The 72,089-nt window shown below is 37.3% G+C and overlaps 3 protein-coding genes, 1 non-coding gene and 1 pseudogene across 4 annotated transcripts; 4 read left to right on the forward strand and 1 right to left on the reverse strand.

Moving 5' to 3' along the window:
• Positions 1 to 5,949: 5,949 nt before the first annotated feature.
• On the forward strand, positions 5,950 to 6,878 carry LOC138420495 (olfactory receptor 4A47-like; annotated as a pseudogene).
• Positions 6,879 to 11,879: 5,001 nt separating this feature from the next.
• LOC138421421 (U6 spliceosomal RNA) lies at positions 11,880 to 11,986 on the reverse strand. The gene has a single exon (XR_011249500.1). It is a non-coding gene; the product is annotated as a U6 spliceosomal RNA (small nuclear RNA).
• Positions 11,987 to 22,355: 10,369 nt separating this feature from the next.
• Positions 22,356 to 23,282, forward strand: LOC138420719 (olfactory receptor 4C13-like). Its single transcript, XM_069554144.1, has one exon. The coding sequence runs from the start codon at positions 22,356 to 22,358 to the stop codon at positions 23,280 to 23,282; it is 927 nt and encodes a 308-aa protein (XP_069410245.1).
• A 13,874-nt stretch (positions 23,283 to 37,156) lies between these two features.
• LOC138420394 (olfactory receptor 4A47-like) lies at positions 37,157 to 38,074 on the forward strand. The gene has a single exon (XM_069553582.1). The coding sequence runs from the start codon at positions 37,157 to 37,159 to the stop codon at positions 38,072 to 38,074; it is 918 nt and encodes a 305-aa protein (XP_069409683.1).
• A 17,161-nt stretch (positions 38,075 to 55,235) lies between these two features.
• Positions 55,236 to 56,153, forward strand: LOC138420405 (olfactory receptor 4A47-like). The gene has a single exon (XM_069553592.1). The coding sequence runs from the start codon at positions 55,236 to 55,238 to the stop codon at positions 56,151 to 56,153; it is 918 nt and encodes a 305-aa protein (XP_069409693.1).
• Positions 56,154 to 72,089: the final 15,936 nt, after the last annotated feature.

The raw sequence follows: 72,089 nt of genomic DNA on the forward strand, positions 1-72,089 counted from the left end.
AAATTATGGCTGAATATACATAATAAAATTCATATCTTTAATCATTTTAAAGTGGCATTAAGTTAGTTCTCATTGTTATGCAAATATTGCCACTGTCTATATCCAGAACTTTTCCAACTACTCAAACTGAATTCTAAAACCATTAAACAAAATTCTCCATTTTCCATCACTGACCTGTGGGCAACCACAGTTCTACTTTTGATCTATGATTTGATTATTAGGTGGCTCAGAGGTTAAAGTGTCTGCCTGCAATACGGGAGACCTGGATTTGATCCCTGGGTCTGGAATATCCCCTGGAGAAGGGAATGGCAACTGACTCCAGTACTCTTGCCTAGAGAATCCCATGGATGGAGGAGTCTGGTGGGCTATAGTCCATGGGGTTGCAAAGAGTTGGACACGACTGAATGACTTCACTTTCACTTTCATGCGGAATCATACAAGATTTGTTTTTTGGTGACTGCCTTTTTTTTTTCACTTAATGTCATATTATATCTTTTTTCCATAAAATACTCTCAGCAGTTGAAAATTATTTAGGACGTATACAAAAGTTTATTTCTAGACTCTTTTTACTCCATTAGTCTGTTGTCCATCTTGATCCCAATGCTGGTGTGTGATTACTGTAGCTTTGTAGTATGTTTTAGAATCAGGAATTATGAGACCTCCAACTTTCTCCCTTTTCAAAACTGTTTTGGCAATTTTGAAGTTCTTAATATTCCATATGAATTTTATCATGATTTTTTTTACTTCTGCAAAAAACATTTTTGGAGTTTTGATAAGGAATGTCCTGAATCTTTAGATCACTTGAAGTAATGTTACCATCTAAATACTATTAAATATTATAGTTCATAAATGTTTTCCCACATATGTGTGTTCTATAAATACTTTGAGTAACATTTTGTGATTTTCAGTTTACAAGACTTTTGTCTCATTGGTTAAGTTTGCTCTTAATATTTTGTTCTTTTTGGTGCTTTGTAAGTGAAATTATTTTCTTAATTTCTCCTCGGTTTGATCACGATCATATAAAAACTAAACATCTTTTCATAAACAACTCTCAGCAAGTTGGAAATAGAAGGAATGTCCGTTTAGTCCAGTTCAGTTGCTCAGTCATGACGCGATGGACTGCAGTACGCCAGATTTTCCTGACCATCACCAACTCCCAGAGCTCACTCAAACTCACGTCCATTGAGTTGGTGATGCCATCCACCCATCTCATCCTCTGTCGTCCCCTTCTCCTCCTGACTTCAATCTTTCCCAGCATCAGGGTCTTCTCCAGTGAGTCAGTTCTTCACATCAGGTGGCCCAAATACTGTAGTTTCAGCTTCAACATCAATCTTTCCAATGAATATTCAGGACTGATCTCCTTTAGGATGAACTGGTTGCATCTCTTTGCAGTCCAAGGGACTCTAAAGAGTCTTCTCCAACACCACAGTTCAAAAGCATCAATTCTTCAGCACTCATCTTTCTTTATAGTCCAACACTCACATCCATACATGACTACTGGAAAAATCATAGCCTTGACTAGATGGAATTTGTTGGCAAAGTAATGTCTCTGCTTTTTAATATGCTTTCTAGGTTGGTCATAACTTTTCTTCCAAGGAGTAAGCATCTTTTAATTTCATGGCTGTGATTACCGTCTGCAGTGATTTTGGAGCCACCCAAAATAAAGTCTTCCACTGTTTCCCCATCTATTTGCCATGAAGTGATGGAATCAGATGCTTAGTTTCCTGAATGTTGAGCTTTAAGCCAACTTTTTCACTCTCCTCTTTCACTTTCATCAAGAGGCTCCTTAGTTCTTCCTCTCTTTCTGCCATAAGAGTGGTATCATCTGTGTATCTGAGGTTATTGATATTTCCCCTGGCAATCTTGATTACAGCTTGTGCTTCATCCAGCCCAACGTTTTTCATGATGTACTTTGCATATAAGTTAACTAAGCACAGTGACAATATACAGCCTTGATGTACTCCTTTCCCTTTTTTGGAACTAGTATGTTGTTCCTTGTCCAATTCTAACTGCTGCTTCCTGACCTGCATACAGATTTCTCAAGAGGCAGGTCAGGTGCTCTTGTATTCCCATCTCTTTCATAATTTTCCCCAGTTTATTGTGATCCATGCAGTTAAAGGCTTTGGCATAGTTAATAAGGCAGAAATAGATCTTTTTCTGGAGCTCTCTTGCTTTTTTGATGATCCAGCAGATGTTGGCAATTTGATCTCTGGTTTGTCTACCCTTTCAAAAACCGGCTTGAACATCTGGAAGTTCACGGTTCATGTATTGCTGAAGCCTGGCTTGGAGAATTTGAGCATTACTTTACTAGCACGTGAGATGAGTGCAATTGTGCGGTAGTTTGAGCATTCTTTGGCATTGCCTTTCTTTGGGATTGGAATGAAAACTGACCTTTTCCAGTCCTGTGGCCACTGCTGAGTTTTCTAAATTTGCTGAGATATTGAGTGCAGCACTTTCACAGCATCATCTTTCAGGATTTGAAATAGCTCAACTGGAATTCCATCACCTCCACTAGCTTGTTCATAGTGATGCTTTCTAAGGCCCACTTGACTTCACATTCCAAGATATCTGGCTCTAGGTGAGTGATCACACCATCGTGATTATCTGGGTCATGAAGATCTTTTTTGTACAGTTCTTCTGTGTATTCTTGCCACCTCTTCTTAATATCTTCTGCTTCCGTTAGGTCTATACCATTTCTGTCCTTTATTGAGCCCATTTTGCATGAAATGTTCCCTTGGTGTCTCTAATTTTCTTGAAGAGATCTCTAGTCTTTCCCATTCTGTTGTTTTCCTCTATTTCTTTGCACCGATCACTGAGGAAGGCTTTCTTATCTCTGCTTGCTATTCTTTGGAACTCTGCACTCCAATGGGAATATCTTTCCTTTTCTCCTTTGCCTTTTGTTTCACTTCTTTTCACAGCTATTCGTAAGGCCTCCTCAGACAGCTATTTCGCTTTTTTGCATTTCTTTTTCTTGTGGATGATCTTGATCACTGTCTCCTGTACGATGCCACGAACAGGAATGTACCTCGGCATACCAAGTCCACATGTGAGAGAGCCATTGTTAACATCTTCCTCAACATTAAAGCTTTAAAACTTCCATATTAGAATCTTGAAGAAGACAAATGGTCACGCTCTCACAAGTCCTTTGTAACATAGTACTGACATAAAAATTCCTGTGGAAATTTTAGATTTTCCTAAGTATAGCTTCTGTTTTCTGAAGTGAGATAATTTTGTTATTAATTTTTATTTAGTTTTGCTTTCTGTAACAGTGCTTCTGATGGTAGCTATTTCCTTTCCTTTTTTAAATTTTTATTTTTTTAATATAAATTTATTTATTTTAATGGAAGGTTAATTAAGCATCACTTTTTAAGAAAGACCGTCTCTGATTGCATTACCCACAGTAGAATTCTTCCTCTTATTTTCTATCCAGTACTCTATTTCTTATATTACAAACCATGAGTACAACTACAATTAATGTCTCTTTCTTTATTATCTTACTTTATGAAAAAATAATAAAGGAATGTAGGAAAAAGAAATTTTACATGATTTTAGCCCAGTTTTATTAATTGCTGTGTCCTCTCTTATTGTACAGTTGTTGACACTACAGAGGTGGCCTACTTTTTTAAAAAATTACTGATTGTTGAAATTATTAGCTTTATATCTACAATTTTAATACATTTAATTGTGTTTTTTGATATAATTTTTATATTTTTACCAAATTTTATGGTGATTAAATTGAGTATTAAACAAAAGTAAAGAAAATCTCGCTATTGCAGGTGGGGAAATACACAACAAGTAAGTTCACAGAAGCAGAATGACTGGGTTGATATTTTATTCTTGATTGGCAGTGGTCTGATAGAGATCTAAAATACTATTTTTTTCCCATGTTGCACTTTTCTGACATGAATTATGTGATTTGACCTATTAATATCTTTACATATAGATGTTCTTTAAAAACTTTGTGGAAAATCCCACTGAATTAATTAAGCAAGAATCAGTCTTGGACACATTCCAAATCTAAGATTCAATAATAATTGCAACTGGAAGGGATGGAATGTTTCATGATCATCATTCTTAAGTCGAAGTCAGGAGGTCCTTTCTTAGATTTAAAAAATACAGTCTGGCCATGTCAATGTGTCAGAGTGAGAAGGGCTAAACAATCAAATGCTATTTATCTTTTTAATGTCATTAGGAAAGAGGTTACTTATGGAAAAATTTCGCTGGGAAATGATTAGTTGCTACCTTCTATGTTTATATAGAATTTGTTGGCCATTCTGATAAATTTCCTACTGTGATAAACCTTTGTTTTTCTGTGTACATCATGGAATTCTTTTCAAACAATCTACACTGCATACAAAAATGACCCTCTGAATAATGAGAAGAATCCATTTAGAAAATGAACAGTTAAATGACATAATTTTATCCTCAAGTAATAAGGCATCCTTTGCCCTCTACTGTCATACTGGATGAAAGAATTTCAGGGCTTACATTGAGTTAAAACTCATTCTTCAGATTGCGAACAAGCCTCCACAAGGGAAGACTAATGGAAAATACTGGGAGATAGCTTAACAATTGAGTGACTTTATTTATTATGAAAAAAATTAACTTACTTTGAAATAAATGAAACTTAGATTCAATTCTAGGTATAGCACTTAAAAAAGTATGACTTTGGGAAAATGAAATAGATGTTCTGAGCCTTAGCTTTTTCACTTAGGAAACAGGGATTGTAGTCTATGTTACTATAAATATTAAATGTGATACATTAAACTATGACTGCATGATTGGGACATACTGCAATATTTGAGCAGCAGAGTGATATCATCAGAATAAGACTGAAAAGGACAATTTGGACTGCTTCAGGACAACCAATTTTTGGAGGCCAGAATAAACATGGAGAGACTTGGTAGGAGGCTATCACAGTGGACCAGGAGTAATAATAATAATAAAAAAGTATAGCAGAAAAAAAGAGAAGGGATTGCAATTTGTGATATATTTTGAAAGTAGAGTCAATAGGATTTGTTTAATTTTTATGAGAGTGAAAAATAAGTGAAGAGAACTGAAATTTTTTATCTGAGCAACAACATGGAAAATTATACCATTTAGCAAGATAAATAGGTAATAATTCTTTAAGTTTTGTGTAGAAATGCCTACATTTATTGTGGAAAATAAAAAAGCTTGTTTTATAAATATTAGTTCAGTTCAGTTCAGTTGCTCAGTCGTGTCAGACTCTTTGCAGCCCCATGTACCTCAGCATGCTAGGCTTCCCTGTCCATCACCAACTCCCAGAGTTTACAAATATTAAGTTGCATTCAATTAGATGTCCACAATTAAGAGATATATAATTTGAAAATTAGGGGAAACACAGGGTCTGGAGGCACAAAATTAGACTGTTGGAGTATTTATTGGTCATGAAAAGGGAAATATTCACTTAAAGACCTGAGAAGTATCAGTGAGATCTGGGATAATTCAGGACAGAAACCTTTTCATGATTTGATCTACTTACACTGATTATGTAAATTACCTTAAGTGAGTCTCACTCTAATACTTTGTGACTTCACTGAAGTTCATTCCTGTCCTTTCTTTTTAATTAAATTAAAAAATTCAGCTAAAGCATTAATTCTTCTGGAAATTCTTCTCTGATTCTAATTTTGATTGATATATCCTTGTACTGTGACTCTTAACTTCTGTGACTATCCTTATAACTTAATACATGGGTCTGGAATGATCTGATCCCTAGCCATGTATTATATCATGAGGGCAAGCAACTCTACCTTATTCAACTTGGCAATTAAAATATCAATAATACATTGGCTATGAAAAGATTCTCCACATACATTCTTTTAATTGAATTTATAACAAAGGATGAAAATTATAATTCATTTAAAAATTTCCCCTTGTTTTGTAGGCATACTGTTTGTAACATGTGAACACAGCACCTATACAGACTAGATGGAACCAAGGAACAATGTAACTTATTTCATCCTCTTGGGCCTCACACAGAATCCAAAGGAGCAGAAAGTCCTTTTTGTTATCTTCTTGTTCTTCTACATTTTGACTGTAGTGGACAACCTGCTTATTGTTGTGACTGTAGCTGTCAGTAAGACACTGAACTCACCAATGTACTTTTTTCTTGCTAGTTTATCATTTATAGATCTAGTTTATTCCTCTTCTACTTCCCCCAGATTGATTTCAGATTTGTTCTCTGGGGAAAATACCATATCCTTTGAATCCTGTATGACCCAGCTGTTTACAGAGCACTTTTTTGGTGGATCTGAGATATGCCTTCTGCTGGTGATGGCCTATGACCGCTATGTGGCCATCTGCAAGCCCTTGCATTATCTGGTGATCATGAGGAAAAAGGTATGTGTTGTACTGCTGCTGGTGTCCTGGGTTGGAGGTTTTCTGCACTCCATTATTCAAGTTAGCACTGTTTGTGGGCTCCCATTTTGTGGTCCCAATATCATTGATCACTTTATGTGTGACATGTTCCCCTTATTGAAACTCATCTGTACTGACACCTTTGTCACTGGCATTTTAGAGGTGGCCAATGGGGGCTGATGTGCACTCTTTTGCTTCTGCTCTTGCTCGTCTCCTATGGAGTCATCCTGCACTCTCTGAAGAACCTGAGTCAGGAAGGGAGGCGGAAAGCCCTCCAGACCTGTGGTTCCCACATCGCTGTGGTTGTCTGCTTCTTTGTTCCCTGCATTTTCATGTATGCAAGACCTGCTAAGACCTTCCCCTTTGACAAATCATTGAGTGTGTTTTATATAGTCATAAGCCCCATGCTGAACCCACTGATTTACAGTCTAAGAAGTTCTGAGATCATGAATGCTATAAAGAAGCTCTGGATCAAAAAAGTGAGGTCAAGTAGCAAATAAGTGCATTATGCATTACAAAGACAGTAGTTTAACACTAGGAATTTACTTCAAATATCAAAGTCTATTGCATTGATGAAACTTTTCTCTGAAGAATTTATCAATTTTATTAAAGAATAAAATATTTCTTTATATTATTAATAGCAGTTTCCTTCCTTGAATGTAAGCATTAATGTCTAGTTTATCACTGCAACTGGAAAGTTGAAATGCATTTAAAATAGAGTCAATAAGTCATATGTAATGAGTTGGTCAGAATTACAAAAATAATTAACTAATATGCATTACTTTTATTACTTTCTCATTTTTTGGAACCAGATTCTTACCTTTTATCCTCACTTTTTATTGTACTAATTAAAATATTTTATACTATATATTCTATCCTCTTCATTCACTTTTATTTGCTTACATATGAAAATTTAGTGTAACATTTTCCATTTTACAGGAAATTGAAAGTATGATGTATAATAGTAAATGTTAAAAAATAGAATCCCTACTGAAATAGAATCATGTAAAATGTACCTCCTGTCCAACCAATATCAAAATTTCCCAGTTTTTCCAGATGCAGTCACTATACTGTTTATAAGATTACTCAAATAATAATTTTTGCAAAACTAAGCATATTTTCATGTGTGTTTGCCTGTATGTCTCTGTGTATAAATTTTGCATTTTGCAACTCAGTTTTCTGAAGATCTTTCCATACAGTCTTCACAGATCTAACTCATTCTAATTTTCTCATACTGATCAGCTTCTTTAAAATAAATCTAAATTAAGAAAAAAAGATAAAAAAACTCTCTAAAATTTAGGTATCCAGTTTTCTTCAAGTTTGTTCCCTTTTTCTACAACAAATAATTCTGCAAAGAAGTCTTTTTAAAATTTTCTAAGCATGAGTTTCTAGAAGTGGAATTGTTAAGTGGTATAGTATTTAAAATATTGATATTCATAGTTATTGCAAAAATGCCAATATGAGCTTGAACAAACTTACTATTCTCCTCACTTTGGAAAATACATTAAACAATATGCTGAACCACTAGTGCTTGATAAACATTTATGGTATATGAAAATGTGATTAAACAAATTGTTTCATTTGTATAGTTTAATTTCTATTCAATAAACATAATTGAATTTGAGTATCATCCATATTTAAATGGTTTGCAGTCCTTTTTCATGAACTGCCTATTAATGAATTTTTGTGTGTATTTGATTGCCAACACTTTTCCATACTGATTTTAATGATTGAATGACACACTAGTTACCCCTATTACCCTGTGTTTGGATTATTATTTTTCCTGCTTGTGATTTCTTTAAAAAAATTTTAAATACAGTGAAGAATATTTTTTGGCATGTACAAATATTTATACATTTACATAATTAATTCTATCAATATTTTTTACCTCTATATCTTGAATTTGTCTAACTCAGTGTTGTCAAAATATTCTTCACATTTTTCAACATTCAATTTTTTGTCTTTACATTTTATGCTTACATTTTCCTTTGATATAAGGAAATAAGTAGGGATTATATTTTAATTATTTTTCTAGATTGTCATTATTATAGATGTATAATTATTTTTCCCCATGGCTTTGATATCCTAACTTTGTATTCCAAAATATGGCAAGTGTTTGCATCAAATTCATTCCTCCACTAGCTTCCACTGGTGTCTTTATTCATGTGCCATTTAACACACAATGTAGTTGCGTACATTTGATTAGAATATACTTTACTAACTGAAAAGCCTGGGATTCCTTCATTGCTAATTTTTTTAAAGCTATTAGTCTCTGAACTTCATTTTTAAATTTTTTTTAACTTTTTAAAATCCGAAGTATGCCTATTTTTGCATATTTGCATTTAAAAATTAGGTTTCAATAAGCTAGCCTGGTAAAAACTACATTGAGTTAGTATTTTGAGAAATATTTGCTTGAGAAAGCATTTGTATCTTCAGAGAATTGAGGATTCCTATCCACAAACTAAATGGTATCAGATCCATCGGAGAAAGGTTGGAATGAAGATTTATGCCACCTATTTGTGGTCATGTTGCATACATCTTATTCAAGAATATGTGAATTCAAAAATCTCTGGCTTTGAAAAATATTTGCATTTGGTAATTGGATGAAGGAACATGATTTTCCTGAGTTGAATTCTGGTTCTTCAGTTCAGACCTCTGTTCACCAGATCTAGATTTTTTTTTTTAAATCATTATCATTGTCACCTTAGTCTGCATGGGATGCCATAACAAAATACTATAGACTGCAGAGCTTAGACAACAGACATTTATTTTCCCATATTTCTGCAGGCTGATATCCAAGGTCAGGGTGATTGCTAGGTTGGTTTCTGGTGAATTCTCTCTTCCTACCTTGCACTGGGCACCTTCTCACTCTGTCTCTCATGGCCTTTCTTCTGTGCACTTGGGCAAGACAAAGCTCTTTGTCCCTTCTACTTCTTATAAGGATGCCAGTTCTATCAGATTAGGACCCACCCTATGATCTCAAGGAGTATGAGCTATTTAGGTCCCTATTTCAAGGTTTCCAAGCCAGGGTACAAGTTGTAGGAGTGAATAAACTTTTTAGATGACCTCAGTCTGACAATTTCTACAATCATGAGAGAGGTGGATACAGAAGTATTCAGCTGAATGGATAAATTCTTGACTCACTGAAATACTCTAATATAATAGAGTGAATATTGGTGCTTTAAAAAAATATATTTATTTTGATTGGAGGCTAATTACTTTACAATATAGTAGTGGTTTTTGCCATACATTGACATGAGTCAGCAATGGGTTTACATGTGTTCCCCTTCCTGAAACCTACTCCCACATCCCTCCCCATCCCTCAGGGTCATCCCAGTGCAGCAGCCCTGAGCACCCTGTCTCAAGCATTGAACCTGGACTGGCGATCTGTTTCACATATGATAATATACATGTTCCAATGCTATTTTCTCAAACCTTCCCACTCTCACCTTCTCCCACAGACTCCAAAAGACTGTTCTATACATCTGTGTCTCTTTTAGTGTCTCACATATAGGGTCATCATTACCATCTTTTAAAATTCCATATATATGTGTTAGTACACTGTATTGGTGTTTTTCTTTCTGGCTTACTTCACTCTGTATATAAGGCTCCAGTTTCATCCACCTCATTAGAACTGATTCAAATATATTCTTTGTAATAGATGAGTAATATTCCATTGTGTATATGTACCACAGCTTTCTTATCCATTCTAGGTTGCTTCCATGTCCTGGCTATTATAAACAGTGCTGCGATGAACATTGGGGGTACACATGTCTCTTTCAATTCTGATTTCCTCAGTGTGTATGCCCAGCATTGAGATTGCTGGGTCAGAAGGCAGTTCTATTTCCAGTTTTTTAAGGAATCTCCACACTGTTCTCCATAGTGGCTGTACTAGTTTGCATTCCCACCAACAGTGTAAGAGGGTTCCCTTTTCTCCACACCCTCTCCAGCATTTATTGTTTGTAGATTTTTGGATCGCAGCCATTCAGACTGGCGTGAAATGGTACCTCATTGTGGTTTTGATTTGCATTTCTCTGATAATGAGTGATGTTGAGCATCTTTTCATGCATTTGTTAGCCATCTGTGGTCATGTATGGATGTTAGAGTTGGAGTATAAAGAAAGCTAAGCGCTGAAGAACTGATGCTTTTGAACTGTGGTGTTGGAAAAGAGTCTTGCAAGTCCCTTGGACTGCAAGGAGATCCAACCAGTCTATCCTAAAGCAGATCAGTCCTGGGTGTTCATTGGAAGGGCTGATGTTGAAGCTGAAACTCCTATACTTTGACCACCTGATGCGAAGAGCTGACTCATTTGAAAAGACCCTGATACTGGGAAAGATTGAGGGCAGGAGGAGAAAGGTACAACAAGGGAGATGAGATGGTTGGATAGCATCACTGACTCAATGGACATGGGTTTGGGTGGACTGCTGGAATTGGTGATGGACAGGGAGGCCTGGCATATTGCAGTTCATGGGGTCGCAAAGAGTTGGACACGACTGAGCGACTGAACTAGCCATCTTCTTTGGAGAAATGTCTGTTTAGTTCTTTAGCCCATTTTTTGATTGGGTCGTTTATTTTTCTGGAATTGAGCTTCAGGAGTTGCTTGTATATTTTTGAGATTAATTCTTTGTCAGTTGCTTCATTTGCCATTATTTTCTCCCATTCTGAAGGCTGTCTTTTCACTTTGCTTATAGTTTCCTTCGTTGTGCAAAAGCTTTTAAGTTTAACTAGGTCCCAAAGTGTCAGACTTTATTTTTTGGGGGGTTCCAAAATCACTGCAGATGGTGATTGAGGTCATGAAATTAAAAGACACTTGCTCCTTGGAAGGAAAGTTATGACCAACCTAGATAGCATATTAAAAAGCAGAGATATTACTTTGCCAACAAAGGTCCATCTAGTCAAGGCTATGGTTTTTCCAGTAGTCATGTATGGATGAGAGAGTTGGACTGTGAAGAAAGCTGAGCACTGAAGAATTGCTGCTTTTGTACTGTGGTGTTGGAGAAGACTCTTTAGAGTCCCTTGGACTACAAGGAGATCCAACCAGTCCATCCTAAAGGAGACCAGTCCTGATTGTTTATTGAAGGACTGATGCTGAAGCTGAAACTCCAATACTTTGCCCACCTCATGTGAAGACTTGACTCATTGGAAAAGACTCTGATGATGGGAGGGATTGGGGACAGGAGAAGGGGACGACAGAGGATGAGATGGTTGGATGGCATCACTGACTCCAAGGACATGAGTTTGAGTGAACTGCAGGAGTTGGTGATGGACAGGGAGGCCTGGTGTGCTGAGATTCATGGGATCTCAAAGAGTCGGACACAACTGAGCGACTGAACTGAAGTGAACTGAGGTCCCATTTGTTTGTTTTTACTTTTATATTCGTTACTCTGGGAGGTGGGTCATAGAGTATCCTGCTGTGATTTATGTTGGATAGTGTTTTGCCTATGTTTTCCTCTAGGAGTTTTATAGTTTCTGGTCTTATGTTTAGATCCTTAATCCATTTAAAAAATATGTAATGCTTCACGAATTTGTGTGTCATCCTTGCGCAGGGGCCATACTAATCTTCTCTGCATCATTCCAATTTTAGTATATATGCTGCCAAAGTGAGCACTATGCTTTAAAATAGTGAATTAAATAGTGATTTTTTTTTCAGATATCACAATAGTGTCTGAAACACTGTCATAATTTAAACACTATGGTACTGGCTCATGGATATGTATATTGATTGAACAAAAGAGAAAGCTAAGAAATACAATAGTAAATATACTTTTGTATCTGGAAATAATGCTGTTGCAGGGTATTGGGAGACAGAATTGTTATTCAATATATGTACTGGGAAAATTTCTTTATCCTTTTTTTTTGTTTTAAGAAAATCATGATTAAAAAAAAATTTAGTTTATTTTTTGTCTGTGCCACAAGGCACATGCGATTTTAGTTCCTCACCCGGGGGTCGAACCTGCATCCCTGCATTGGAAGCACAGAGTCTTAACCACTAGACTGCTAAGGAAGTCCCTATTTATCCTTGTGATAGAACAGTGTATTTTCATGTCACACTATACTTTAAAAAGTATAGTCTTTGTGGGTTATATATGTAAATGTGAAATAAATAACTTTAAAATGTTTAAAGATAATTATCTTTGTAAACTTGAGGCAGGGAAAGACTTTGAGAAGTACATGCAGAGAACTTTCATCTTGAATCTAGTTTCTTATTCCTACATGATAGAACAAATGGTTAATCCTTGATCCCAACCATGTTTACTGCAGTATCCAGGTGTAAGCTCCTGCTATTTTCATAATTTGAAAGTGTGTAATACTGTGAATTTTGGACAGTTTTGTTGACCATGATGGCTACTCCATTTCTTCTAAGGGATTCCTGCCCACAGTAGTAGATACAATGGTCATTTGAATTCACCCAACCAGTCCATTTTAGTTTGCTGATTCCTAGAATGTCGATGTTCACTCTTGCCATCTTCTATTTGACCACTTGCATCACTGACTCGATGGAGGTGAATTTGAGTGAACTCCAAGAGTTGGTTGCTGGGAGCCACCACGGGAGATCCCACCCATGACAAGGTCATGTGGAAGAGAACTGTTAAGCAAGGCTTCAGGACTCGAGGGGCTCCCTAGGCTTTCTCGGGCTTCTACCACAAAACCAGGTTCTGTCTGCCTTATTGTATTATGCCTGTCACCAACGCTTCTGACATTAACAGGGGACTATCCTTGACCACCTTTCTCTGGAGAAAATCAACTTAGGGCTATAGCTAATAAGTCTCCTGGACATGAGAGGAATATTTCAAATCAAACCTCCTCTGTTAGCATTCTAGCTTGCTTGGCAGATACATCCAGACTCTTGGAGCTATGCATATGATTATTTACAGCCTCCCAATTGTGAGAGGCACAGAAAGCCTACAACATAGAGCCTTTCAAAGAGTTAAAAGTTATTAGAGTAGTGCTGGTGTAGGATTTCATTATAGGGCCAATGCTTGTTGCTAAGTTCCCATATCTCTTATCCACTGTGCACTGGGAGTGCATTAGTTAACATAGTTGGAATGTAAGAAAAACAAGTGTAGCCTTGAAATTAACCACATCAGACTTTTGAGATAATTGGTTCTTTCTTGTAACTCACTTCATCTTTACTCTGTGAAATGTAACTCTGTTAGGCATTTTCTAAGGCTGACATAGATTAGAAATATAAAGAAAAAACACTTTGAGGGAAAATAAGTTTTCTGGTTGAGCAGTCTTTATCAAAAAAGGGTCATAAAATGTTTCACAGGCCTCCAAGGCCAGAAGATAATGTACACAACATTATTTGTGGGAAAGGTTTGCAGAAAAAATCCTGGTTTCGATAAGGGCAAAACTGCTGAAATGTTTGGGCTGACTCTGTATGACCTTGCATTTTTCATTTCCCTCTATGTACAAGTAAAGGTATAAAAGACCCTTTTGAATTAAAGTGAATGAATGGAATTGTTTCCTTAATTTCTTTTTCTACTTTCTCATTATTAGTGTATAGGAATGCAACGGATTTATGTGTGTTGATTTTATATCCTGCAACTTTACTATATTCATTGATTAGCTCTAGTAATTTTCTGGTGGAGTCTTTAGGGTTTTCTATGTAGAGGATCATGTCACCTGCAAACAGTGAGAGTTTTACTTCTTCTTTTAAATTTGGATTCCTTTTATTTCTTTTTCTGCTCTGATTGCTGTGGCCAAAACTTCCAGAACTATGTTGAATCGTAGTGGTGAAAGTGGGCACCCTTGTCTTGTTTCTGACTTTAGGGGAAATGCTTTCAATTTTTCACACTTGAGGATAATGTTTGCTTTGGGTTTGTCATATATAGCTTTTATTATGTTGAGGTATGTTCCTTCTATTCCTGCTTTCTGGAGAGTTTTTATCATAAATGGATGTTGAATTTTGTCAAAGGCCTTCTCTGCATCTATTGAGATAATCATATGGCTTATATTTTTCAATTTGTTAATGTGGGGAATTACATTGATTGATTTGTGGATATTGAAGAATCCTTGCATCCTGGGATAAAGCCCACTTGGTCATGGTGTATGATCTTTTTAATGTGTTGTTGGATTCTGATTGCTAGAATTTTGTTGAGGATTTTTGCATCTATGTTCATCAGTGATATTGGCCTGTAGTTTTCTTTTTTTTCTAGCATCTTTGTCAGGTTTTGGTATTAGGGTGATGGTGGCCTCATAGAATGAGTTTGGAAGTTTACCTTCCTCTGCAATGGAAGAGTTTGAGTAGGATAGGTGTTAGCTCTTCTCAAAATTTTTGGTAGAATTGAGCTGTGAAGACATTCACCATTGCAATGAAAAGAATAAAATACTTAGGAATATATCTACCAAAAGAAACAAAAAGACCTATATATAGAAAACTATAAAACACTGATGAAAGAAATCAAAGAGGACACTAATAGATGGAGAAATATACCATGTTCATGGATTGGAAGAATCAATATAGTGAAAATGAGTATATTACCTAAAGCAATCTACAAATTCAATGCAATCCCTATCAAGCTACCAGCGATATTTTTCACAGAACTAGAACAAATAATTTCCAGATTTGTATGGAAATACAAAAAACCTTGAATAGCCAAAGCAATCTTGAAAAAGAAGAATGGAACTGGAGGAATCAACTTGCCTGACTTCAGGCTCTACTATAAAGCCACAGTCATCAAGACAGTATGGTACTGGCACAAAGACAGAATACAGATCAATGGAACAAAATAGAAAGCCCAGAGATAAATCCACACACATATGGACACCTTAACTTTGACAAAGGAGGCAAGAATATACAATGGATTAAAGACAATCTCTTTAACAAGTGGTGCTGGGAAAACTGGTCAACAACTTGTAAAAGAATGAAACTAGATCACTTTCTAACACCACACACAAAAATAAACTCAAAATGGATTAAAGATCTAAATGTAAGACCAGAAACTATAAAACTCCTAGAGGAGAACATAGGCAAAACACTCTCAGACATAAATCACAGCAGGATCCTCTATGATCCACCCCCCAGAATTCTGGAAATAAAAGCAAAAATAAACAAATGGGATCTAATTAAAATTAAAAGCTTCTGCACAACAAAGGAAACTATAAGCAAGGTGAAAAGACAGCCTTCTGAATGGGAGAAAATAATAGCAAATGAAGCAACTGACAAACAACTAATCTCAAAAATATACAAGCAACTCCTGCAGCTCAATTCCAGAAAAATAAATGACCCAATCAAAAAATGGGCCAAAGAACTAAATAGACATTTCTCCAAAGAAGATATATGTATGGCTAACAAACACATGAAAAGATGCTCAACATCACTCATCATCAGAGAAATGCAAATCAAGACCACAATGAGGTAACACTTCACACCAGTCAGAATGTCTGCGATCCAAAAGTCTACAAGCAATAAATGCTGGAGAGGGTGTGGAGAAAAGGGAACCCTCCTACACTGTTGGTGGGAATGCAAACTAGTACAGCCACTATGGAGAACAGTGTGGAGATTCCTTAAAAACCTGGAAATAGAACTGCCATATGACCCAGCAATCCCACCACTGGGCATACACACCGAGGAAACCGGAATAGAAAGAGACACATGTTCCCCAATGTTCATCTCAGCACTGTTTATAATAGCCAGGAGATTGAAACAACCTAGATGTCCATCAGCAGATGAATGGATAAGAAAGCTGTGGTACATATACACAATGGAGTATTACTCAGCCATTAAAAAGAATACATTTGAATCAGTTCTAATGAGGTGGATGAAACTGGAGCCTATTATACAGAGTGAAGTAAGCCAGAAAAACACCAATACAGTATACTAACACATATATATGGAATTTAGAAAGATGGCAATGATGATCCTGTATGCAAGACAGAAAAAGAGACACAGATTTGTAAAGCGGACTTTTTGACTCTGAGGGAGAGGGAGAGGGTGGGATGATCTGGGAGAATGGCATTGAAACATGTATACTATCATGTAAGAAATGAATCGCCTGTCTATGTCCGATGCAGGATACAGGATGCTTGGGGCTAGTCCACGGGGATGACCCAGAAAGATGTTATGGGGAGGGAGATGGGAGAGGGGTTCATGTTTGGGAACGCATGTACACCCATGGTGTATTCATGTCAATGTATGGCAAAATCAATACAGTATTGTAAAGAAAATAAAGTTAAAATAAAAATTAAAAAAATAAATTTAAAAAAAAATGAAAAAAAGTTGCCAAATTAAAAAAGAAAAGAAATCAATTGACGCTATGTCATAACAATATTTAGCACATATTATTGTCATGAAAATGTGATGGAGAGTAAGGACATTAGCTTCAGGATCATGAGACATTAGTTTTCTTTCAGACTATGCCATCATCTTCTATAACCTTAAACAGCTTTCCCTGTTTTTACAAGTACTTTACTTAGTTATGGAGGAGGAAATGGCAACCTACCCCAGTACTCGTGCCTGGAAAATTCAATGGATGGAGGAGCCTGGTATAGTCCATGGGGTCGCAAAGAGTCGGATACGACTGAGCAACTTCACTTTTCACTTAGGTAAATTGAAAGGTGTTTCCAAGTTCTGTAATTCTACCCAGAAAAAAATATTTTTGCCGTAAATTTTATTTATTTTACTTCTACTTCAATTAGAAGTAAAACTGGAGAAGTTATGAGATGACAGTTCACCTCTCCGAAACATTTCCATTCCTGGTAAAAACACATTGGAGATGTCATTGTCCTTCTGTGATGAAAGATTCCTCGGATTGGACTAAACATGATCTCTGTTCCTGAGGGATTTGTTATTTTGAGGATGTATTTCTCTACCTATTTAAATGCATGAAGTTCCCCATTAGAATACTTTAGCAGGTACATTGTTTTTGTAAAATTAGTCCTGACAACAAAAATCAAACCATCCTTCAAGTAATTTCTGATCAACTCTAATAAGATCCATATATAATTTCTCTTGCATTCCTTCTGGTTTACCCTTCAGATTTCAGAATCTTAGTTGCTGTCTCTCTGGAATTTTAAGTCACTATGTCCTTGAACTTGTATTCTGAAAACAGACTTTCCTGGTATAGTTCCGGGAGCTCCTCTTTTGAAGAACATTTTTATGGAAACCTTCTATGATTTGGACCTGATCGCACGCTCTTTCCTTTTTATGCTGTTCCCGGGCTTGGGGAGTTGAATAGACAGGCATAGGGGTTCTAAATCAATATATCTACCCAGCACTGTAGCTAATTAAGTAGAGACTGGATGACCACTTAACAGACAATTCCGAATGGGTTTCAATCTTTTATGAGGTTGGGAATGATGGCTTTGTTACTGCATGCTATTTCTCTGATCTGACTTTCATTCCAAATATAAAGTCAAGATCATGACATTTTCATGATGACACTTCAGGAAAATCCGTACCCCTAATAATTGTTTAGATAGTTTCAAATTCTCATTCAAACTGTCTTTGGCATCTGGCACCGCAGATGTTATTAGTGTACCCTAATACTGGACTGTCCAGTGAACATAAGTTTGATCAAGTGGTTTCACTTTTCTTAAACTCTTTTCTTTCATAATACATGCTGCTCACAGTGATCACATTCTCTGGAGCCAATTGATTTTTCCTAAACAACCAGTTAGTTACTCAGTCATGTCAGACTCTGTAACTCCATGAATGGTAGCCTGCCAGGCTTCTCTATTGATAGGATTCTCCAGGCAAGAGCACTGGAGTGGGTAGCCATTTCCCTCTCCAGGGGATCCCCCAGACCCAGGGATTAAACCCAGGTCTCTCGCATTCCAAGAAAATTCTTTACCATTTGAGCCACCAAGAAAGTGAAAGTATTAGTCGCTCAGTAGTATCCCACTCTTTGCCACCCCATGGACTGTAGCCCGCTAGATTCCTCTGTCCATGGGATTTCCGAGGCAAGAATACCAAAGCGAGTGGCCATTCCCTTCTCCAGGGGATCTTCCCAATCCAGGGATCAATGGGGTCTTCCTCATTGTAGGCAGATTCTTAACTGTCTGAGCCGCCTGGGGAACCCCTATAATTGAGCATTAGGTACAAAGTGTTTTCTTCTTAGTAATGCAAGCATAATCAAACATGCTGAATGAGTGTTGATCTACACAGAAATATTTCTGAGTTGAATTTATTTAAATTTATTTAAAAAAATGTTTTCAAATATCAAATCAGTATTTATTTATTTACATAGACAATTGTAATGGGCCTTACAGTAGGTGGCAGTGTAAATGCGTCCGGTCACTTCAGTTGTAAACAGTAATTGAGATAAGGACCTTGGTCCAAGATTTGGTCTCCTGGCTTCTTATTTCTCCTTGGTAAATGACATTCTTCTTTCCTGTCTTTGTATTTTCCTGTTATAAATTGTGGTATTATTGCCCATTTTTTGTGGTGGTGGTTTAGTCGCTAAGTTGTGTCTGACTCTTGCGATCCCATGGACTATAGCCTGCCAGGCTTTTCTGTCCATGGGATTCTCCAGGTAAGAATACTGGAGTGGGTTGCCATTTCCTACTCCAAGGGATCTTCCCAACCCAGGGATTGAACCCTGGTCTCCTGCATTGCAGGCACATATTTTTACCAACTGAGCTATGAGGGAAGCCATTTTTTTGTATGCCATATAAATATTGTATAATTAATTTAAATGACTGAAATAAATGCATTTCAACATCTCTCTGTATAATTTAAGAATAGAATTATCTTTAACATTATCATGTTAATCTAATTCCAGAATTGACACAGGAAAGAATTCAAAGAACTGTATACTTTACCTGATGCAAAGTGACAATACTGCAGTAGGATTTATAATTATAAATGATGTATATCTGAAAGCAATATTTTAAAATTATGATCAGCATGAACAGTAGATCAATTAAAAATAATTATTATAATAAAATTTTAAAATCGGTCACCCACTTAGATGTTTAATTTGTATAATACTAAATATTGAGACCTCATAATAAACCCATATGTTATCAAATGTCTAAATTCATAAGAACTCAACTATTTTCTTGCTCTTGCCATAGTGCTTTGTCTTCTTGTAGACACAAGAGACATTCAGAATTAAAGATGAGTTCTGTAAAAGTTTTCCTGCGCTCTTCAGTTAACTTATGTGAAATAATTGAGTACTTGGCAAGGTCTGCTAATGACAGTCGAATACCCCTGGGGTCCTATTAGCCACAGCTAGGAACCTACAGATTTTCCTACAAACAATATATATGGCCATACTTTTAAGGCTCATCCAAAGATATCATTTATAAATCAACAAAGATACTTATTGTAGCTGAGCTAGTTGACATTTTAAAATCTTACAGCTTCACTTTTTCTTGGTGAACTAAGAGCTTCCTGAGGCCCTGTCTATGGATCCATGTCACACATAGCTGAGCGCAGGTGAGATTTTTTTTTCCAGGAAATTGTACAATCACAGATTCTTGGGTTTAAATTGACCTTATAAATCATGTAATCACTGCTTATCTTCACCTGACATTGAAATCTCATTCAGCGTACAAAATTTTAAGAAAGATAGACACATATATAATATCATTTTAGAAATAAAAAAGTTGGTTTATTTCTTATGGATATATATTTAAATGTAGTTTGAGTTATACACAAGTTAGGATTAAAATAGAATAATTATAAAATTCAAATTTGCATCCAGATTTTCTCCACTTTATATTACAAATTGAGAATCTTCCAGTGATACTGCACAATTTTTAAAATCTACACAGTAATCAAAGTAATGCCCTCCATTTAATCATCCATTTCTCCAATTTTGAACATTCCATGTTGTTTCTAAGTTTCTGCAGCTCTTAATATTTGTGTTGAACATAATTATAAATTATTTTTGTCCTTTAAAAGTATTTTTTTGTCAGGGTTTATTCCTAGAGTGAATATTGTGGAGCCAAAGAAAAATGGAAAAGTGATTTATTTTTTTCATATTCATTTCAAAAACATTTTTAAGCAGGTCTAACTCTTATTTTCTGTATACTGTATCCTTTTTTGTTCTCTTGGGGGAACCCACCTGAAAATAATAAAATCCAATGGAGCTGCTGTACATTTGTACATAAATATAAACAATTTTCCTCTGGATAATTGAAAAATAAAAGATTATATCCATTTATCTTTGAAAAGAAAGACATATGTTTTGCAGAATACATTTTATGTTTATCTTTTCTCTTCTCTTTTCTTTGGAAAATATATGTACCCCCAATTTTTCATTCTGTTATTAATGGTACTGTGGTAACCTAGGACCAGGAAGATGAATGCTATGGGAACATGGGAGAAGAAGACACAGTACTATATGTAGCAGAAACATAAGGGAGTGTGAATTCCATTCTTACTGTGGATGGACGCCTTGCCTCTCTTTGGTAATGAAATTTCAGGCATCAAAGGCATTTAACTAGGACACTCTTCATGACATTGTGTAAACAAACATACATTAACACACACAATAAGTAAGCAATAAATGTTTGTTGAATGAGTAAGCCTGTGATAGGTACTTAAGTAAAAGATTTCATATGCGTTTGTGTTAGTCTGTGTATACATGTTATATGTGTAGCACGTTAACTTTCTATCTTACCTATCAACCTATTTCTTTTCATTCTTCACATCAAATTTTTACCTTCAGAACTTTGAAATAAGGATATCCTCTGCATGAAAGATCTTTGTGTACTTAACACCTACATGAGTTGTTTATCCACATTTACAGAAAGAAGCTGTAAATTTACTGAATATAACTGTCAAATTGAATGCGGAACATAATTTTGAAGACTAAAGAATAACAAGAAACAAACACCATAATTACACAGAAGGTAAAGTAACCCAGTAACTTACCCTTTCCTAGAGATAACTGGACATATGCATATTTATTCCACACAATTAATAGTGTGTGAGGAACTATTAAACTGGAGTGCAACTTCTTTCCAAATATTTACTTATGGTTCTCATGAAGTAGAGACTAATGATAAACAGAGCAGGGGGTAAAGAACACTTGAATTTATCATAGGTGTATCGTCAGGGGAAGCAGTTATACTTTACTCAGGGCAAAAGGCAATTCACTAAGTATTTACTCATCACCTAATGGGATTCAGGGGCTTCCCAGGTAGTGCAGTGGTAAGGAATCTATCTTCCAATGCAGAGATGCAGGAGATACAGGTTCAATCTCTGGGTCGGGAAGATCCCTTGGAGTAGGAAATGGTAACCCCGCTCTAGTATTCTAGCCTGGAAAATTCCATGGACAGAGGAGACAGGTGGGCAGGCTATAGTCCATAGGCTCAAAAAGAGTGGGACACGACTGAGCACGCATGCAATAGGATTCAGGCACTGCAGACATCATGTCAGGCCCTAGAGGTAAATGAGAAAGCAATGGAACAGTTTATGTGTCTGGTTGATATCAGCTGGAGTGTATCACCAATGACTAATATACATTTTCCTAAATTCCCTTCTTATAACAGATACTTATTGATGGTGCCTTTACTTCCTCTTTAGAGCAGAGAATTCAAATGCAAATCCTCATGGAAGCGGGAAAAATTCTTAATTCTTTGAAACAATTGTAAACTTAAAAAGTTACATCTGATAATTATAATTTGTAACCTCACAGACAGAGGAAAACTCAGAAGCGTGGGACATTCTGAAGTTTTGCAGAGTCACATGAGTGAGAACCAGAATGAGAATCCAAATGTCATTTAGACAGCCCAGTATTTATTCAGCAAATTACACATAAAATGTTGCTGCAGAGGTGTTTCACAGGGGACAGGTGCTAAGTGTCTGAAGAAATGGAAAGTATCATGGAGAAAATAAAGACTTGAAACAAGTACTGGGCAGAAGTGCTGAGGAAATGCTCCACGGTTACAGTGAATAGATTGGTTTTTTTTTTTTAATATTTTTTCTAAGAAGTTTAGAACACAATCCTTTCATGATTAATAGGTATCATTCTTTATTCCTTTGTAGATAATTGAGGCTCCAGGAACGTGCTACTTTCTAAATGGATTTCTTCAGGCTTCCCAACAATGTGACTGAATTTGTTCTCCTGGGACTCACACAGAACCCACACTTGCAGAAAGTACTCTTCGTTGTCTTTCTGTTCATTTTCCTGTTCACGGTTCTGGCCAATCTTTTCATCGTCACCACCGTCTCCCTGAGCCCCACGCTTTCAGCTCCCATGTACTTCTTTCTCACCCATTTGTCCTTGTTAGATGCCTCCTTGACCTCCGTCAGCACCCCTAAAATGACTTTTGACCTTCTGTACCAGAGGAGAACCATCTCCTGGGGAGGCTGCCTGACTCAGATCTTTATGGAGCACTTTCTGGGAGCGTCAGAGGTCATCGTCCTCACTGTCATGGCCTATGATCGCTATGTGGCCATCTGCAAGCCTCTGCACTACACAACCATCATGCGACAGGGGCTCTGCCAGCTCCTGGTGGTGGTGGCCTGGATCGGGGGGATCCTGCATGCCACCGTGCAGATTCTTTTCACAGGAGACTTGACCTTCTGTAGTACCAATGTCATTGATCACTTCATGTGCGATTTCTACTCACTGTTGGAAATTTCCTGCAGCGACACCAACAGGCTTGGATTGGTGGTGGCAGCCAACACTGGGGGCATGGCCTTGCTCATTTTTTTTCTGCTTCTCATTTCCTACGTAGTCATCCTGAGCTCCCTGAAATCCCATAGCTCTGAAGGACGACACAAAGCCCTCTCTACATGTGGCTCCCACTTTACAGCAGTGGTGCTCTTTTTTGGACCATGTATATTCACTTACGCACGTCCTGTGGCCACTTACCCTGCTGACAAGTTGGTGACAGTGTTTTATGGAATCCTCACTCCCTTGTTAAATCCTATCATTTACACAGTGAGAAACACAGAAGTGAAAAATGCCATGAGGAGTTTGTTAAAGAAGAGAGTGACTTAGGCTGTTCACGATGCCAAGAGAATAATGATTTATATTTATAGGGAAGATTAGTTGTGTTGTAAGTTGTGGAAGACAATGAAGAATTTTTTCCATGACTGGCAAAAATATAAAGCCCAGAAATTAACATTTGTTGATTATTTAATATTGACTACACATATTTTAGGCATTTTGGTAAGCTTCAATATATTTTCCTGAGATTTCCATGTTTGTGTTATTAGATTCAGAATAAACAATGGAAAAAAACTATACACCTTTGGTTTTATGACTGTAGAGTAAGTTTTTCTCCATAATCTTAGCCATTTATCAAATTCTTCATATATGTTAATTGGGTTAAATTGGCTTGTCCATAGGACTTTGATCTCAGAATGTCTTCCATTTTTGCTTCAAATGTTGTAAAGCAAATAAGGGATAGAAATTCTTAGGTAGACATGTGGAGAAGGGACAATCGAGGAAAGGAAGAGCAGCTGGAATTTTTTCTGCACTATGAACTAATCAAAAGGAAAAAATAACTCACTCTTTTGTGTGTGTTAGTCCCTCAGTCGAGTCCAACTCTCTGACACCCCATGGAATTTAGCCTGCCAGGCTTCTCTGTCCATGGAATTTTCCAGGCAAGAATACTGGGGTTGGTTGCCATTTCCTCCTCCAAGGTATCTTCCTGAACCAGGGACTGAATTCATGTCTCCTGTGTCTCCTACATTGCAGGCAGATTCTTTTACCTCTGAGCCACTGGGGAGGACCAAATAATTCACTATGTCTAATTATTTTCTTAACAAAAAAATATTCAGAAAATTTGAAGGTATTCTTAATTTGCTCTGTTTTGTTAAACACCTTTATGACTCACACTTTTTTGTGTGTGTATAAAGGAAATATTTTCATTTTCCATACCAAGACTTCAGGAACCATTTGAAACAAGGTACACATCTTTTTATAAATCTCAACAAAAACAGCATATGGGTAGGTTCCAAAGCTATTGTTCGGTAGGTCAGATACATATATTTACATTACATGAACGCTTTATTATCTATTAGGCACAAAGAGAAGCAAATAGAGGTTTACTACCTAATTTACTGGACTCAAATCACATGTATTTCCTCCTAAAGTATGTCAGGAATACTGCACTGGAATGCAGTTTCCTGTCAACAATTTCACCTACAAAATACCAATCCAGGTCTTTAAAGCTCAGTCTTACTCTCTTTCAAATGAAAAAGAGTTGCCTGCTTTATGTTTAGGGCTATAGATGAGAACATGATCTGCAGTCTTAATGACTGACTCTGTCCTTCGAGTAGATGGTGTTAGTATGCTTCAGCTTTGTCTTAGAGGTAACAACATATTTCTGCAGTGTAGGTTTATTCCCTTTTTGAAGGTTTGTTATGCCACTTCACTTTTACAAAGACCAACATGAATATAGTAATGGTAACCTCCAAAGAAAAAGAATCTGAACAAGTATATATACATATGTACACCCTGATAGCTCAGCTGGTACAGAATTCCCCTGATGCAGGTGACACCAGCTCCATCCCAGGGCTGGGAAGATCCCCTGGAGAAGGGATAGACTGCCGACTGCAGTATTCATGGGCTTCCCTGGTGGCTCAGATGCTAAAGCATCTGCCTGCAATAGAGGAGACCTGAGTTTGATTCCTAGATCAGGAAGATCCCCTGCAGAAGGGGAATGACTACCCCCTCCAGCACTTTTACCTGGAGGATCCCATGGACAGAGGAGCCTGGCAGGCTATGATCCAGGGAATCTCAAAGATTTGGACACCACTGAGTGAGCAAACCTTCAGTTTCATTTTTCTTCAAGGGTGGGATAAGTCTTGAGTAAATGTGGTTTCTACTCTAAGAGCAATGAGAGCATTTAAAGAGGAAAAAACTAAGGCCGATGATTATGTCTTAGGGGCTATACCAGAGGCTCAGTGGAGGAGTAAGATTAATGCAGCACAAATTATAAATTGTCAACAGGAAAACTTGGGAAGGTATGAGACCTGAAGAAGGAAATGCAAGCAGTCTGGCATTCACAGCAGATGCAATTTTACTAGATTGTGAGTAAATTTAAAGCTCTTTAGGTCTTCCTTTACACACCCTCAAAAATCTGTCCTGAGGATAAACTGCCGTGTGACTTTTTTTTTTATTCATTAAAAATATATATTTAGGGAATAAGTGTGTTTCTCCTAAAAATCAGTGAGACATAATGTTTGGATCTGTTGCATAAACATATTTGGTTTAATCTGGAATATCATTTGGTGAAAATGTTAGGTGTTAGTGAGGGAAGTGAGCTAACTACTGTTGAAGATAAACTATGAGGCATACATCTTGACAGGTTTTTTATATACATTATTATTGTAGGAACAAGTATTGGTAAATAGATTTCTATCCATTTTATACAAGACAAAAGTGACTCAATAAAGTTAAGTAAGAATATGAAGTCTTTCAGAGTCTGCTTCCTCTACTCATCCCACTTCATGATGGGAAAATATCACTTTCCTACTTTCTCACTTCTTGTTGGGAAAATATCAAAACACAGGTCTGATCACTGGACACATTGTGAAGACTGTCTTTGACACATTCTTCTATTTTTTTTGGAGGGGAGATTTCTTTCCTTCATCTCTCTGTTGATCTCAATTTCCTAGGTTTCTCACACACTCCTGATTCCGTTTGTGTCAAGGAAAATCTTTTTGGCAGATGTATTATCCTTCATGGGCATCATGAGAAGTGGGATATAATAGGCTCAAGAAATGAAATTCCAGGCTGAATTTCAAAGGAAGGGACACTTGGGTAAAAGAGATGTTTAGAGGAGACACAACCTAGAGCAGCCAATGTCTGCTGAACTGAAGCTGCAGGCAGCACGGTGGTGGGACGTGGCCCCTGGGGAGACTTTCCGGACAGCGTACCTGGTGTTTCCCGCAGCCTCTTCTTCCAGGAGCCAGCACTGAGAGGCTGCGGCCCTGGCTGGCGACCTGATGGGCGGAACAGCGCTGCCCTGCTGCGTCTTTGTGGCGCTGGGAGTAGGTCTCTTGGCCGGCGCCACATCCTGCCTCCAGAGTCTCGAGTCTTCTCCCTGAGTGTGGCCTTCCGCGCCCTGTCCCCGAGTCCGCAGTGTCTGTCCTTCTGGGCCCCCCGGATGGGAACCTGCCGTCCACAGTAGCACGTGCTCTCTTGCTCCTCTAGTTGGTTCCGGTTCCGGTTCCCCTGTGCTTTTCACTTCCCCTTCTTCACCGGGCCTTCAATCTGCTAACCTCTTTCCAAGTCAGCTTCTGTCCAGAGACCTCTCCTGGGGTCTCAGCTCCCTCCTCGCCAGCCTGTGCCTGTCTCTCCCTGACTGTGACCTATGCATCTATACCCTGGCCCTCGAGTTCCCCGCTGTCCTAACTGCGTGTGATACGCTTTCACTGAAAGGTTCTGTGTCACCCCGATTTCCCTATGATCAATCTCCCAATCTAACTTCTTGTCCTTCTTCAGTAACATGACTCTCATTTATCCAGTGTCAGATCTCAAAGAAGCTCAAGTACAGTGATTTGCCTTTATGTATGTAATATACTCTTACTAATTATACCGCTGCTGTGAATTAAATTGGGCTTCCCAGGTGGTGCAGTGGAAAAGAATCCACTTGCTAATACAGGAGATGCAAGAGAGATTGTTCCATCCCTGGGTCAGAAAGATCCCTGGGAAAAGGAAATGGCAACCCACTCCAGTATTCTTGCCTGAGAAATCTCACCGACAGGAGAGGAACCTGGCGGGCTACAGTCCATGGGGTCACAAAGAGTCAGACCCAACTGAGTGCCTGAGCATAATCATTGAAGAAATTGATATTCTGTTTGGCATGGGTAGAAACTTGAAGGACTATATAGGTGCTATTTCTATAGAGCTTTTCCCTTTGTTATGGCACAGAGTTAGCATTTACATTGATTTTGTATTTTGAAGCATTATTGGATTTGTTTAGTAGTTCTAACAGGTTTGGTGCAATTATTTGCATTTTCTATCCGTAAGATTGTCTCCTCTGTACTCTGTTAAATGTGGCTACTTGCCCTTAGTAACATGCCTGTGAGGTTTATGCATGTCAATGTGTTCATCAATAAGTTATTCATGTTATTGCTGAGTAGTATTTTGATTTATGGATGTACCACAGTTTATTTTTTCTCAGTTAAGAGATATTCTGGCTGTTTCTAGCTTTTTGAATTTATAATTAAAGTTGTTCTAAATATTCAGAACTGGACATTGAACAACAGACTGTTTCCAAATGCAAAAAGGAGTACGTCAAGGCTGTATATTGTCACCCTGCTTATTTAACTTATATGCAGAGTATGCCATGAGAAATGCTGGGCTGGATGAAGCACAAGCTGGAATCAAGGTTGCCAGGAGAAATATCAATAACCTCAGACATGCAGATGACACCACCCTTATGGCAGAAAGTGAGGAAGAACTAAAGAGCCTCTTGATGAAAGTGAAAGAGGAGAGTGAAAAAGTTGGCTTAAAGCTCAACATTCAGAAAACTAAGATCATGGCATCTGGTCCCATCACTTCATGACAAATAGATGGAGAAATGATGGAAACAGTGGCTGACTTAATTTTTCTGGGCTCCAAAATCATTGCAGATGGTTTTGCAGCCATGAAATTAAAAGACACTTACTCCTTGGAAGGAAAGTTATGACCAACCTAGACAGCATATTAAAAAGCAGAGACATTAGTTTGCCAAAAAAGGTCTGTCTAGTCAAGGCTATGGTTTTTCCAGTAGTCATGTGTGGATGTGAGAGTTGGACTATAAAGAAAGCTGAGCGCCAAAGAATTGATGTTTTTGAAGTGTGGTGTTGGAGAAGACTCTTGAGAGTCCCTTGGACTGCAAGGAGATCCAACCAGTCCATCCTAAAGGAGATCAGTCCTGGGTGTTCATTGGAAGGACTGATGTTGAAGCTGAAGCTCCAATACTTCATATGAAGAGTTGACTCATTTGAAAAGACCCTGATGCTGGGAAAGATTCGGGGCAGGAGGAGAAGGGGATGACAGAGGATGAGATGGCTGGATGGCATCACCAACACAATGGACATGGGTTTGTGTGGATTCCGGGAGTTGGTGATGGATAGGGAGGCCTGGCGTGCTGCAGTTCATAGGGTCCCAAAGAGTCGGACATGACTGAGCGACTGAACTGAACTGAACTCAACTGATATTGCATTTAAAAGTATTTCCTCTTGTTTTGTAGGTTAACTGCTTCTAATATGTGAACTCAGCTCCTGTTCAGACTAGATGGAACTGAAGAACAGTATTTCTTAGTCCTATTGGGCCTCACTCTTTCTTTTTATATTTTGACAATGGTGGGCCACCTGCACATTATCATGACTAAAACTCTTAGTAAGACCTTGAACTCATAGACATAATACATGGGGCTGTGGGTGTGTGTTTTACTGCTGGTAGTGTCCTGGGTTGGAGGTTTTCTGCACTCAGTAATGCAACTTGACACTATTTATGGGTTCCCATTCTGTGGCTCCAAAGTCACTGATCACTTCATGTGTAGCATGAACACTTATTGAAACTCATATGTACTAACACCTATATTATTGGCCTCTTGAGTGAGTGAAGTCGCTCAGTCGTGTCCTACTCTTTGTGAGCCGGTGAACTGTAGCCTATCAGGCTTCTCTGTCCATGGGATTCTCCAGGCAAGAATACTGGAGTGGGTTACCATTTCCTTCTCCAGGGGATCTTCCCGACCCAGGGACTGAACCCGGGTCTCCCACATTGGAGGCAGATGCTTTACCCTCTGAGCCACCAGGGACGCCCTATTGGCCTCTTAGTGCTGGCCAGTGGAGGACTGATCTGCACTATTGTGTTTCTGCCCTTATTGATCGCCATGGAGTCATCCTGCACTCTCTGAAGAAGCTGAGTCAGGAGGGAGGCAGAAAGCCCTTCACATCTGTGGTTCCCACATCATTGTGATTGTCTGCTTTGTTCTTGTATTTTTATATATGGAAGACCTACTAAGACCTTCCCCATTAAAAAATAATTGAATGTATCTTATACAGTCATAACTCTCATACTGAACTCATTAATCTACATTAAAAATCTACTCAAAAATCTACATAAAAAATTCTGAATGACTAATGCTATAAATAAGCTCTGGAGAGGGAAAAAAGAGCAGACCAAGTTTTAAATTAGTGCATTACGCATTATGAAGTTGGTAAATTAGCATTAAGGCCAATCTTCTTAGAATGTAAAAGTCTTCATAAATTTGATACATACTTTCCATTTCTTTAACAGACTAATGCCAATTATAATTAAATTATATGTTCATGCTATTTATTAATAGCAATCCCCTGATGGCATATAAACTGACTAATATCTAGTTTATCACTGAGTCTTGAAAGGTAGCATACATTTAAACTAGGAAGTCAATAAATAACATGCCACAAATTAGTCAATGAAATTTTTATAGAGTTGCTAATTTTAAATTAATTTGTGTTTTCTTTTATTTTTTCTTATTCTTGTTTTTGTTGTTAGATTCTTATTTTTTATCTTCTTTCTATTTATTGTACTAGTTACAATATATTGTGTGTATAGAGTGTTTTTTCCTCAGTTTCATTTGTATTCATATAAAATTTTAGCATAATATTTATTTTAAGTTTTTAAATAAGAAAAATTCTATTCTAATAATGGAATTCATGCAAAATGAAATCATGTAGAATAAAACTTATCCGCATCGTAACCCAGATTCTTCCAGTCCTTTCAGGTGCAGTCACTATATTCTCTTTCTCAGATTGTTCGAGTTGTAATCTGCAAACACAAGCATATTTTCATTTATGTGTTTGTGTCTCTGCTTCAGTGTGTACATTTTTCACTTTACTGCACAGCCTCCTGGAGGTCTGTGCATGCCAGTTTACTTTAGATCCTAACTCAGGCTAGTGAGTTCCCACTACTTAGCTCTTTCATGCAGCTACACTAAAACTGATGCATCTGGTCATTTTCATGTTTTCTTCAGTTTTTTTCAATGTTTAATAATTCTGTGATGACGTTTTTAAATTTTGTCTGTATGAGTTCCAAGAAGTGGAATTGTTGAGTCAATTATTTTATGTATTTAAATTTTGATGTTTATAGTTATTGTCAGAATGTCATCTGTTTGGGTATCCTTAACATGTTTCAAGGCATTTATATTCCTTTTCCATGAACTGCTTATAAGTTACTTCATATATTTTCTTTGATTGCTGATCTTTTCCATTTGTTTTGGATAGTGTGGCCACTTTAACAATATTTTTCTTTATTCCTCCAATTCATGAACATTGGGCATCCTTCTTTATTCCTTTAATTTCTTTCATTGATGTCATATATTTTTCAGTTTACCAGACTTTCACTTCCATTATTTACTTTATTCCTATGTATGTTATTCTTATTGATACTATTTTAAATGGGATTAGTTTCTTAGTTTTCTTTTTATATATTTTATTGTTAAATATGTAAATACAACTCATTTTGGCAGGTTGATTTTCTACCCTGAAAATTTATTGGATTTATTTATTAAATCCAGCAATTTTGGTTCAGTCGTCTGTATTTTCTGTATAAAGATTATGCCTATTCTGTACAGTTTTAAATATTAATTTTTCTCATAGTACTATGTATTTGAGATTTATGCACATCCTTGTGTTTATCAATAGTTTGTTCATTTTATTGCTAATTAGCATTCCATTTTGTGGATGTATCACAGTCCTTTTAAGCTTTTCTTGATTAAGAGATATTTTGTCTGTTTCCAGCTATTTTAACTTATGATTAAAACTACTGTAAATATGCATGTAAACTTTTTATGAAACAGGCAAACAGGTTCAGAAAAAATAGGAAATAATTATTTTTGAGGTACTAGATATAAGAATTAAGTGGCAGTAATCACAGAGAGATGGAAATTTAGTTGAGTTCCAAATGTTTCCCTGTTTATTACTTTAAAAATGTTTCATGTTGTGGTACAGGGAAGGATACATCAAAAAAAAAATCCCAATAGACTTTCTGAGTTGAAGATATGAAGTTCAGGGTCTGAGGACACCAAGGCAGCAAAATTTATGAGAGTAAAATACTGCAGAGGATACAACTATAGTTCTGGAGTCTTGAGGGGGTTGTGGGAGAGAGAGAGAGATTATTCATTACTCAAGTTTCATCAGAGTACTGATCTGTGCTTGCATTTGAGGAAAATACCTGAGGCTGGAGGGAGATTTACCCAGATGGATTACAAAGAGGGCTTGGAGCTCACATTGGGCCAGGAATAGTGTTTATTCTCACCAGTTGGGAAACCTCATTGTTCACAGGGACAGTGCTGTTGGTTGAATACTCAGAAAGATTTTATATCAGTAGTGGGACATGATTACTCTTAGACTGAGCACTTCTCAGGATGTAACTCAAAAACCATATTAACAAGTTAAAAAAAAATCCCCAAAGAAAGCATCCAAAGGAATCAAAATAAGAATTATGTTCAGGATTTTGTGTATTTACTAATGTGAGAAATTGATCTAATTATTTTCCTTGTGATGCCCTTGTTAAGGGTTATTCTGGGGGCCTAAAATGCATTAGGAGGCATGTTCATTTTCTCCCTTCTGTGAAAGTGTTTATGTGGGATTGGTACCATTTATGGATTAGCTGTTATAGAACTGAATGATGAATGCCACATGAGAATGACATTTTGAAGGGGAAAGTAATTCTAAGCATTGATTTATTTCGATGATAGATTATTCCAGCTCTTAGTTATTTTGCTCTGTGTGATTGCAGAGTTGTCTTTTTCATAGCAGTGCTTCATTTTCTTTTCTTGGCAAGTATACTTCTGTGCTGTCTAGGTTGGTCATAACTTTCCTTCCAAGGAGTAAGCATCTTTTAATTTGATGGCTGCAGTCATCATCTGCAGTAATTTTGGAGCCCCCCCCCCCCCCCCCCAGATAAAGTCTGACACTGTTTCTAGTGTTTCCCCATCTATTTCCCATGAGGTGATGGGACCAGATGCCATGATCTTAGTTTTCTGAATGTTGAGCTTGAGTCTAGTCAAGGCTATGGTTTTTCCAGTGGTCATGTATGGATGTGAGAGTTGGACTCTGAAGAAAGCTGAGTGCCAAAGAATTGATGCTTTTGAAGTGTGGTGTTGGAGAAGACTCTTGAGAGTCCCTTGGACTTCAAGGAGATCCAACGAGTCCATTCTAAAGGAGATCAGTCCTGGGTGTTCTTTGGAAGGAATGATGCTAAAGCTGAAACTCCAGTACTTTGGCTACCTCATGGGAAGAGTTGACTCATTGGAAAAAACTCTGATGCTGCGAGGGATTGGGGGCAGGAGGAGAAGGGGATGACAGAGGATGAGATGGCTGGATGGCATCACTGACTCGGTGGATGTGAGTCTGGGTGAACTCCAGGAGTTGGTGATGGACAGGGAGGCCTGGCATACTGCAATTCATGTGGTCGCAAAGAGTCGGACATGACTGAGCGACTGAACTGAACTGAACTGAACTAATACTTCTGTGAATTCATTTATAATATCATTGTATCATCTTTTTTAAAAATTTAAATTTTATGATTGTATCATCTTTTTAAGATCTCGAAAATTGAGAGTGATGGCTCTTTCTTCAATATTTGTTTAAAATCTACCTTTTTAACCACTTTATTTATTTATTTTAAAATTTCATTTATATCACTGCATCTAGTCTTAGTTCCGCCTGCAGGATGTCCGTTGTCTCACGCAGGGTCATTCTTTGCTGCTGCTAAGTCGCTTCAGTCGTGTCCGACTCTGTGCGACCCCATAGACGGCAGCCCACCAGGCTCGCCTGTCCCTGGGATTCTCCAGGCAAGAACACTGGAGTGGGCTGCCATTTCCTTCTCCAATGAGGATCATTCTTTGCAGCGTGTCAACTCTCTGAGCTCACAGGCTCAGAAGTTGCGGCGGGAACTTACTTGCTCCAAATCCACTCCAGGATTCTTGCCTGGAAAATCCCAGGGATAGAGGTGCCCTGTGGGCTACAGTCCACGGTGTTGCAAAGAGTTGCACATGACTGAGTGACTTGGACACACACCCATGTGGGTCTACGTTCCCCAGCTAGGGCTTGAACCCAAATCCCCTGCACTGTGGGGATTCCTTGGTGACCCAGAGAGTAACGAATCTGCCTGCAGTGCGGGAGACCTGGGTTTCATCCCTGGGTGGGGAAGATTCCCTGGAGGAGGGCATGGCAACCCACTCCAATCTTCTTGCCTGGAGAATCCCGTGGACAGAGGGGTCTGGCAGACTATAGTCCATGGGGTCGCAAAAAGTCGGACATGACTGAACGAATAAGCACACAGCCCCTGCATGGTAAGGTGGATTATTAACTATTGGACCATCAGGGAATTTCCCCTCTCTTCAATCTTGATTCCGATAAATTTTTTTCTTTCGTTTTTTCTTAGTACATTTCTCTAGAAATGTATGATAAAGAATGTCTTTATGATCTTATACAAAGATTTCTTAACTAGAACAAAACAAAACAAAAACGAAGAAACGCTAACATTAAAATAGATTGTTGAAATTGGAAAAAAAAAATAAAGTTCAAAGACCTAACTATTGGATTTTTGGTCTTCCCAACCCAGGGATGGAACCCGGGTCTCCAGCATTGCATTCAGACGCTTTACCATCTGAGCCACATGTGTGAGTGCTCAGTTACCGGTTTTAAATAGATTTATTATTTTTAATGAATTATTCTTTAAATGATGTCTGTGTTCTCAGTACTGTTTCAAACTACAATGCTCTCTAGGTTTATTTTAATTTTTGTTTTCTAGTATCTTGAGACAAAAGCTGAGTTCATTTCTTATAATATTTATTGTTTTCTAATATTTGCATGTAAAGAAAACTACATTTCTTTCTAAGCACTCATTTAGTTGCATCCAGTTAATATATATATATAGCATATTATCCTTTATGTGTGTGTGTCTGTGTGTGTATATATATATATATATATAATTTTTATTCTAGATATGCATGTTCAGTCGTGTTTGACTCTTTGTGACCCAATGGACTCATGGACTGCAGCCCACCAGCCCCTCTGTCCATGAGACTTCCCAGGCAGCAATACTGGAGCAGGTTGTTTTCTTTTAGTCCAAGGAATCTTCCTGACCCAGGGATCAAACCAGCGTCTCTTGCAACTCTTGTACTGGGAGGCAAATTCTTTACCACTAACACTACCTGGGAAGTCTCGCTTTTTAGATACCTTTAATATAGATTATTTTATATAATGTGTATCATTATCTTTCTGTAGAAAATGTCTGAAAACTTACACAGGTAATTTTAGGCTTGTATTGCTTAATTTGTAAATGAAAAATATTATATTTTTCTTTTATTTATAAGTATATATTTACATATATGCTATATACATATATGATGTAAATACATGCTATATGATTGAAAACTTTAAAAATGTACAGCAACGTCTGTCACAGCTTAGGGTCTTTTCTACTTTGGCAAAGGCCCCATGAGCACTTGGAGATAAATGGAATAATCCCATAAATGTCTTCTTTCACCATTTTAATACTAAAACAGAGTCTATCAATTTGTCTGTCTGAAATCATATGACAACTTTTATCTCTATTTGAAATAAACCTTAAATAACTTATTCTGAAGTTAACATTAATAATATTTGGAAATAAATTCAGATGTTATCTTCAAAGATAAAGCTTAAACTTAAAACTATTTGCCAATTTTTAAGGTTTGATTTAAGCTAGAAAGTTTTTACATATTTCATTTCTGTCCAGATTTAATTTTCCCTTTTGGTGATATGGTCTCAATTTACACTTTATGAATTTTCCCCCAGAGGACAGGATTCTATAAGTCCTGTTCCACATGATGATTGTTCTGGTACCATCTCTGGAGATAAAGACTCTACCCTCAAAATTATGATTAAAGTTCCAATGAATTTAATTAGACAAAAATCACCCTTGGAGATGTGCCTGCTGGATGCCTCACCTGTATGTACTGTGGTTAAATACGGACCACGTGTTGAGAGCACTTTGCCTTTACCCGAGGAGCGTTTGTTTGCAGCAGCAATCACATGACAGACTTCTACTAGAACTGAAACGATGGACTCAGAACATAATGAAGGGTATGTGTGAAACTTCCCATCCTTCAAGAAGCCCCAAATTCAACAATGCTGTTTGAAGACAGGACAATATAAGTGAGAATCAAAATGTTGCAAAGTCCATTTCACTTTCACTGGGACAGACACAAGCAGCAAATTTATTTTTTTCACTTTAAACAATCCTTACCTAATCTGCAGTTTTCTCTCTCTCTCTTTCTCTGAATTAAAATGGTGATTTAACATTTGTTTGTTATCAGGACAAATTCTGACGGTAGTAAACATTTTGAGTTTCTTTTCACAATCAAGATTCAGAGTGCCTTAGGTAACAGGACATTCATATTCATTTTGAAAATTCCAATAATTGAAAAGTATTTTTTTTCCTGAATGTCTGAGATGAATTACACGTCCTGCAAGACTGACTCAGAATCCAGTGATGCTGCATGTACTTTGCTCATTATTTTGCCAGAGACGGCGTCAGTGCATAAAGGACTAGAGAGACGGCACCAGAACTCAGAACATGGATTGAGTAACTTTCATCTCCTGCAGGTAACCCAGGAAGTGTATTCAGACACAAAATTCTTAACGAGGCTTTCTGTTTTATGAGAGCACATTGGTGGAGTGAGAATTCAATCCTTTAAGAGTTTTCCTTTGTGATTTTCATAATCAGCCATGTTAGGATTCCTTCATGATTATTAAGTATGTAAAATTGATCCTATTAAGCAATACACCTTTTGGGTAATTTCATGTTCTAATGATCTGAAATAAATTTACCTTCCAGAAAGTACTCTTAGAAATTAATTTCAAGGTTAATGACTTGACAATATTTTCATTTCAGATATTTACAAATCTGACCCTACTTTCAATTTTTATGTTCTCTAAACATGGCATGTTAATCTGCTAAAGTTAATTGATGAGGTAGCATCCATATATTTTGACTGATTGACTTCCAAGAACTCAAGCAAATACTGTACTAAGCAAGCTGTGACTTCAAGTCTTACTTTTCTGTTCACAGATGAGCTTCAGCATCCTATCATATGTTTGTTGGTCATTAGAGGCATTTTTCCTCTAACTTTTTGTTGATATTTTAATTTATTTCATATTTTTGTCTTTTGTTAGTTAACTCTTACAGATCTTTACTTTTGATAATAACTCTGTGCACATCATCTCACATGTGTATCTTCAGACTTTTTTGTCCAGTGGTGTTTTGTTATACTTTCCTAAGTCCTTAAAATATTTGAAATTGTCAGATATATTTATTTGAGATTAACTGATTGGTTAAGAAGTTTCTTCCAACCCTAGAAGGAGGAAAGTCACCTCTTTCATGAAATGGACATTAAATCTTGGTTTACTTTAAAAAAATTTTTTTTTAATTTTTTTGCTTTACAATACTGTATTGGTTTTGCTGTACATTGACATGAATCCACCACAGGTATACATGAGTTCCCAACCCTGAACCCCCCTCCCACCACCCTCCCCATCTTGCTTTACTTCTTTTTAAAACTTTAATCAGCTTTTATTTTTGTTTGAGATATTAGCTATATATACAATTTAAAGTTTCTAGATAGAAAATTAGTTGCAGGACTTCACTTACTTAATATTCTTTTCCCACATTTTTTTTTTTAAAATTCACCTGCTTATCTATTAGTTTGTGGTCAAGGAAGATGATTTAATCAGCCTTCTATTATAATATTGGAAAGTACCCAAACATAATAAACCACAAGGACTGTTTGTTGAATAAGAAACAAATTATTGCAAGATTTTAGGAAGTCACTTTTGCTAATTGTATTTATAGATAATGCTGTCCTGGACTTTGGAATAAGACATACAGAAGAACCTATGGAACAAAGGGAAAATGTAACTGAGTTTGTCCTCTTGGGGCTCACTCAGAGTGTCCAGGGGCAGAGAATTTTATTTGTCGTGTTCTTGCTCATCTACACGGTGACCATGGTGGGCAACCTACTCATTGTCCTGACGGTGGTACTCAGCCCAACACTGGATGCCCCTATGTACTTCTTTCTTGGCTACTTGTCATTTATGGATGCTTTTTATTCTACTTCAGTCACCCCGAATACAATTATAGACTTACTGTATGAGAAGAAAACCATTTCATTTCAAGCTTGCATGACCCAGCTGTTTACAGAGCATCTGTTTGGTGGTGCTGAGGTTTTTCTCCTGGTTGTCATGACCTATGACCGCTACCTGGCCATCTGCAGACCCTTGCATTATTTGACAATCATGAATCAGAGAGTGTGTGTTCTGATGCTGCTATTGGCTTGGGTTGGTGGGTTTTTACATGCTCTACTTCATATAATTTTTTTTTACAACCTTCCATTCTGTGGCCCTAATGTCATTGACCACTTTGGGTGTGACACGTATCCTTTGTTAAAGCTGGCCTGCACTGACACCCACATTACTGCCATCACAGTAGTTGCCAACGATGGGGCCATCTGTGTGACCATCTTCACACTCTTACTCATCTCCTGTGGGGTCATCCTGCGCTCCTTGAAGAATCTCAGTCGGGAAGGGAAGCATAAAGCCTTGTCCACCTGTGGCTCCCACATCACTGTGGTGGTCCTCTTCTTTGTGCCCTGTATTTTTACGTATGTGAGACCGCCTGTTACCTTACCCATTGATAAATACTTTGCTGTGTTTTACACCATTGTCACCCCTATGCTGAACCCTCTAATCTATACTCTGAGAAATGGAGAGATGCAAAATGCCATGAAAAAGCTCTGGATCAGGAAAAAACAATGAAGCAGCTGCAAAATATATTACTTATTTTCAACAAACAATTGCTCTTTCAATGAGCAAGGAAAGTCATGTTTTGTTTTGTTTTGTTTTTTTACTGTAATAAATGTCTCCTCAGTTTAAATAACTTGGGTATGATGGAAAAGGTTCATCATTTGAATACTTCCAGTCTACTTCTGCTTTATTGACTATGCCAAAGTGTTTGACTGTGTGGATCACAATAAACTGTGGAAAATTCTGAAAGAGATGAGAATACAAGACCACCTGACCTGCTTCTTGAGAAACACGTATGCAGGTCAGGAAGCAACAGTTAGAACTGGACATGGAACAACAGACTGGTTCCAAATAGGAAAAGGAGTACATTAAGGCTGTATATTGTCACCTTGCTTATTTAACTTAAATGCAGAGTACATCATGAGAAACACTGGGATGGAAGAAGCACAAGCTGGAATCAAGATTGCCAGGAGAAATATCAATAACCTCAGATATGCAGATGACACCACCCTTATGGCAGAAAGTGAAGAAGAATTGAAGAGCCTCTTGATGAAAGTGAAAGAGGAGAGTGAAAAAGTTGGCTTAAAGCTCAACATTCAGAAAACTAAGATCATGGCATCTGGTCCCATCACTTCATGACAAATAGATGGGGAAATAGTGGAAACAGTGGCTGACATTATTTTGGGGGGCTCCAAAATGACTGCAGATGGTGACTGCAGCCATGAAATTAAAAGACGCTTACTTCTTAGAGGGAAAGTTATGACCAACCTAGACAGCATATTCAAAAGCAGAGGTATTACTTTGCCAACAAAGATCTATCTAGTCAAGGCTATGGTTTTTCCAGCGGTCATGTATGGATGTGAGAGTTGGACTATAAAGAAAGCTGAGGGCTGAAAAATTGATGCTTTTGAAGTGTGGTGTTGGAGTAGACTCTTGAGAGTCCCTTGGACTGCAAGGAGATCCAACCAGTCCATCCTAAAGGAGATCAGTCCTGGGTGTTCATTGGAAGGACTGATGTTGAAGCTGAAACTCCAATCCTTTCGCCACCTGAGGCGAAGAGCTGACTCATTTGAAAAGACTCTGATGCTGGGAAAGATTGAGGGCAGGAGGAAAAGGGGATGACAGAGGATGAGATGGCTGGATGGCATCACCAACTCGATGGACATGGGTTTGGGTATACTCCAGGTTTGGTGATGGACAGGGAGGCCTGGCGCTCTGTGGTTCATGGAGTCGCAAAGAGTCGGACACAACTGAGCGACTGAACTGAACTGAATGATCAAAATAAGCTTATAAAATTTTCATATTTTCCTAATGCAAAGTATATATTTAGTTTGAAATACATTTTTATGATTTCCACAATTTGGAGGAAAATATATATGGTTTGGTGGTATAAAATATCTCTACTGAAGCGATAGATTTGTGTTTTATATGATGAGTTATGCTGCAGCTAATACTGCAAATTTTTTTTTAATTAAGGAAAGGTTTTCTCATGTTTTTCTCTTCAGAAATATATTATTCTTCAGAATAGAGCTCATTATAGATTTCAGGAAAAATAATATAAAAAATATGTTAAAAACTTGGTTTATTCCTCTATACACAAAGACATTCCATATTAATATTTGAAGTAGATTTCTTATTTCTCTCTCTGTGAGATTCTTTATATACATTATTTTATTTCTATTGTTTAGCACGTTAATGTTGAAGAAGAACATTTCAGTCATAATATTATTGAGGAGGTTATGTTTGTAAAAATAATCTGAAAGACTAAAGTTTTATACAGAAAAATAAACAAACCTTACTCAATATTCCAACTGGGTAATCATGTCATTGCCTCATTTTTGTCAGCTTTGTTTGAGTTATGCTTTCATAAAGGTGGCTCATTCCACTTTCCAGATACTTTAGAATACCTGGTGAAACCCTGGATACATTTTCAGTATCCTGGTCACCTTTTTTGCTTACATAACCTTCTGCAGAGACCCAGGCACATGGGTCTCTCTTATATGTAAATTTAGCACAATCCATCATCCCTGCACTTTAAATATTCAGTTTGGAACTTGACACTAACTATTTGGGGTTATATCATTGTTAAGAAAGATTCTGACAATATATACCATTATTATCTCTCATTAATATAATAGAGATTTCTAGGTATTACTATAATAGAGATTGCTGATATTAATATAATAGAGATTGCCAGGATATATTGTTTCATTTGACAGAAACAGCGTTCATAAAATCCTCCTCTGAATCAGGCTTGAAACAAAATACTATCTGCCTCTAACACGGTCAGCGCATGTGGTCAAAGAAGATTATCATTTTGCCTCTCTTGTTTACTCTGGTTCATGAGGCGCTAAGGCTATGGGGTGATGAGTGCTTTTTACTAGTAAATCACACGGTGTGAGAAGTCTCATATCCTGATTTTAATCCCTATTACCTGAAAATTTCTCATATTATCTCAGTGAAAGTGCTAGTCACTCAGTCGTGTCCAACTCTTTGCGACCCTGTGGACTGGGGTCCATGTGTAGCTCATGAGGTTACTCTGTCCATGGAACTCTCCAGGCAAGAATATTGGAGTGGGTTGCCATTTCCTTCTTCAGGGGAACTTCCTGACCCAGGGACCAAACCCGTGTCTCCTGAATTACACACAGATTCTTTACCATCTGAGCCATCAGGGAAGCCCTTTATTATCTCAAAGTCTTCTCAAATAAAATACTAATCACCAAATAATAACAAGCATTTGGGTTTATCAGAACTTATGTAATTTATTTCTCCACTTTGGGATGTTGCTACAGGCTGAAAGTTTACTTTCCTCTTCAAAATCATAAGTTAAACCCTTTCTAGTGTGATGGTATTGGGAAGGGGGCCCTTTGGGTAATGCTGCTGCTGCTGCTGCTAAGTCGCTTCAGTTGTCCGACTCTGTGCAACCCCATACACGTGGGCCCACTGTCTCTGGGATTCTCCAGGCAAGAACACTGGAGTGGGTTGCCATTTCCTTCTCCAATGCATGAAAGTGAAAAGCGAAAGTGAAAAGCAAAAGTGAAGTCGCTCAGTCGTGCCCAACTCTTAGCGACCCCATGGACTGCAGCCCACCAGGCTCCTCCGTCCATGAGTAGGTCATAAAAGTTTCACCCTGATGAGTGGAATTGATGCCCTTATAAAGAAACATCAGAGAGTTCCCTTAACTCTTTGGCGTGGGAGGACACAGGAAAAAGAAAAAAAAATTCTGTATGTGAACTAGGGACAGGACCTCACCAGATATGGAATCTGTCAGCGCCTTAGCCTTGGACTTCCTAGCCTCCAAACCACTGAAAAATAAATACATATTGCTTAATCTTCTAGTCTATGCTAGTGCTGAGTCGCTTCAGTCGTGTCCGACTCTGTGCGACCCCATGGACTGCAGCCCACCAGACTCCGCCTTCCCTGGGATTCTCCAGGCAAGAACACTGGAGTGGGTGGCCATTTCCTTCTCCAATGCATGAAAGTGAAAAGTGAAAGTGAAGTCGCTCAGTTGTGTCCAATTCCTAGCGACCCCATGGACTGCAGCCCACCAGGCTCCTCTGTCCATGGGATTTGCCAGGCAAGAGCACTGGAGTGGGGTGCCATTGATGTTCCATAAAAGCAGGCCATATGCAAAGTATACCAAGACATATGTTTAGTTAATTTTAAAACTTGTGTAGTTATTTCAAGTAATAAGATAAAAATATTTGCTAACTCTCTATGTTCCTTCGTCTATGAGCTTCCTGAAGTCAGGGACATTGTTCTGTCTTTGTATTTTCTATTTTTTGCACAGTGTATGGGACATAGAATCTACGCTATAGTTTTGTCAATTATCAGAATTATTGATCTATTGGAGTGAGAATATCTACTGAAAGGTTATGATGAACTCCTTTTACATTAAATATACTCACAAATATTACTATTCTTTGACATCTCTTGCAAACATTTATTCTATTGTTTATGTTAAATTTAAGTGTTTTATAGATAAGTCTTATTTTCATATTTTTCCTTTTTATTTCTTCTATCACATTACTTTTGAAAAGTTTCATTTCCTAGCAATTATTTTAACGTTTTAACCTCTTTTTTTAAAAAAGAAACTTGGATGGACCGAGAGAGTATCATAGCAAAGTAAGTCAGAAAAAGAAAGACAAATAGCATACAATATCATTCATATGTGGAATCTAAACTGTAACACAAACAAAATTTTCTACAGGATAGAAAGGGACTAAAGACACAGAAAACTGAGTTGTGGTTGCTAAGGGATTATTTGGGGAGAGGGGTGGATTGAGAAGTTAGGATTAGCAGATGGTGGTTATTATGTATGCATTGTATAGGCAACAAGGTCCTACTGTATAGCACAGGGAACAATATTCAATGTTCTGTGATAAAGCAATAAAACACGACTCTGTGGGAGAGGGAAAGGGTGGGATGATTTGGGAGAATGGCATTGTAACATGTGTAATATCATATATGAAACAAATCACCGGTCCAGATCTGATGCATGATACTGGATGCTTGGGGCTGGTGCACTGGGATGACCCAGAGGGATGGTATGGGAAGGGAGGAGGAAGAGGGGTTCAGGATGGGGAACACGTGTATACCTGTGGTGGATTCATGTTGATGTATGGCAAAACCAATATAGTATTGTAATTAACCTCTAATGAAATAAATTTAAATTAAAAAAGATATATGAAAAAGAGTGTTTGTGTATATATATATATATATATATGTATAGCTAAGTCACTTTGCTGTGTAGCAAAAACTAAAGCATTGTAAATCAATTACCCTTCAATAAAAGAAATAAAAATTCAATCATTCATTAACAATCTAGAATTTACTTTTACTTGTGATAGGGAAATATTTAAGCTTATTTTCCCCCAACAAGTAAAATAATCTATCAACATAATCATTAATTTCAATTAACGACAATTTTCTTTTTACTATGTGAGGTATTACATCTCTAGAAGGCTGAATTCTGGGGAACTTGCTCTTTCTCATCACTCTCCTCCTTTGCTACCTTCTCCTCCTGCTCTAAACATCAGGCTCATTTTGAAAAGTTTGCAAAGTTCTCATAAAATATATTTAGCTTGTCATGACACTATATGTTTATTTTGATGAAAATTACATGTTTTAATAAATATTATATTTTCTCATCCAGAAAAAGACACATATCATAAAGTATTCAATGATGTCTCAACAAAAATTTGTAAGTGTCTCCATAGAGTGTATACAAATCTTGTCTTTTCGTTTTCTTATAGAAAAGGATGACTCTCTTATTTGCATTTGATTTACTGACACATTTTCAATGAACAGCTCAGAGAAGAGTCAGTGTCTTTTTCTGGTGTGAATTATAGCTTATTTCTAAAGGTCACAGGCATATCAGTCAGTTCAGGTGAGTCGCTCAGTCATGTCCGACTCTTGTAACCCCCATGGATTGGAGCAGGCCAGGCTCCCCTGTCCATCAACAACTCCCGGAGTTTACTCAGACTCATGTCCATTGAGTCGGTGATGCCATCGAACCATCTCACCCTCTGTTGTCCCCTTCTCCTCCTGACTTCAATCTTTCCCAGCATCAGGGTCTTTTCTGATGAGTCAGTTTTTCACATCAGGTGGCCAAAGTATTGGAGTTTCATCTTGAGCATCAGTCCTTCCAATGAATATTCAGGTCTGAAGTCCTTGAGGATTGACTGGTTTGATCTCCTTGCAGTCCAAGGGACTCTCAAGAGTCTTCTCCAACACCACAGTTCAAAAGCATCAATTCTTTGGCACTCGGTTTTCTTTAGAGTCCAACCCTACATCCATACATAACCACTGGAAAAACCGTAGCTTAGACTAGACAGACCTTTGCTGTCTCTGTAATGTAATGTCTCTGCTTTTTAATATGCTGTCTAGGTTGGTCATAGCTTTTCTTCCAAGGAGCAAGTGTCTTTTAATTTCATGGCTGCAATCACCATCTGCAGTGATTTTGAAGTTCCCCAAAATAAAGTCCGTCACGGTTTCCCTTGTTTCCCCATCTATTTGCCATAAAGTGATGGAACCAGATGCCATGATCTTAGTTTTCTGAATGTTGAGCTTTATGCCAACTTTTTCACTCTTGTCTTTCATCAAGAAGTTCTTTAGTTCTTTGCATTCTGCCATAAGTGTGGTGTCATTTGAGTATCTGAGGTTATTGATATTTCTCCCAGCAATCTTGATTCCAGCCTGTGCTTCACCCAGCCCAGCATTTCACATGATGTACTCTGCACATAAGTTAAATAAGCAGGGTGACAATATACAGCCTTGACACACTCCTTTTCTTATTTGGAACCAGTCTGTTCCATGTCTGGTTCTAACTATTGCTTCTTGACCTGCAAACATATTTCTCAGGAGGCAGATAAGGTGGTATGGTATTCCCATCTCTTGAAGTATTTTCCAGTTTGTTGTGGTCCACACAGTCAAATACTTTGGCATAGTCAATAAGACAGACGTAGATGTTTCTCTGGAGCTCTTTTTTGATAGTCCAGTGGATCTTGGCTATTTGATCTCTGGTTCCTCTCTCTTTTCTAAATCCAGCTTGAACATCTGGAAGTTTGTAGTTCACATACTGTTAAAGCCTGGCTTGGAGAATTTTGAGAATTACTTTGCTAGTGTGTGGGATGAGTGTAATTGTGTGGTAGTTTGAACATTATTTGGCATTGCCTTTCTTTGGGATTATCCAAACATTCCTAGGCCTATATCCAACAGTACACATGTAGGTATCCCACCACACTCTCAGATCTGTATCCAATCTCATGTGAATCTCTATGGCAAGTTGTAACTACATATTCAATGTTATTTAGGTATCTATTCAATTGAACACACACAGGTCTATATCTGACAATATATAGTTAGTAAGTGAACTAGTGAATATGCTTATAATTGTTACAGATTTTGTCTAGAATGGTGTTGATTTTGATCTGTGATTTCCAGATATTGGGAGATCCTTCCTCTATATGTTGTTGGTTATTTGCAAAAATTTGGTAATGTATGCCTCTGTGAGTAGACTTGAGATGTTTTCCTTTTCCCTCTGCCTGTTTGCTTTAAAAGTTGGAGACTCTGGGCTACTGTTAATCAGCCCTAGTCCAATAATAGCACACAGAGTGGTCTGTCAGTGAAATTTTCTGCAGGTCTTTGAATGAGCATTTCTAGCACCATGGGTTGGAATAGTCATAAAATGTCATTAATACCATATCTGAATTTAAGACCCTGGAGGAGCCTTGCCAACTGGAAATTGGCACTTGTTGTCAGCTTCTGCAAGGATTAAGTTGATGGTCACCATAGTCACTGACCCTCAAAACTCTCTGAAAGGGATTCAGGGAAAAGATTTGGAATGAGGCAATCTGTGCTCTGAGAAAAGCTGGCAGAATAGGCCTTCAAATAGATATTTTCAGAAGATTTTATGAGCCACAAATCTTACATCTTCTCATGTCTAAAAAAGTACTGAAATCATTAACAGTAACATCTGCTTCAGACATTAGGAAGGAAATAAATTTGAAAGTCAAAATGGGATAACTGAAGCTCAGATAGCAAAGGTAAAATTAGATGGCTATTGCAGATTTCAGACACATTCCTGTATTGCTGAGGACTTAGATTTTCTGAGCTGTGTCAGATTAGGGGATGGCACTGGTCACTGGTCACTGGTAGCTGCAACCTTATGATTTCAAGGTATCCTCTTGTAACTATTAAGATCTTCTACACTAAAATTGTTTTAGATCAGATATTAACGAAAAAGAGGAGACATATGTAGAACTCCTGTCATATGTGTGTGTGTGTGTGTGTATATAAATATATATATATATAAATATAAACACCACATCAGAAGTTAAAACCTACTGAGGGCTTCCCTGGTGGCTCAGAGGTTAAAGCATCTGCCTGCAATGTGGGAAACCTGGGTTCGATCCTGGGTCAGGAAGATCCCCTGGAGAAGGAAATGGCAACCCACTCCAGTATTCTTGCCTGGTGAATCCCATGGAAGGAGGAGCCTGGCGAGCTACAGTCCACGGGGTCACAGAGTCGGACACGACTGAGCAACTTCACTTCACTTAGATAAAGTTAAACAACTGGCTACCTGGCTGCAAGTCTCCCTTGAGTGTCAGGTCCAGATAGACTTATTCTTCTAAATCCCCAAGTGATTGAGTTCTTAACCATACTAAACTCAACTTGGAAGTCAGGAATATTTCAATCTGATATTCACTCCATGAATTGCGGCAGAACTATGCCCCATTTCAGCTGGAAGTAGCCAGAACTTTTGTCTCCCCATTCCCTGAAAGACTTAGGGAAGGTTAACCTACTGGGAAATTAAAAGGCATCTCCCATAAAACCGAGTTCCTCTGCTAAGTTTGACTGATGTCTCTATCCTAAGTGATTATTCCATTTTTTCCCAACACTTTTTCTCCTCAAGATTGATGAATATCAGAGAAAAGGGAGAATTGTTACTGAGCAAAGCTGTGTGGGGCTCCTGGGCATAAAAACCTCCATGTGTCCCTCATTTCTTTGATTACAGAAAATTGATTTCATTCAACATCGCTGACCTTCCCTGAGTTCCAAATGGAAGATTCAAGCAGTTGTTAATTAGGTAAGGAAGAGGGTGTGAGACAAGGGAAAAGCAAGCAGTCAAGGAAATAATAGTCAGTCTTGGGGAAGATCCTAATTCCCCATCAAGGGATACACACATCAACTTTGAGCTGTTCTGCAGAGACTGAAACCCCCACCAGGTGGGAGAAGTTTACGATGGTATGCTGCCCACACGCAGTTGACCCTAGACCAGTTGGAACCAGAAAGTTGGTGATGCTGACTCCCACTTACCTCACCACCAACCAATCAGAATAATGTCCACTAGCTGATCACATTTTTTTGAACCATTGCTATAAAACTTCTCACTATCCTCTCCAAGTGGAGACACACAGTTTTGAGGGCTGCTCTGCCCTGCCCCCTGCCTTTGCCTGGCAAAGCAAATAAAAGCTATTCCTACTTCACACAAAACTCTCTCAAATAGCTTAATGGTGTTTTCAGTGTTACTTTGGATTGCTGGCTAAGTGAAGTCCAAAGCAAAATTAAATGTCTATCTCAAGATAAATCCATCTTAAGCAATTAATGGTCTTTTGTAAGTTACCTACAACCTATGTAGGAATCTTTGGCCTTTAATTAAGTTAGTTTGAATTAACTTATTTTGATTATGGTCCTACCTAAAATTCTTAAAAAATTTTTTAAAATAAATATTTATTTTAATTAATAATAAAATAAATATTTATTTTAAAAAAATTTTTTAAGAATTTTAGGTAGGACCATAATCAAAATAAGTTAATTCAAACTAACTTAATTAAAGGCCAAAGATCCAAAAATCTGCAAGCAATAAATGCTGGAGAGGGTGTGGAGAAAAGGGAACCCTCCTACACTGTTGGTGGGAATGCAAACTAGTACAGCCACTATGGAGAACAGTGTGGAGATTCCTTAAAAAATTGCAAATAGAACTACCTTATGACCCAGCAATCCCACTTCTGGGCATACACACCGAGGAAACCAGAATTGAAAGAGACACATGTACCCCAATGTTCATTGCAGCACTGTTTATAATAGCCAGGACATGGAAACAACCTAGATGTCCATCAGCAGATGAATGGATAAGAAAGCTGTGGTACATATACACAATGGAGTATTACTCAGCCGTTAAAAAGAATTCATTTGAATCAGTTCTGATGAGATGGATGAAACTGGAGCCGATTATACAGAGTGAAGTAAGCCAGAAAGAAAAACACCAATACAGTATACTAACACATATATATGGAATTTAGGAAGATGGCAATGACGACCCTGTATGCAAGACAGGGAAAGAGACACAGATGTGTATAACGGACTTTTGGACTCAGAGGGAGAGGGAGAGGGTGGGATGATTTGGGAGAATGACATTCTAACATGTATACTATCATGTGAATTGAATCGCCAGTCGATGTCTGACGCAGGATGCAGCATGCTTGGGGCTGGTGCATGGGGATGACCCAGAAAGATGTTCTGGGGAGGGAGGTGGGAGGGGGGTTCATGTTTGGGAATGCATGTAAGAATTAAAGATTTTAAAATTTAAAAAAAAAAATAAATAAAATAAATATTTATTTTAATTGGAGTCTAATTGCTTTACAATATTGTATTGGTTTTGCCATACATCAACATGATTATACACATGTTCCCCATCCTGAACCCCCCTCCCACCTCCCTCGTGACAGTATACTCAGTATATATCCTTGGGAGGGGAAATGATAAAACAATAGTGTAGTCTTTTCCACATAAAAGTAAATGATGGCTGACATTCCTATGTTTCCAAAGTTCATTTGAAAGCATAACATTATGCAAATAGCAACTAAATTTAAAAAATCTATATTTCTGACTGCTTCTGATCTTAGTTGTATCACATGGGCTGAGTTGCCTTGTGGCCTGTGAGATCCCAGTTCCCCAATCAGGAACTGAACCTGTGTCTACTGCTTTGGAAAGCGGAATGTTAACCCCTGGGCCACCAAGAAAGTCCTGGTGATTCAATTTTGAAAGAGTAATGAGTCATTCTAGTGACAACACAAATTATAATGTTATAATTAAAATCATGTTGTACTGGTTCAAAGATAGATATAATGTAAATGGGTAAATAGGACTTATAAATTCACCCAGGTTCATAGGATTTTTCCGTAGTAAACTTTTGGTTGTAAGTGACAGAAAGATCAACTGAAATGCTTTTGAAATTTAAGAATATTTGTTGATTGGCTAACATGACTGCAAACTTCAAAAAAACTAAGCTTCAGAGTTAGTTGATATATTGGATCAATTATGCCATAAAGGAGTCCTTTTCTTGTTGTTTTCTTGTCTGACTTACCTTAAATCTGACTTACCTGGCACTTAGAAGGATTGCTATCTGTAACAACTCAGAGAAAATGCTCTTTATATGACTCTGGCAGAAGTAATTGACCTTGATCATCAGATACATACAAGGACTAAACCACAGTGGAGACAGGGCAGAATGTTTCTGCATTTCAGGTTGCTATTAACACTTGGCTACCTCTTGCAATTCACACTGTGACAGTAAACAAGAAACTTCAGGAACCTGGCCTGCATTTTGGGTAGATTGAAGACATGATTAGACATCGCTGGGGTAAAATTCTAGGCTATACCTCTAGCTAAGCCACTAAAATCAGTTGAGAATTTAGTGGAAGGTGAAGGGAGAAGAACAGAGCTGATAGTAAAGGGAAAAAACACTAGACAGACGTTGCAACTCTATGATCAGTGGCAGTGCCAAGTGGCATAGCTCATTACTCTAGCCATTCTCCTCTAATCTGTCAGGAAACTATTTTTAGGTAAATCCCCACTTCTGAATTCATCAGCAGCATTGAAATGAAAGAAGACGGGATGAATGTGACTGAATTAATTCTAATGGGACTTACCCAGGATTCTCAGATGCTGTTAATTCTGTTTTTGGTGTTACTTGGCATCTACATGGCAAATAGATGGGGGGAAAATGGAAACTGATGGATTTTATTTTCTTGGGCTCCAGATTGTGACCATCACTGCAGATGGTGACCACAGCCATGAAATTAAAAGACATTTGCTCCTCGGAAGAAAACTATGACAAATCTAGACAGCACATTAAAAAGCCAACATAAATTTGCCAACAAAGATCTGTAGAGTCAAAGCTATGGTTTGTCCAGTAGTCATGTACGAATGTGAGTTGGACCATGCAGAAAGCTAAGCACCAAAGATTAGATACTTTTAATCTATGCTGCTGGAGAACTTTTGAGAATCCCTTGGACAGCAAGGAGATAAAACCAGCCAATCCTAAAGGAAATCAACCCTGAATAGTCATTGGAAGGACTGGTATAGAAGCTGAAACTCCAATACTTTAGCCACCTGATGCGAAGAGCCAGTTCACTGAAAAGGACCTTGATGCTGGGAAAGATTGAGGGCAGGAGGAGAAGGATGAAACAGAGGATGAGATGGTTGGATGGTATCACCGTCATCAATGGACATGGGTTTGAGCAAGCTCTGGGAGATGGTGAAGGACAGGGAAGCCTGGTGTGCTGCAGTCCATGGGGTCACAAAGAATTGGACATGACTGAGACACTGAACAACAACAATAACAAAAAGTTTCCATGATGTGGCACAGAAAGGGATATCTCCTAAGGTCCTGATACTGCCTCTGAGTTGAGAATCTGAAATTCACAGTCAGGGACACTAAAGCAGAAAATACATCTATAGTCCTGGAGAGGCTGAGTGTGAGAAAGAGAGAATTATGCAAAGCTAAGAGGATCCATCTCAAGTATTCATCAAAGAACTGACCTGTGTGTGCATCTGAGGAAAATACCTGGGGCTGGGGAAAGATTTACCCAGGTGCATTAAAGAGGAGTGCTTTGTTCTCAAACTAGGCTAGGAAGAGAGCCTACTCTCATTAGCTGGAAAACCTCATAGTTCACAGGGGCAGTGCTGTTGGTTGAATACTTAGAAAAATTTTCATTAGTTGTGGGATGTGACTAGTTCTAGACTGAGCATAACCCAGCACCAGCTTCAAGACCTGTATCAACAATATATTAAAAAAAAAATCCTCAAAGACAACACCCAAAAGAATCAAAACAAGTATTTTGTTCACAATTTTGTGTCTTTGCTAATGTGAGCTATTAATCTAATTATTTCCACTTGACGCCCTTGTGTCATGCTGGTGTAAGGGTTATGCTGGGTGCCTAAAATGCATTAGGAAGTACAGTGCTTCATTACCTTTATGAAAGTGTTGTGTAACAAGGTATTTCTTGATTAGTTGTCATGTAAAATTAATTGATTAAAGCTCCATGGGGATGAACTATCTTGCAGGAGAATGTTAGGACTCTAAACATTTAATTTATTTGCACTTATTATTCCAGTTTTAAATTATTTCTCAGTGTGTGTTTAGATGATTGTGTTTCTCATAGCAATGGTCTGTTTTCTTGGCAAGTTAACTGCCATACATTCTTTTGTCATATCATTTTGTTGTCTTTTTAAAATTTGTAGAATCTGCAATGATGGCCCTCGCTTCAGTCTTGATTCTGATAATTTGGTTTTTCTCTTATTTTTTCTTAGTCCATTGGGCTAGAAATTATAATTTATTCAATGTTTAAAGGATCAATTACTGGTATTCTTTTCTTTATATAAATTACTCTTTTAATGATGTATGGCTTCTCAACACTTTCCACACTACAATGTTCTTTATGTTTATTTTAAACTTTCTTCCTTAGCATTTTGAGACAGAAGCTTAGTTCATTCTTTAAAGTGTCTATTGTTTTCTAATATTTGCATTTAAATCTATAAAATTCTCTCTAATCACACAGCTGCATCCAGATAATTTATACACATTGCAATGTATTATACATAATCCTTTATATATATATTAATATATATATCTTTTATAAATATTTTCATATAGTTTTTATATACATGTATATCATAAAGTTTATATACATTTATATACATGTATATCAATAACCTCAGATATGCAGATGACACCACCCTTATGGCAGAAAGTGAAGAGGAACTAAAAAGCTTTTCACTTTCTTGATGAAAGTGAAAGAGGAGAGTGAAAAATTTGGCTTAAAGTTCAACATTCAGAATACTAAGATCACGGTGTCTGGTCCCATCACTTCATGGGAAATAGATGGGGAAACAGTGGAAACAGTGTCAGACTTTATTTTTGGGGGGGTTCCAAAATCACTGCAGACGGTGATTTCAGCCATGAAATTAAAAGACGCTTACTCCTTGGAAGGAAAATTATGACCAACCTAGATAGCATATTCAAAAGCAGAGACATTACTTTGCCAACAAAGGTCCATCTAGTCAAGGCTATGGTTTTTCCTGTGGTCATATATGGATGTGAGAGTTGGACTCTAAAAAGAGCTGAGCACCGAAGAATTGTTGCTTTTGAACTGTGGTGTTGGAGAAGACTCTTGAGAGTCCCTTGGACTGCAAGGAGATCCAACCAGTCCATTCTAAAGGAGATCAGTCCTGGGTGTCCTTTGGAAGGAATGATGCTAAAGCTGAAATTCCAATCCTTTGGCCACCTCATGCAAAAAGTTGACTCACTGGAAAAGACTCTGATGCTGGGAGGGATTGGGGGCAGGAGGAGAAGAGGATGACAGAGGATGAGATGGCTGGATGGCATCACCAACTCGATAGACGTGAGTTTGAGTGAACTCCAGGAGTCGGTGATGGCTCGTGAAGCCTGGCGTGCTGCAGTTCATGGGGTCGCAAAGAGTTGGACATGACTGAGCGACTGAACTGAACTGACTGATATCATAATGTTTCTGTTGAAAATATATTTTTGAAAATAGTCATGAGTGATTTTAGGATAAATAATTGGAAAATATTACACTTTTGTTATAAATTTCTATTTAAAGTACATATGTGCTTTATGATTTAAGTTCTTAGAAATATATTGCACATTGTGTCATGGCCTTAGATATTTTCTACTTTGGTGGATGCCCCATGAACTTTTTGAGATGGAACAGTCCCACAAATACTTTTTTCTTTTCCTACTATGATACTAAAACTGACAAATTTTCTATCAATTGTGTGTCTGAAATTTTGTGACACATTTTATCTGCATTTGAAATAAGGTTTAAATGACTTGCTCTGAAATTAACATTCATGATTGGAAATTGGTTCAGATATCATCTTCAAAGATGAAGCTTAAAATTAAAAAGATTTGCCTGTTTTGAAGAACATAATTTCACAAGAATGTTTTCACATATTTCATTTCCACCCAGATTTGAATTTCTCTTTTGGTGATATGACCTAAATTTGCTTTTCATGGTTTTATCCCAGAGGGCAGAATTTTATAAGTCTTGTTTCACATGGTGATTGTTCTTGTACCATCTCTGGAGATCTACCCTCAAAATTATGATTAAGGTCCCAATGAATTTAATTAGACAAAATCATACTTGGAGATGCAGGAATTGAATGACTCAGTTGTATGTGCTGCACTTAAATGTAGACAAAGTGCTTACAGCCCTTTGCCAGGACCTGTGGCACATTTGTCTACAACAGTAATCACATGGCCGGCTTCTCCTGGAACTGAAATGATGAACTCAGAACATAATAAAGTGTGTATATAAAATTATTTGCCATCCTTCAGGAACACTAAAGTTCAATAACACTGTATGAAGACAGGACAGTAAGTGATTCAGAGTCAAAATGTTGCAACAGCTATTTCACAATTTCACTTTGACTGCTGTAAGTGCAAACAAAATATTTTATTAAATATTTAAAATATTTTATTATAAACAATTTACACATAGTTTGAAGTTTTTTCTGTCTGATTAACACACTGATTTAATATCCGTTCGTTATCAGGACATATCCAGCTGACAGTGAACATTATGAGTTTCTGTTCACAATCAAGATTCAGAGTTCCTTAGGAAATAGAATGTTCATATTCATTTTGAAAATCTCAGTAATTTGAAAAGTAATTTTTAAAAATAACTGAGATGATTTTGATTTTCTGCAATCATGGAAAGCATTGGTCACAAGGAAGCAGTTCAAGGTGCTGTGAGGCTACATGAATCTTACTCTCTGCATTACCAGAGACAGCATCAGTGCATGAAGAACAAGCAAGAAGGAACCAGAGCTCAGAACATGGATTGAACAGCTTTCTTCATAGGCAGGTAACCCAGGAAGCATATTTAGAAACAAAATTCTGAATGAGCCTTTCAGTTTTGGAGAGTACGTTGATGAGGTGAGCTTTCTTTCTTTTTTTTTTTTTTAAATTTTATTATTTATTTATTTATTTTTTACTTTACAGTATTGTATTGGTTTTGCCATACATCAACATGAATCCAACATGGGTGTACACGTGTTTTACTTGCTCAGTCATGTCCAACTCTTTGGGACCGTTCGGATTGTAGCCCACCAGGCTCCTCTGTCCATGGGATTTTCTAGGCGAGAATACTGAAGTGGGTTGCCATTTCCTCCTCAGAGGGATCTTCCTGACCCAGAGACTGAACCTGCCCCTCCTGTGTATCCTGCATAGAAGGCTGATTCTTTGCCCACTGAGCCATCAGGGAAACCCAGGATGGGGTTAGAATTCAGTCTTCTAGAGTTTTCCTTTGTGATTTTCATAATGTCATGTTAGAACTCCATTAGATTATTAAATATGTTGATTCAATCGGCTGATTCTATTCTGTAATACTTCTTTTGAATAATTTCATATGATAATGATCTGGAATAAAGTTACCTACTTGAAGATAGAGTATCCTTAGAAATTAATTTCAAAGGTAATGATCTGGGGATAGTTTCATGGGTAGAGATATGTAAATCTGATAATAGTTTTAAATTATATGTTCTCTAAACATTGTGTGTTAATTAAAAGATGAGGTAACACCTGTAGACCTTGACTGAGTGACCCTCAAGAACTGGAACAAACACTGTAATAAGTAAACCTTGACTTAAAAGTCCTCTTTTTTTGTTCACAGGTGGGCTTAGGCAGCCTATCATGTTTGTGGGCCATTTAGAAGCCATCTTCTATTAATTTTTTTGTTGATATTTTATTCCATATTTCATACTTTTATATTTATCTTTTCATCATTAGATGATAACTCTCTATATTATCCAATATGTAAGTCTTTCTTCGAACATTTCATCTACTGCTGTTTTGGTATCATTTCCTAAATCCTTAAAAAACATGAAATTGTCAAATAAACCTATTTGAGATTTCAAGGATTGGTTAAGAATATTCTTCCAACCCTAGAATGAAGAAGTGTACATCTTTTATGAAATGGATAGCAAATATAAAGTAAATCGTGCTTTACCTTTTTATTAAACTTGTAATCAATTTTTAAACTTTTAATAGATATTAGCTATATGTACAATAATTAGCTTCCAGATGGAAAGTTAATAGTTACACCTCATTTTTTTAATGATGTATCCTTTTCCCACAAATGTCTCTAATTAATTGCCTCTCCATTAGCGTACAAGATTTTGGGTTTAAGGATAATGTTTTAATAAGCCTTGATCATATTAGTAATATCTGAAAATATAAGAACCATACTGCTCATTTGCTGAATGAATGAACAAATTATCATAAGACATCAGAAAGTCATTGATAAAACTTATATTTATAGGAAATGTTGTCCTGAACTCTGAAATAAAAGATGCAGAAAGACCCATGGAACAAAGGAGCAATGTAACTGAGTTTGTCCTCTTGGGGCTCACTCAGAGCCCCCAAGGTCAGAAACTACTCTTTGTCATCTTCTTGCTCATCTACACGGTGACCATGGTGGGCAATCTCCTCATTGTCCTGACTGTGGTGGTCAGCCCAACCCTGGACGCCCCTATGTACTTCTTTCTTGGCAACTTATCATTTATGGATGCTGTCTATTCTACTACAGTCACCCCAAATATGATTACAGACTTATTCTATGTGAGAAAAACCATTTCATTCCAAGCTTGCATGATCCAACTTTTTACAGAGCACTTCTTTGGTGGTGCTGAGATTTTACTCCTGGTTGTCATGGCCTATGACAGCTACGTGGCCATCTGCAGACCTTTGCATTACATGACAATCATGAATCAATGGATATGCATTCTGTTCCTGCTGTTAGCCTGGGCTGGTGGGTTTTTACATGCGATCACTCATATTCTCTTTTTTTACAACCTTCCCTTCTGTGGTCCCAATGTCATGGACCACTTCGCATGTGACATGTACCCCTTGTTAAAACTGGCCTGCACTGACATCCGTATTATCGGCTTCACAGTGCTGGCTAATGATGGGGTCATCAGTGTGGTCATCTTCACACTGTTACTCATCTCCTATGGGATCATCCTGCGCTCCCTGAAGAATCTTAGTCAGGAAGGCAGGCACAAAGCCTTGTCCACCTGTGGCTCCCACATCACTGTGGTGGCCCTCTTCTTTGTGCCCTGTCTTTTTCTGTATGTGAGACCTCCTTCCACTTTACCCATTGATAAATACTTTGCTGTGTTTTACACCATTGTCACCCCTATGCTGAACCCTCTCATCTATACTCTGAGAAGCGGTGAGATGCAGAATGCCATGAAGAAGCTCTGGATCAGAAGAAGAAAATGAGGCCATAGGGAACTATGCCACCCATTTTCAATGAAAAATTGCTCTTCTCAGGAAAGCAACGTGTGATTTTTTAACTGTAGTATCTCCTTAGGCTAAATAACCTGGGTATGATGAAAAAGATCTCTTATTGAATAATTTGAATGGCCAAAATATACTTTAATATTTTCAAAATTTCCTAGTTCAAAATATATATTTGTCTGAAATGCATTTTTATGATTTCCATGATTTTCTGGGGGAAGTACATGTAGTTTTGGGGTATAAAATGTCTCTTTGAGACTATAGATTTATGTTCTATATGATGAGTTAAGCTATATAGTTAACATTGTTAATTTATTAGATGAGGGGAAGATTTGACCATATTTCTCTCTAAAATAATGCAATATTTTTCAGAATTAATGGGGTTTATTATGTTACAGATTTCAGAAAAAAATAACTAAAAATATAAATTACTCCACACACAAACACGCATTAATATTTGAAGTATAGATACAATTTTTATATCTGCAAGATACTTTCATTTTGTTTCTATTGCTTAACATCTTAAGACTGAAGAAAAATGTTTCAAAGATTTAAATTTAATAACAAGGCCATGTTTATAAAAATAATCTAAAGGAATGAAATTTTATGTAGAATAAAACCAAATCTTAATTTTCCAATTGTTATAATTATGAGTGTTTTAAAATAAATGTGATATTTTAATATTGTTTGCTTTTATATTTCTATTACCTTATCACTTTTGAAAAATTCCATTTCCTTCAAGTGATTTCATACACTTTAACCCCTATTAAAAAAATAACTTTTAAAAACACTTTATGAAAGTGAAAGTCATGTCTGACTCTTTGTGACCCCAAGGAATGTAGTCCATGGAATTCTCCAGGCCTGAATACTGGAGTGGGTAGCTGTTCCCTTCTCCAGCAGATCTTCCCAACTCAGGAATCGAACCCAGATCTTTCCCACATTACAGACAGATTCTTTACCAGCTGAGCCAACCAGGAAAGTCCAAAAGCACTTTATATTTTAATCCATTTAGAATTTATTTTCATTTGCCATGGGCAAACAAGTGTCTATTTTCCCTAAAGAGGTAAAATAGTCTGCCAGCATAATGATTCATTTCACATAGCTTGAAAAGTTTCTACTTAGTAGGTCATGTTTTACACCATCTAAGATGTTCAATTCTGGGGCACTTTCTCCTCTATCCATCTCCTCTCTCACATTTCCCTTATCCTCTAAACTTTAGGGTCATTTTGTAAAGTTTGAAAATTTCCATTAAAACATATTTAGCACGTCGTTGTTAAATATGGTTAGGCTCTCCCTTCTCTAGGGGGTCTTCTTGACCCTGGGATCGAACCCAGGTCTCCTGGATTGCAGGTAATATTCTTTACCAGCTGAGCCACAAGGGAAGCCAAAAGATACTGGAGTGGGTAGCCTATCTCTTCTCCTGGGAAACTTCCTGATCCAGGAATTGAACCAGGGTCTCCTACATTGCAGGCAGATTCTTTACCAACTGGGAGTCCAGCATGTCACAGCACAACATAATTATTCTGAAGAAACTGGCATGTTTTAGTATTTTGTTTTCCTATGTAGAATAAATACATATCATGAAGGATTAAATGATAGCTCAAGAAAAGTTGTAATCATCTTCTAAAAGTGAAGACAAATCTTGTTTTTTGGCTTACTTTTTGAAAAAGAGAATTTTTAATATACATATGATTCATATTTTCAATCAACTGTTGGTCAGAAAGGTCTTAGTGTCTTTTCCTGGCCTGAACTAAAGCACAAGTTTCCAAGCCATGGGCATATGTCTGTATCCAAACATTCATCGGTCTGTATTCAGTAATACACAACTGTGTATGCTTCTACACACTCAGATCTGTATCCGGCCTGATTGTGACCACTTGTATATACATATTCAATATTATATACTCTGTACTGGATTGCATGTATTCATCTATATGTAAAAACAATCAGGTGTGTATAAAACGATACATTGATGAGTACTTGATTATCAGTAAGGATCCATTTGTTTATGTATATGTTTTTGATATAATCACACACAGGCTTGCATCTTTCCATTCCCTGCCCTGTATCTGATCATATAACTTCAGGCAGAATGTGTCTGAATAATTCTTCTATTCCAAGTGGCATGAATCAAGGTCATTCTTTGGTAATCAGCATATTGCTGGGCTTTTAAGGAGGGTCCAAGATGGCTGCATTTGCATGAAAGGTGCCTTGGTAGGGATGGCTATAAGAGGGGGCCCTTGGGGTCTTTTTCCTTTTCCGTGTAGATACAGGGCTTTGTAGACAGTGTCTAACAAGTGAGGTTGCCAACGTATAAAAAAGTCATCTCAGGACTCTCAGAGGGTGAAAGTAAAAACTTTCATGTTAGTTAAGTCTCATCTCATCATATCAGACTGAAGTCCCAGATCTCAAGTTCTAAATCCAGACTGCTTCCACATGTTGCAGTAAACAATCAATAATGAATAATCAATAATGATTAAATCAATAATCAATAAATAATCAATAATGAAAAGGCAACCTGAAGAATTAGAGAAAATATTTGCAAATCACATATTCATAAGGAGTTAATATCTAAAATATATAAGGAATTTCTACAACTAAATAACACAAAAACAAATAACCTGATTTAAAAATGGGAAAGGAACTGAATAGATATTTCTATAATGAAAATATAGGAATGGCCACAGGAACATGAAAAGGTGCTTGACATCACTAATCATCAGAGAAATGCAACTTGTAACAAAAAAAGAGATCGCCTTTCATCTGTTAGGACAGCCATATGAGATCTATGTGAGACAAAGAAGTTTGGTGAGGATGTAGAGAAAAATGGAACTATACTATTAATGGGAATATAATTTTTTCAGTCACTACAGTGAACATTAGGGAGGTTTCTCAAGCAATTAAAAACAAAACCATTGTATTATGCAATCCTGCTTTTGTGTATATATTCAAGAATATGAAATCAGGAATCTGAAGGGCCATCTTGACTCCCACGCTCATTGCAGCATTTTTAACTATAGCCAAGATCTGGAAACAACCAAATGAGCATTGACAGATGAATGGATAAAATAAATATTATATATATGTATATTTCTGTATATATATAATGGACTTCCAAGGGAATCCTGAAATTATGGCAGAAAGTGAAGAGGAACTAAAAAGCCTCCTGATGAAGTGAAAGAGGAGGGTGAAAAAGTTGGCCTAAAGCTCAACATTCAGAAAACGAAGATCATGGGATCTTGTCCCATCACTTCATGGGAAATAGATGGGGAAACAGTGGAAACAGTGTCAGACTTTATTTTTGGGGGGCTCCAAAATCACTGCAGATGGTTATTGCAGCCATGAAATTAAAAGACACTTACTCCTTGGAAGAAAAGTTATGAGCAACCTAGATAGCATATTCAAAAGCAGAGACATTACTTTGCCTACTAAGGTCCAAGGCTATGGTTTTTCCTGTGGTCATATATGGATGTGAGAGTTGGACTGTGAAGAAGGCTGAGCACCGAAGAATGGATGCTTTTGAAGTGTAGTGTTGGAGAAGACTTTTGAGAGTCCCTTGGACTGCAAGGAGATCCAACCAGTCCATTCTGAAGGAGATCAACCCTGGGATTTCTTTGGAAGGAATGATGCTAAAGCTGAAACTTCAGTACTTTGGCCACCTCATGCGAAGAGTTGACTCATTGGAGAAGACTCTGATGCTGGGAGGGATTGGGGGCAGGAGGAGAAGGGGATGACCAAGGATGAAATGGCTGGATGGCATCACGGATTCGATGGACGTGAGCCTGAGTGAACTCTGGGAGATGGTGATGAACTGGGAGGCCTGGCATGCTGCGATTCATGGGGTCACAAAGAGTCGGACACGACTGAGTGACTGAACTGAACTTAATTGAACTGAAAGGAACTTTAATGGCATTATGCCAAGTAAAATAAGCAGAAATATAAAGACATGTACTCTATGATCTCACTTATACGTGAAATTAAAAAACAAACAAACAAACTCAGATGCAGAGAGAAGAATATTGATTGCCAAGGGCTGGAGGATGAGGGTTAATAAATGCCATTCATTTCAGTTCAGTTTCTTTGCAACTTCATGAACCGCAGCACGCCAGGCCTCCTTGTCCATCACCAACTCCTGGAGTTTACCCAAACTCATGTCCATTGAGTTGGTAATGCCATCCAACCATCTCATCCTGTCATCCCCTTCTACTCCTACCCTCAGTCTTTGCCAGCATCAGGGTCTTTTCAAATGAGTCAGCCCTTCACATCAGGGGTGCAAAGTATTGGAGTTTCAGGTTCAGCATCAGTTCTTTTTTTTTTTTTTAAATTTAAATTTTTACTTTATCTTGCTTTACAATACTGTATTGGTTTTGCCATACATTGACATGAATCAGCCACGAGTGTACATGAGTTCCCAATCCTGAACCCCCCTCCCACCTCCCACCCCATATCATCTCTCTGGATCATCCCCGTACACCAGCCCCAAGCATCCTGTATCCTGTATCGAACATAGACTGGCAATTCATTTCTTATCTGATAATATACATGTTTCAATGCCATTCTCCCAAATCGTCCCACCCTCTCCTTCTCCCACAGAGTTCAAAAGACTGTTCTATAAATCTGTGTCTCTTTTGCTGTCTCGCATAGAGGGTTATCATTACCATCTTTCTAAATTCCATTTATATGTATTAGTATACTGTATTGGTGTTTTTCTTTCTGGCTTACTTCACTCTGTATAATAGGCTCCAGTTTCATCCACCTCATTAGAACGGATTCAAATGTATTCTTTTTAATGGCTGAGTAATACTCCATTGTGTATATGTACCACAGCTTTCTTATTCATTCATCTGCTGATGGACATCTAGGTTGTTTCCATGTCCTGGCTATTATAAAGAGTGCTGCGATGAACATTGGGGTACATGTGTCTCTTTCAATTCTGGTTTCCTCGGTGTGTATGCCCAGCATTGAGATTGCTGGGTCATAAGGCAGTTCTATTTCCAGTTTTTCAAGGAATCTCCACACTGTTCTCCATAGTGGCTGTACTACTTTGCATTCCCACCAACAGTGGAAGAGGGTTCCCTTTTCTCCACACCCTCTCCAGCATTTATTGCTTGTAGACTTTTGGATCACAGCCATTCTGACTGGCATGAAATGGTACCTCATTGTAGTTTTGATTTGCATTTCTCTGATGATGAGTGATGTTGAGCATCTTTTCATGTGTTTGTTAGCCATCCATATGTCTTCTTTGGAGAAATGTCTATTTAGGTCTTTGGCCCATTTTTTTATTGGGTCATTTATTTTTCTGGAATTGAGCTGCATAAGTTGCTTGTATATTTTTGAGATTAGTTGTTTGTCTGTTGCTTCATTTGCTATTATTTTCTCTCATTCAGAAGGCTGTCTTTTCGCCTTGCTTATAGTTTCCTTCTTTGTGCAGAAGCTTTTAATTTTAATTAGATCCCATTTGTTTATTTTTGCTTTTATTTCCAGTATTCTGGGAGGTGGATCATAGAGAATCCTGCTGTGATTTATGTCTGAGAGTGTTTTGCCTATGTTCTCCTCTAGGAGTTTTATAGTTTCTGGTCTTACATTTAGATCTTTAATCCATTTTGAGTTTATTTTTGTGTGTGGTGTTAGAAAGTGATCTAGTTTCATTCTTTTACAAGTGGTTGACCAGTGATGAGCATAGATGCAAAAATCCTCAATAAAATTCTAGCAATCAGAATCCAACAACACATTAGAAAGATCATACACCATGACCAAGTGGGCTTTATCCCAGGGATGCAAGGATTCTGCAATATCCACAAATCAATCAATGTAATTCACCACATTAACAGATTGAAAAATAAAAGCCATATGATTATCTCAATAGATGCAGAGAAGGCCTTTGACAAAATTCAACATCCATTTATCATAAAAACTCTCCAGAAAGCTGGAATAGAAGGAACATACCTCAACATAATAAAAGCTATATATGACAAACCCACAGCAAACATTATCCTCAATGGTGAAAAATTGAAAGCATTTCCCCTAAAGTCAGGAACAAGACAAGGGTGCCCACTTTCACCGCTACTATTCAACATAGTTCTGGAAGTTTTGGCCACAGCAATCAGAGCAGAAAAAGAAATAAAAGGAATCCAAATTGGAAAAGAAGAAGTAAAACTTTCACTGTTTGCAGATGACATGATCCTCTACATAGAAAACCCTAGAGACTCCACCAGAAAATTACTAGAGCTAATCAATGAATATAGTAAAGTTGCAGGATATAAAATCAACACACAGAAATCCCTTGCATTCCTATACACTAATAATGAGAAAGTAGAAAAAGAAATTAAGGAAACAATTCCATTCACCATTGCAACGAAAAGAATAAAATACTTAGGAATATACCTACCTAAAGAAACTAAAGACCTATAGATAGAAAACTATAAAACACTGATGAAAGAAATCAAAGAGGACACTAATAGATGGAGAAATATACCATGTTCATGGATCAGAAGAATCAATATAGTGAAAATGAATATACTACCCAAAGCTATCTACTGATTCAATGCAATCCCTATCAAGCTACCAGTGGTATTTTTCACAAAGCTAGAACAAATAATTTCACAATTTGTATGGAAACACAAAAAACCTCGAATAGCCAAACAATCTTGAGAAAGAAGAATGGAACTGGAGGAATCAACTTGCCTGACTTCAGGCTCTACTACAAAGCCACAGTCATCAAGACAGTATGGTACTGACATGAAGACAGAAATATAGATCAATGGAACAAAATAGAAAGCTCAGAGATAAATCCACACACCTATGGACACCTTATCTTCAACAAAGGAGGCAAGAATATACAATGAATTAAAGACAATCTCTTTAACAAGTGGTGCTAGGAAAACTGGTCAGCATAATTTCTTCCAGTGAACACCCAGGACTGATCTCGTTTAGGGTGGACTGGTTGGATCTCCTTGCAGTCCAAGAGAATCTCTAGGGTGTTCTCCAACACCACAGTTCAAAAGCATCAGTTCTTCAGCACTCAGCTATCTTCACAGTCCAACTCTCACATCCATACATGACCACTGGAAAAACCATAGCCTTGAGATGGACCTTTGTTGGTAAAGTAATGTCTCTGCTTTTGAATATGCTGTCTAGGTTGGTCATAACTTTTCTTCCAAGGAGTAAGTGTCTTTTAATTTCATGGCTGCAGTCACCATCTGCCATGATTTTGGATTCCCCCAAAATAATGTCAGCCACTGTTTCCACTGTTTCCCTGTCTATTTGTTATGAAGTGATGGGACCAGATGCCATGATCTTCGTTTTCTGAATGTTGCGCTTTAAGCCAACTTTTTCACTCTCCTCTTTCACTTTCATCAAGAGGCTCTTTAGTTCTTCTTCACTTTCTGCCATAAGGGTGGTGTCATCTGCATAACTGAGGTCATTGATCTTTCTCCCGGCAATCTTGATTCCAGCTTGTGCTTCCTCCAGCCAGCGTTTCTCATGATACTCTGCATATAAGTTAAATAAGCAGGGTGACAATATACAGCCTTGACATACTCCTTTTCCTATTTGGAACCAGTCTATTGTTCCATGTCCAGTTCTAACTGCTGCTTCCTGACTTGCATACAGGTTTCTCAAGAGCATACAGGTTTCTCAAGAGGCACATCAGGTGGTCTGGTATTCCCATCTCTTTCAGAATTTTCCAGTTTATTGTGATCCACACAGTCAAAGGCTTTGGTATAGTCAATAAAGCAGAAATAGATATATTTTTTCTAGAACTCTTAGAATGTTTTTAAACAGGAGTGCAATTTCAGATGAGAAATGATCCAATATCAAGATTTCATTTCTATCATGATCTCTATATTTTCATACTTGATCATTAGAGAGCCCTTCCCATACCTCTCACCTGACACTAACAGCAGCTTTGGAAGGTAGGCATTATGATGTTTATTCTCATTTCACAGATGTAGAAAAATGAGGTTCAAAAAATTCAATATCTACCCAGTATAATAGACAGACCTGGTATTCAGATCTTCATTCTTTTAACTTGAAATTTGATACTCATTCAAATATTACAAAGGATATCAGAAAAAAGACAGTATTCATCAGGACCTCTCTCTTTTTTTTTTTTTTACTAATTGATTATTTTTCTGTTACAATTACACACTTATATAGTGTGTTTGGGTACATAAGCATTCAGTTCTAAGAAAACTGTGTGACCTACTAACATCTAGAATGATAAGGAATACTAAAACAGAAAGGAGATGCTTGCCAGTGATATCTTGGTACATACCTGATATATCTAATATGTAAAATTATATTGAATTTCTTTTTCTGTTGAGTAAAATCTGTTAGTAATTTATAAACGTTAATTGTACTATTTTTAACTTATGTGAAGTGTTCTCAAATTGTCACAAAATATGATAAAATTAAGATGCAGTACTCTAATTTTACAGAAAAATGGAGGCTCAGAAAGGATAAATAATTGGATCATAGAACATATAAGTTGGCTTTGAGCCCAAATACTCTTATTCTACAACCTGTGTTTTTTTCATTGTATCTAATTTCTTGGGGTTAGTGTTTGATTATGATTTGCTATATAATTTCTTGTTTACATACCATACAGATTGACACTACATTAGTATAGCTATTATTAGTAGAAAGTAAATACAGGTGATTTTCAAAAGCACAGAGTAAAATGTATCCATATAGCAATTTCAGCATTAGAATTTGAAAACTGAAATAGGAGATTATTTATTAAAAAACATTAAAAAAAAGAAAGAAAAGAAACAGGATACATTATTCCACAGTTAAAGAAGGTACTTCTCATCTGAACAACTTACCTAACTTATAAGACTTTGCTGTGGATTAATTTTGACTCTTTTTAAAAATGAGGTATGATGTGAATCCACCACAGGTGTACATGTGCTCCTCATCCAGAACCCCCCTCCCACCTCCCTCCCCATCCCATCTGTCTCGGTCACCCCAGTGCACCAGTGTATGGCAAAACCACTACAATATTGTAAAGTAATTAGCCTCCAATTAAAATAAATAAATTTATATTAAAAAATGAAGTATGTTGGGGCATTTAACACTGTCCTGGATGTCTCTGAGATTGTCCTCATTTATTTTAATTTGTTTTCCTTTTTTCCTCTCTGATTCATTTATTTCTACCATTCTATCTTCTACTTCACTAATCCTATCTTCTGCCTCTGTTATTCTACTATTTGTTGCCTCCAGAGTGTTTTTTATCTCACTTATTGCATTATTCATTATATATTGACTAATATAAAAATAATGAAGTATGTTACCCAAATTCACCAAAAGACAAAGACTGGCCGAATGGATACAAAAACAAGACCCCTCTATATGCTGCTTACAAGAGACCCACCTCAACACAAGGGACACATACAGACTGAAAGTGAAGGGCTGGAAAAAGATATACCACGCAAATAGAGACCAAAAGAAAGCAGGAGTGGCAATACTCATATCCGATAAAATAGACTTTAAAACAAAGGCTGTGATAAGAGACAAAGAAGGCCACTACATAATGATCAAAGGAACAATCCAAGAAGAAGATATAACAATTATAAATATATATGCACCCAATATAGGAGCACCACAATATGTAAGACAAATGCTAACAAGTATGAAAGGGGAAATCAACAATAACACAATAATAGTGGGAGACTTTAATACCCCACTCACACCTATGGACAGATCAACTAAACAGAAAATTAACAAAGAAACTCAAACTTTAAATGATACATTAGAGCAGTTAGACCTAATTGATATCTATAGGACATTTCACCCCAAAACAACGAATTTCACCTTTTTTTCAAGTGCTCATGGAACCTTCTCCAGGATAGATCACATCCTGGGCCATAAATCTAAACTTGATAAATTCAAGAAAATCGAAATCATTCCAAGCAATTTTTCTGACCATAATGCATTAAGATTAGATCTCAATTACAGGAGAAAAACTATTAAAAATTCCAACATATGGAGGTTGAACAACACACTTCTGAATAACCAACAAATCACAGAAGAAATCAAAAAAGAAATCAAAATATGCATAGAAACTAATGAAAATGAAAACACAACAACCCAAAACCTGTGGGACACTATAAAAGCAGTGCTAAGAGGAAAGTTCATAGCAATACAGGCATACCTCAAGAAACAAGAAAAAAGTCAAATAAATAACCTAACTCTACAACTAAAGCAACTAGAAAAGGAAGAGTTGGAGAACCCCAGAGTTAGTAGAAGGAAAGAAATCTTAAAAATTAGGGCAGAAATAAATGCAAAAGAAACAAAAGAGACCATAGCAAAAATCAACAAAGCCAAAAGCTGGTTCTTTGAAAGGATCAATAAAATTGACAAACCATTAGCCAGACTCATCAAGAAGCAAAGAGAGAAAAATCAAATCAATAAAATTAGAAATGAAAATGGAGAGATCACAACAGACAACACAGAAATACAAAGGATCATAAGAGACTACTATCAGCAGTTGTATGCCAATAAAATGGACAACGTGGAAGAAATGGACAAATTCTTAGAAAAGTACAATTTTCCAAAACTGAACCAGGAAGAAATAGAAAATCTTAACAGACCCATCACAAGCACGGAAATTGATACTGTAATCAGAAATCTTCCAGCAAACAAAAGCCCAGGTCCAGACGGCTTCACAGCTGAATTCTACCAAAAATTTCAAGAAGAGCTAACACCTATCCTCCTCAAACTCTTCCAGAAAATTGCAGAGGAAGGTAAACTTCCAAACTCATTCTATGAGGCCACCATCACCCTAATACCAAAACCTGACAAAGATGTCACAAAAAAAGAAAACTACAGGCCAATATCTCTGATGAACATAGATGCAAAAATCCTCAACAAAATTCTAGCAATCAGAATCCAACAACACATTAAAAAGATCATACACCATGACCAAGTGGGCTTTATCCCAGGGATGCAAGGATTCTTCAATATCCGCAAATCAATCAATGTAATTCACCACATTAACAAATTGAAAAATAAAAACCATATGATTATCTCAATAGATGCAGAGAAGGCCTTTGACAAAATTCAACATCCATTTATGATAAAAACTCTCCAGAAAGCAGGAATAGAAGGAACATACCTCAACATAATAAAAGCTATCTATGACAAACCCACAGCAAACATTATCCTCAATGGTGAAAAACTGAAAGCATTTCCCCTAAAGTCAGGAACAAGACAAGGGTGTCCACTTTCACCGCTACTATTCAACATAGTTCTGGAAGTTTTGGCCACAGCAATCAGAGCAGAAAAAGAAATAAAAGGAATCCAAATTGGAAAAGAAGAAGTAAAACTCTCACTGTTTGCAGATGACATGATCCTCTACATGGAAAACCCTAAAGACTCCACCAGAAAATTACTAGAGCTCATCAATGAATATAGTAAAGTTGCAGGATATAAAATCAACACACAGAAATCCCTTGCATTCCTATACACGAATAATGAGAAAGTAGAAAAAGAAATTAAGGAAACAATTCCATTCACCATTGCAACGAAAAGAATAAAATACTTAGGAATATATCTACCTAAAGAAACTAAAGACCTATATATAGAAAACTATAAAACACTGATGAAAGAAATCAAAGAGGACACTAACAGATGGAGAAATATACCATGTTCATGGATTGGAAGAATCAATATAGTGAAAATGAGTATACTACCCAAAGCAATTTACAAATTCAATGCAATCCCTATCAAGCTACCAGCCACATTTTTCACAGAACTAGAACAAATCATTTCAAGATTTGTATGGAAATACAAAAAACCTCGAATAGCCAAAGCAATCTTGAGAAAGAAGAATGGAACTGGAGGAATCAACTTGCCTGACTTCAGGCTCTACTACAAAGCCACAGTCATCAAGACAGTATGGTACTGGCACAAAGACAGACATACAGATCAATGGAACAAAATAGAAAGCCCAGAGATAAATCCACACACATATGGACACCTTATCTTTGACAAAGGAGGCAAGAATATACAATGGAGTAAAGACAATCTCTTTAACAAGTGGTGCGCAGAAAACTGGTCAACCACTTGTAAAAGAATGAAACTAGATCACTTTCTAACACCGCACACAAAAATAAACTCAAAATGGATTAAAGATCTAAATGTAAGATCAGAAACTATAAAACTCCTAGAGGATAACATAGGCAAAACACTCTCAGACATAAATCACAGCAGGATCCTCTATGATCCACCTCCCAGAATGCTGGAAATAAAAGCAAAAATAAACAAATGGGATCTAATTAAAATTAAAAGCTTCTGCACAACAAAGGAAAATATAAGCAGGGTGAAAAGACAGCCTTCTGAATGGGAGAAAATAATAGCAAATGAAGCAACTGACAAACAACTAATCTCAAAAATATACAAGCAACTTATGCAGCTCAATTCCAGAAAAATAAACGACCCAATCAAAAAATGGGCCAAAGAACTAAATAGACATTTCTCCAAAGAAGACATACGGATGGCTAACAAACACATGAAAAGATGCTCAACATCACTCATTATTAGAGAAATGCAAATCAAAACCACAATGAGGTACCACTTCACACCAGTCAGAATGGCTGCGATCCAAAAATCTGCAAGCAATAAATGCTGGAGAGGCTGTGGAGAAAAGGGAACCCTCCTACACTGCTGGTGGGAATGCAAACTAGTACAGCCACTATGGAGAACAGTGTGGAGATTCCTTAAAAAATTGCAAATAGAACTACCTTATGAACCAGCAATCCCACTTCTGGGCATACACACCGAGGAAACCAGAATTGAAAGAGACACATGTACCCCAACGTTCATCGCAGCACTGTTTATAATAGCCAGGACATGGAAACAACCTAGATGTCCATCAGCAGATGAATGGATAAGAAAGCTCTGGTACGTATACACAATGGAGTATTACTCAGCCGTAAAAAAGAATTCATTTGAATCAGTTCTGATGAGATGGATGAAACTGGAGCCGATTATACAGAGTGAAGTAAGCCAGAAAGAAAAACACCAATACAGTATACTAACACATATATATGGAATTTAGGAAGATGGCAATGACGACCCTGTATGCAAGACAGGGAAAGAGACACAGATGTGTATAACGGACTTTTGGACTCAGAGGGAGAGGGAGAGGGTGGGATGATTTGGGAGAATGACATTCTAACATGTATACTATCATGTGAATTGAATCGCCAGTCTATGTCTGACGCAGGATGCAGCATGCTTGGGGCTGGTGCATGGGGATGACCCAGAAAGATGTTCTGGGGAGGGAGGTGGGAGGGGGGTTCATGTTTGGGAATGCATGTAAGAATTAAAGATTTTAAAATTTAAAAAATAAAAAACTAAAATTTAAAAAACAAACAAACAAACAACAAAAAAAACAAATGTGTATATATGCCATAAATGTGTTTATAGTTTCTTCTTTTGACAGAGACATCCAGTCTCCCACTTCATGGGTACCATATATTCTATTGAAAAAATCAATAGACTCAACGATGTAACAATATTTAGCAAGCATATTTTTGTTAGGAAAACATTATACTGAGTAAGAAAACTAGTTTCAGAATCAGGAGATATGAGTTTTGTTTCACATTATTGCATTCTACAATCTTAAGTAGTTTCCCTCTATCTAAAAGTAGTTTACTCTGGGAAATTGGACGTTTTTGATTTTGCCCAAGCTGTTATGTTTATTGATATAAATATTGTCATATTTGCTTCTACTTCAATTTGAAGAAACATTGAAAGATTTATGAGACCACAGCCTAGAACGTTTCAATTTCTGGTAAACAACCTAGATGCCCTTCTGGGATCAAAGGATTTTGGTTTGGGCTAATACCATGGGGTCACAAAGAGTCAGATACGACTTAGTGACTGAACAGCAACAATATAACCTGAGCTCTGTCTTGAGTGCTTTAGTGTTTTGAGAACATGTTTCTCTATCTACTGAAATGCATGAAGTTGCCCATAAGATTATTCTGGCAGGTATTGGGTTTTGTAAAATTAGTCCCTGAAACTATCAAACATCAAAACATACCTCAACTATTTGCTGATGAACTATGATATGATCCATACATAACATTTTTTGTTTTCATTCTAGTTTACCCTTCAAGTTTGAGAACTGGTATTGCTGTCTCTCCAGGGTTTTAAAACACTGTGTTTTGGATTTGTATTCTGAAAATAAACTTTTCTGGTATAGCTCCAAGAACTCTTCTTTTGAAAAATTATTTCCATGGGCAATCTTCACTGATTTAGACCTAATTCCACGCGCCTCAGATGGTAAAGAATCTGCTTGCAATGTGGGAGACCTGACTTTGATCCCCGGGTCAGGAAGATCCCGTGGAAAAGGGAATGGTAACCCACTTCAGTATTTTTGCCCGGAGAATTCCATAAACAGAGCAACCTGGGGACTACCGTTCATGAGGTTGTAAAGAATCAGACATGCCTGAGCGCCTAACACTTTCACTTTCCACTCTCTTTCCCTTTCATGCTTCTCTAGGGCTTTTGGAGCTGGGCTAAACAGACGTAGAGGTTCTAAGGCAATCTCTTTGCCCAGTATGTTAGCTATTTAAGTGGAAACTGGGTGACCCCTTAATGGACCATAGTGAGTAGATTTCAGTCTGTTATGAGGTTCAGAATGATGGCTTTTTCAGCACATGCTAATTCTCTAATCTCACTCTTTAATTTCAGAGCTGAAAGAAGAGTTCAAGATACTTTCATATTATTTCAGCAAAATCCATATTTATCATAGTTCTTTAGATAGGTTCAAATCCTCACTCAAACTTTTTGGCATCTGGCTTCACAAATATAATTGCAGAACTATAATAATAAAATGTCCAGCCAACTTATTAATTGGTTTAGTCACGTGGTTTCAGTTTTCTTAATCACTTTTCCTTCATGATGCATGCAGCTCACAGTGATTATATTCTCCGGAACCCACCCACACTTATGTCCAGTTTATGTTTCTTTTTAAAGAAAGCATATTTGAATATCTTGAGTAAGTGTAGATATATATATATATATATAGGAATATCGATACATTGAATTTGGTTGAATTGAATTCAATTTATTTACAAAATAATTTCAAACTTTGGTATTTATTTCTTTTTGTAGATAATTGCAAAGGGTCTTAAAGTTGGTGGTAGCATAAACATGTCATGCCTGTTTAGCTGTAAAACATAATTTAAAGACAAAAGCCCAGACCCAGAATTTAATGATGTGATTCTTCACTTTCCCTTGGTAAATGGTGTTCCTATTCACTTTTTCATGCTTCCTTGTTATAAACTGTGAATGTCATTGCCCATTTTTAATATTCCATAAAGATATTATAAGACTAAATTTAAATGTGAAATGCATTTTGCCATTTTTTAATATAACTGAAGAATGGAATTTTATCATTAATATGTTAATCTAATTACAGAATTGGCACAATAAAAAAGCACTTTGAGGAAATACTATAAACTTTTTCTATTATAAGTGCTAATATTACAAAGGAGCGGAGAAGGCAATGGCACCCCACTCCAGTCCTCTTGCCTGGAAAATCCCATGGATGGAGGAGCCTGGAAGGCTGCAGTCCATGAGGTCGCTGAGGGTTGGACACGACTGAGTAACTTCACTTTCGCTTTTCACTTTCACACACTGGAGAAGGAAATGGCAACCCAGTCCAGTGTTCTTGCCTGGAGAATCCCAGGGAAGGGGGAGCCTGGTGGGCTGCCGTCTATGGGGTCACACAGAGTCGGACACGACTGAAGTGACTTAGCATTACAAAGGGGTTCATAATTATCACTTAACATACGTATGGAAACAATATTTATAAATTGTGATTAACATGAACAGTAGATCAATTAAAAATAAAATATCATAATAAAAATTAAAAATAAAACACACATCTAAGTGTTAAATTTA

The sequence above is a fragment of the Ovis canadensis genome, chromosome 15, assembly GCF_042477335.2.
Source record: "Ovis canadensis isolate MfBH-ARS-UI-01 breed Bighorn chromosome 15, ARS-UI_OviCan_v2, whole genome shotgun sequence".
NCBI lineage: Eukaryota > Metazoa > Chordata > Mammalia > Artiodactyla > Bovidae > Ovis > Ovis canadensis.

Excerpts from the sequence above, each read along its gene's own strand:
- LOC138420719 (XM_069554144.1), top strand. The coding sequence starts at position 22,356 with ATGGATTTCTTCAGGCTTCCCAACAATGTGACTGAATTTGTTCTCCTG.
- LOC138420405 (XM_069553592.1), top strand. The coding sequence starts at position 55,236 with ATGGAACAAAGGAGCAATGTAACTGAGTTTGTCCTCTTGGGGCTCACT.
- LOC138420394 (XM_069553582.1), top strand. The coding sequence starts at position 37,157 with ATGGAACAAAGGGAAAATGTAACTGAGTTTGTCCTCTTGGGGCTCACT.